Source organism: Cupressus sempervirens, unplaced genomic scaffold (genome assembly GCF_028749045.1).
Source record: "Cupressus sempervirens isolate cs-2001-9-10 unplaced genomic scaffold, ASM2874904v1 CseChr00s100013_2_01, whole genome shotgun sequence".
Lineage (NCBI taxonomy): Eukaryota > Viridiplantae > Streptophyta > Pinopsida > Cupressales > Cupressaceae > Cupressus > Cupressus sempervirens.
The window spans coordinates 144,839-216,927 of NW_028322208.1; positions in this window are offsets into that span (position 1 = coordinate 144,839).

Sequence of the window (72,089 nt, forward strand, 5' to 3'; positions counted from 1 at the left end):
TGTAGTAACTACTCGTTGATATATAACACCAACATTTTTCAAGCCAAATGGCATCATATTCCAACAAAAAGTTCCCCTTGCGCAAGTGAAGCCTATCTTTTCTTGATCTTTTGGTGCAATTTTGATCTAATTATAACTAGAAAACCCATCCATGAGTGAGTATATTTAATACCTTTCTATCATGTCCACTATCATATCAATGTTAGGTAGTGGAAAATCATGCTTCAGACATGCTAAGTTTAGATCTCAAAAATATGTATAGACTCTGATAGATTTGTCATGCTTGGAGACTGCAATGATGTTTGATATCCATTCAGCATAACCAACAACTTAGATGAAACTAGCTTTTAGAAGATTTTGTAGTTCAAATTTGATAAGTAATACAACACGAGGATGCTTTTTTCTAATTTTTTGTTTGACTAGTTTAACTCCTAGTGCAATGGACAAGTGATGCATTATGAGATCAAGATCTAGTCCTGGCATATTTGAATATGTCCATGCAAAGTTAATCTTTTTCTCTTGGAAGAAGGCAATGAATTCCTATTTTTCCTCTAGAGATAGTGATTGTTGATGATGTATCATTTGAGGTTTTTCCTTTGTTCCCAAGTTGATTGTCTGTGTTGGTTCTATCAACACCAATGATCTTTCTTGAAAATGACTAGGAAATGCATCAAATATCTCATCTATAGGCACCTCAGAGAGGTTTTCCCCCTTGGATATGTCTTTTATTTTTACTATTTTAGGTTTTGGTATTGCCACAATGTGATTTTCACCTTTAGACCTTCTATTTCTTTTCTTTTTGATTGTATGACTGAGATATTTGATGTCAAATTTAGTCATGTTGACACTTTGTTCACTGGTGGAAGGCATTACTGATTTGACAATGTTTAAGTAGTAGACAAGAGAACAATCATTCTAGAATGTAGGGACTTCACTAGATGCACTGGAATTCTAGTTTGAGTTCAGGATAGGTGAGTGAAAGAGATGTGGTAGGTGAGTCAAAGTCCTTTGAGCACTAACATCATTAATTGAAGACCCGAGACTAGTTAGATATGAATTTTTTGACTTAACCCTAGATGATTCACCTACTTTGAGGAGGTTTTCAAAGACATGAACTTGATCTATGTATTTTTTTGTAGTTTCTTTTGAGAGAGAGTTGAATTCATACTCATGGGAATCTATGCTACACGGAGACAGACTATAGATTTCCCCAAAAGTGATAGGGACAAACTCTCCTTCATCCTCTTGATTTTTGAAAAGGTACTCAATGTGTAGAGCATGACTAGACACTTCTTGTTCTTGTTGAATATGGGCAGAATTAGTAGTGTCATTAGAAGAATCACTATCACCATCCATGGTACTAACACATGGTACAAAATCATCTAGTTCTGCAAATAATTTAGCAAGATCATTAGGAATTGGATAAGGGTAAGGATCCTCATGATTAGTGTTATCTTCATGGTCATCAAACTTAGCTTGTGACTCATTTTCAAATGAATTCTTAGGTTTTGGTATAAAATTGTTAATCCCTAAATGGAAGGGAATCTTCTTGAAGCCTAGACTGAATGTGTCTCAATTCATTCTAGCTATCACCTTGATGGGGTTAACTAAACCTTTTTTTGTTGCATCCAATAGGACTAATCCCCTTGTAGCCAAAATTTTTGATGAGTCTAAGACTGGGACCATATTTTTCAGGAGTAATTTCATGAGCTTGTTCTGTGAGGTCAATTGGAGTTTCTTCTTTGTAGATCCATACAACAATAGCTCCATTTTTATATTCCTCCTTGAGAGGTACAATAGCTTTGACAAAGGTACCAACATACTTAGTTTAAAGATTCAACACAAATGGTCTCTTTTCTTCAGAGTATCCCCCATAATGATGAGGAGACTTAGGAAGAGATTTCAAAGATAGAATTGGTTCTATGTGATGTTCACCCATTCTAGTTTCTTTAAGCTTTAATGACTATTCAATTATATTTAGCTTGTTATCATGATGGTCTATATATTCCCTATTAGTAGGTACAAAGTTTTCAACATATTTGACCATGTTATAGGTATAGCTAGTATTTGTAGGCATGGTGACTTTAGAGCCATGAAATGGGAATTTTATGCATTGATGAAAAGTAGATGGCATAGCTTGGATCTCATGTATCCATGGTCTTCCTAGTAGAATATTGTAAGCTAAGGAATGTCAAGGACTTAACAAGTGACATATCTTTCTATAGGACCAAAATGGAGAGGCAATACCACAAGACCTAAAGATTTTCACTCAACTTCATCATATGCTTTGATAGTTATCTTATGGCAGGGATCAATGGATTCTTCAAAATAGTCCAATTGCCTAACTAGAGTAGCATAGACAATGTTTAAACCAACGCCATTATCAATGAGCACATGACAAACACATTTTTCATGTATCATGACCTCAATGTGTAGAGGTTGGTTATGTGGATGACTCAATGAGTTGTTGTCAACCTTAGAGAAAGACATATAGTAAGATTAGGTCAAATGATCTACTATAGATTGAAATCTCTCAAGATCCAGATCTTTAGGTATGTTTGTCTCAGTGAAAGCTTCATTGAGAATTTGCCTATGAGCAGGAAAGATTTTCAATAGTTCAAAGATTGTAATTTGAGCATTAGTTTATTGTAACTAATCAAGAATACTATAGCTAGTAGTCGCATAATTTGTTCCAAGTTTTGTTCCTTTGCTAGATGGATTGACAAGAGACTTCTCTTTGTGTTGTTTTATCTTAGGTGCAGAAGGCACATGGCCTTTGAGAACTAACTTAGTGCGAGAAAATGTAACAATAGTGACACAAGATTTTGATAGTTCATTATCAGGTGAGAAGGACCCCTTAACAAAAATGGTGTCTTAGGTTTAGTTTTGTCTTGTTTTCCCTTGATGGTGATAACATCATAGTACTCAACATCCATGAGTTCAACCATGTGGACTATCTCATCATTATCATTAAAGTATGTATAGTTGATTTTTTTTTGAGATTTATATCTTGAGTTTCCTCCTTTTTCATAAGATGGAATGGCTCCTTGAAACCCTTGTGATTTGCATTCTTGTTATTTCTGTCCACAAGAATGTCACCATCATCAATTAGGTCTTGGATTTTGTGATGCAAGTTGATTTAATTGCTAGTTTTGTGACCTTTGTTTTGGTGATATTTGCAAAATGCAATTTTATTCTACCATGGTGGTCATGATTGTGGATCATAAGGATGAGAGTTATCCAACGAAGAGAGCTTGTTCTATGAGGTCAATTGGAGTTTCTTCTTTGTAGATCCATACAACAATAGCTCCATTTTTATATTCCTCCTCAAGAGGTACAATAGCTTTGAGAAAGGTACCAACATACTTAGTTTAAGGATTCAACACAAATGGTCTCTTTTCTTCAAAGGATTTCCCATAATGATAAGGAGACTTAGGAAGAGATGTCAAAGATAGAATTGGTTCTATGTGATATTCACCCATTCTAGTTTCTTTAAGCTTTAATGACTATTCAATTTTCTTTAGCTTGTTATCATGATGGTCTATAGATTCCCTATTAGTAGGTACAAATTTTTCAACATATTTCAACATGTTATAGGTATAGCTAGTAATTGTAGGTATGGTGACTTTAGAGCCATGAAATGGGAATTTTATGCATTGATGACAAGTAGATGGCATAGCTTGGATCTCATGTATCCATGGTCTTCCTAGTAGAATATTGTAAGCTAAGGAATGTCAAGGACTTAACAAGTGACATCTCTTTCTATAGGACCAACATGGAGAGGCAATACCACAAGACCTAAAGATTTTCACTCAACTTCATCATATGCTTTGATAGTTATCTTACGACAGGGATCAATGGATTCTTTAGAATAGTCCAATTGCCTAACTAGAGCAGCATAGACAATGTTTAAACCAGCACCATTATCAATGAGCACATGACAAACACATTTTTTGTGTATCATGACCTCAATGTGTAAAGGTTGATTATGTGGATGACTCGGTGAGTTGTTGTCAACCTTAGAGAAAGACATATAGTAAGATTAGGTCAGATGACCTACTATAGATTGAAATCTCTCAAGATCTAGATCTTGAGGTATGTTTGCCTCAGTGAAAGCTTTGTTGAGAATTTTCCTATGAGCAGGAAAGATTTTTAATAGTTCAAAGATTTTAATTTGAGCATTAGTTTTTTGTAACTAATCAAGAATACTATAGCTAGTAGTCGCATAATTTGTTCCAATTTTTGTTCCTTTGCCAGATGGATTGACAAGAGACTTGTCTTTGTGTTGTTTTATCTTAGGTGCAGAAGGTGCATGGCCTTTGAGAACTAACTTATTGCAAGAAAATGTAACAAAATTGGCACAAGATTTTGATAGTTCATTATCAGATGAGAAGGACCCCTTAAGAAAAATGGTGTCTTAGGTTTAATTTTGTCTTGTTTGCCCTTGATGGTGATAACATCATAGTACTCAACATCCACGAGTTCAACCATGTGGACTATCTCATCATTATCATTAATGTATGTATAGTTGATTTTTTTATGAGATTTCTATCTTGAGTTTTCTCCTTTTTCATAAGATGGGAATGGCTCCTTGAAACCCTTGTGATCTGCATTCTTGTTATGTCTGTCCACAACAATGTCACCATCATCAATTAGGTCTTGGATTTTGTGATGCAAGTTGATGTAATTGTTGGTTTGTGACCTTTGTTTTGGTGATATTTGCAAAATGCAATTTTATTCCACCATGGTGGTCATGATTTTGGATCATAAGGATGAGAGTTATCCAACAGAGAAACGAGCTGGTTTTGTAGCATGGTCTTGTAGATCACATCCAAAGGTTCACTAAGAGTTGTAAATTCTCATTTTGGGTGTGTAACCCAAGATGAGCTATTCAGTTTGTTTCCAACCATATTGTTGTTAGAAGGAGGTTTCTCAACATTCTTGGATGGTTTGAGATTGTCTATTGGATTGAAAGCTACCTTAGTAGGCTTAGGATTAATTTTATCAACAACTCCATCATGCACAACCTCTTAGTTTTTGTTCACATACTTGGATTTGTCCTTATTAGAGTTGGATCCTTGTTTAGTGTCCTTTTGAAAGGTTAACTCACCATTTTTTATCATGAATTCCTCTATCTGAATAGCTTGTGTGACCATATCTTCAAAGGTATGTTTACCTTGAAGTTGAACCTTATACCCAAAATTAGGTAAAACATTATCCATAAAGATATCAAGTTTTTCTATTTTAGGGATTTTACATGAGTATTTGGTGTAAAGTTGTCTCCATTTGTGAAGGAATGTGAGGAAAGGTTCCCCAACTCTCTTTTTAAGGTTACACAAGTCTCAAATGTTAATCGAGTGTTATATATTGTAAGAGTATTGTTGGACAAACAAGTTTGCAATCTCATCAAATGTTTTGATACCTATAGGCAAGCATTAAAACCACTCCATAGCGTAACCACCTAGACTTCTTTGAAATAGGCACATGAGATATGTATGATTATTCATAAATTCCATAGATAAGGCACCAAATCCCCATAAATGATCTTGGGGATCCATAGTTCTAAAGTATTTATCATATTTAGGTAACTCAACTCCTCTTGGAAAAGGAGGCATGTCTATACTCTTTTCAAAAGGAAATGAACAAAGAACATCTAGAGTGTATGTTTTGGTAGGTTTATATTTATCATGCATCATTTGGCAAGTTGTGTTGCATGATCTTCAATTTTTTTTGCAATTTAGATGTTTCAATTTCCTCTTCAGGTGTAATTATAGTTTCAATTTTAAAGTGATGAGGTAGCTTGGCTCCCTCTTGAGCAAGTTTGAGAAAGTATTTCTTTTTCTCTTTGTTAAGCAACATCTCCATGACTTTATGGAAGTTTCAGTCTTTACAACATTTTTTGATATGCTCAAGGAGTATTTCTACCTCTTCTTCATTCTCATTAGTAAAAGGTTCCCAATTTCTTTTAGTCCTATGTTGATCTTGGTCTCTACTACATTCTCCATGTTCTAGTTTTGGTTTAGCCATTGTAGGGATGTGATAAGTTTTAGTATATATTGGTTGAAAAGGTTGTCTAAATAAGAATTCAGTTGTGTTATTTGGAGATGTATGACCTTTTCTAGTTTTGGGATCCTCTTGATACAAGGGATTCTTGGTTTGTTGTAAGTTTACAGAAAACATTCTTTGAACACAAGGATATCTGATAGGTGAAGGAGATCATGAAAACTCCTCACTAGATGAATTGGACACATACTGTGTATAAACTAAAGAGAAACCTCTACCATGATTATGAACTCTAGCTCTCCCTCATCTAAATCTAGAAGGATAAAACACATTTCCACTTCTTGTTTCCATAGTCATAGACAAGGGCAAAAAACAAAAGCCTAGACAAGGACCACAGTAGAACATAGTCTCAAAAAAGAAAGGTAAGAGTGTTGTATACTAGGGTACAAGTTGTCTGAGTAATGGTTAGAACAACCAAAGATTATGACTATCATGACACCAAGTATGACAAGCACGAAGGAGCAAAAGCGAGTTAACTGAGAGATGAGACTAGTTTTCATGTAGGTCACAAGTGTTTAGCTAAGCAAGATGCCACTATTTGACTCTATTTAGAGACAAAAAAGAGGTGAACTATTACAAGTAATATACAAAAATTAGAGCATAGATGTCTTTAATAGAGTAGTTTGATAGTTTTAATGCAAGATCCCAAGTGAATATTCCCTAGGGAACCATGTAAAAAGGAATGAAGAACTGGGCAAAGATTTAGAACAACAAATTTTGACTAGGTTTCTAATGTGAGGACTTGTATAGAGCTGTGTGAGGATGTGCTAGATTGACAAGAAAATAGGGTTTTGACACAATAGGATAGATTGCAAGATCTCATGTGGAGATTTGCATAGGACTGCGTGAGCACTTGGACAGGGCTGCGAGAAGAAGTGCAAGCTCAACAAGTTCTCGTGCAAAATTTCACAAAACTATGTGCAAAAACAGGGACCAGACTGACAATTGAGATAGAGTTTTGAAGAGATTTTCAATGTTTTCAATAGTTCTAGACTTTTTATTGGTTATTTGATAGATAAGTAGGAGATGATTTCCACAGCTAGTCAAATTGTGATGTGAATATCAGGATTTAACTGTGTGATTTTTGAGTCAAACTCGATGACCCATGTTTCATGAGTAGTGATTCAACATGAATCCATCTCTCATGAGAATAAATGGAACATTTAGCACTCATTGGATCTAGGTGATGCTCACAGGGGTGACCTCCCGGGAAGTCCCGGTGCTTCACCCCTGTGAGCATCACCTAGATCCAATGAGTGCTAAATGTTCCATTTATTCTCATGAGAGATGGATTCATGTTGAATCACTACTCATGAAACATGGGTCATCGTATTTGATAGATTTTAGGTAGATAGCAAGATGGTTTTCAAGTTTTTGAACAACATTTTGTTTCAAAAAGATAGTTTGTTTTTAGATAACACATGAAGAAAGCAGTAGTTGCAAAGAATCCAACCATGAGCAAAGCAACTCAAATGGATGGGGAAGTCTTGACCTTTTTGTTTGTTTGACAGGTTTGGACAAATTTAAGATTCAATAACAAACTCACTTTTATCCCTATAACCAAAAATGGTAGAGGAAGCAAAACCTTTGTCCCACAACTTATGTGCATGCGTTCACTTCACATAGCTATGTCACCTCACTAGAGGGTGCCTGTGTTTTTGGTGTATTCCAAGTCTCAATAACATATATGTTGAATGAACACCCTTGTGGTAGGGGTCAAGTGCATATACCACCTTCCAACACCCATGTACATGCCTATGGTGAGTTTTATAGGAGAGATTCTTCCCCCTCCTTGCATAAAGATTATGCCCCCTTCGGAGGTGAATAGGGTAGCAACTATCTAAGAGGTTTTTACTTGGCTTCCATTCATATTAATCCCTAGTGGCTTCACAAGTGAAGTTGAGACCAACAACCCACACCAACATCTGTAAGTGCACACACTTGACTAGTAAGACTAGGGCTAGCACCGACTATTGCAGTTTATAGAGCCTCTTCTTGATATGTAATATTGAAATGAAAAAGAGAAAATTAATATGTCTCTATAGTCTTTCACTCTATAAATATTCTTTTTATAGTGAGTTGGAATCTTCAGCGAAAGGAGTGTGCTCACTTGGGTCATTCCCAGAGGTTGGATCACTCCAGCAGGTCCTCTAAGGTTGATTCAGACTAGTGGTTTGGATCTAAGGGTCCAAGTTTCTAATTTCCCTCAAGGGGAAAGAGCATACTCCTCTACCTCATCACCTTACCTAAACATGCAAGACATGTTAATCACAAAGTTAGCTTATCAATCCCACCTTGTCCTATTCCAAGACTTTGATTCCCTAAAAGGAAATCACCATCTCTTCATTAAAGGCTTCATTTGGGAGAACTGCTAACTTTATTGCCTCCCTTGGGTACTATCTTTCAAAGGCTTCTAGGCTTCTAATTTTCCCTTGGGCATCACTTCTAAGTGGTAAAGAGCATACTCCCCTATTCCCTTATCTTGCACCCTATGAAGTTCACAAGCCCTATTTATACTTGGTGTGGAAACAAATAAAGAAAATACAACATTTTAAGTGGGTTTGAAATGAGTCTTCAACATGTGTATCTTTGAAAAAGTGTCCTACAATCACACAATTAGTACTTGTTTCAAGTGTTTTGATAAGTTGTCTTTGACATGCATCTTGCAAACCATTGTCAAGTTGTTTAAAAACCAAAAATTAGAGATAAAATGCTTTAGAAAACACTGTTAGTCAAATGGAAGCTTAACTATGGGAAAATAAAATTTAACTTTTTTTGTTCTTTTTTATACCCATAAAATAACTTAGAAAATGTCAAAACCTATGAAAACATCAAAAGTCAAAATTCATTTTATACTTTAAAAAAAAAAAAAAAAGTCCTATTGTTGAAAACCAAAAATTTGAATGAAAATGCTTTAGAGAAAAATGTTAGTCAAATATCATAATAAATTGGAATATGAAAAACTATTTTTTTCATTGCTGGTGCAAAATTCTGTGCAAAATCATGCACAAACCTATGCGAAGAAATGATGTGTATCGCATGAGAATCTACATAATTATTCACTCTTTTGCATGAGGAAGTGTAGAGGAAAATGAAAAATCTTCACTTCTTTTTATGAAAATGAGATTTCTTGCATTAATATCTAGGATTTCCACACACACTTCAACACGGTCATTATTTGAAAGATCATCCTGGAATGAATATGAGATTATTCATTAGAGTAATCCAACAATTTGACTTGTTTCCTTCTAACTAGAAGGATTTTGCCTTTGCTCTCAGAATGAGAAGTGAGTAACCAAACCTTTAGAATGAAGGATTTTAAGCTATATGAGATATGCAAGATTAATCTAAGAATAAGAAAGAACAATTAAAATAAATGGATGCATTGTTAAACTATATGATATTGATATGCAAGAATAGAATGCAAGAGAAAATGAGTAGATATTTTGGCATAAATTCAATGCAAACTCAATTCAACCTCCATAATGAGGAATTGAAGGCTTCTTAAATAGAACCTTAGAATCAATCTACAATCAAGATTAATCAGAATGGACAATCTAGATTGAAGGTGAGACTCGGTCATAATGAAAAATTCCTTAAGAAAAGGAAGTTAATTAATTGCTATTGACTATAAAAATGAGTTAACTAATTTAATTTGGAGTGTAATAAGGAGTCAACTAATTTAATTTGGAGTGGAATAAGAAGTTAATTGATTTAATTACTTTTTTGATTTTAGTTCACCTAGAGTTTCCATTTTTGAACTGAAAAGAAGATTTGGAGATAATATTTAATTTAATAAAATAGAATATGACCTCATAAATGGATAAAATTTAATTAGTTGAATAATAAAATTCATTAATTAAAAAGAGGAAATATCTTATTAAATGAAACATATTTAATTCCTTCATACATTAGCTAAAGGGGTGAATTAAATTAAATTAAATTATGAACACTTATAATTAAACTAATTCAATTAAAAGGTTAATTTAGCCAATTTAATGAATATTCAAGAATTAATTAAAGTAAGTGATTGATAAAAATTAATGATTTTTCGCATTCGACACTAAGGTTGAGTAGAGATTATCAGAATTAGAATTGCTTAGTGAAATAGGACTTAGGAAGAATTGAACATACCAGAATTGGTTAAAATGGAAATGTGCCAATTTTGGGGTATTACAACAAAGGATAAAATGCATCATCTTTGACTCAAAAGAAACTTCTGGTTTTAGCCTCTTAGGCCATTGCAGTTGTTCCTTCACAAACAAATTCTTCTTTGTTAACAATTGGTTCACACCCTGGGCAACAAGGGAAATGTGTTCTTGTTTCAAACCCTATGCAACAAGGGAAGGATAGTGCAATGAATGGATAACATATGGGCCTTACCCAATTTTATTTCCACTTTCCTTTCATTTTCATTTCATAATGTTTTAAGAGCTTTCTTTAAGGAATAGATCACCTACTTGGAACAATTGACATTCAATTCATATATACTTTAAGATCTTCATATGCAAGGTTTTATGATCCTCTAAGAATTATAGTTATCCAAGATGAGAGACCCTATAATCTTCATTATTTATTAGTTCATGAAAAGAGACTCTTAAAGATGAGATTTCTACCTCTAAAGATAATAATACTTCAATTCCATAGAACAAGGAAAATGGTGTTTCCCCCATTGGCATCCTCACATTTTCTCAATAAGCCCAAAGTGTAGTATTTTATTGAATATGCCAATCTATACCAAAATTATCAATGGTCCTTTTTGAATTTTGATTATATTTTTATTTATCACCTCTTATTGTCCATTTTGTTGAGGATAATATATTGATGACGAATGACGGATAATATAAAATTTATTGCACAATTCATAATATTTTTAAAAATAAATGTGAGGTATTATATATCAATATAGCATGAGAAAGGTTACATCTCCAAATGGTATGATTCAATATAAATAATGATATTTGTCTTCTCATTGCATTAAGAAGTGGCGCTATGTTGAAACCTATCTAGTAAATGTTTTTTTACTATAATTATGTACTTGTCACCATTAGAAGGAGGTGGATCTATCATTCCAATAAGATCTAACCCCTTATTGATAGAAGCACTAAGGTGTAGTCATTAGGCGAAGTTATTGAGTTGGTACTTGAATCAAGTTTTTATGAAATTGATATATTTTCCACCTTTTTACAAATTCAATTGAATCTTTCTCCATTATAGGCCAACATTATTCTATCCTAAGGATTTTAATAGATAAGGTTAAACTACTTGAATGTGACCCATAGATTTCCTCATGAATTTCAGAGGGTGATTTTAGATTCTTCATTCTATTAAAACCTAAGAAATGTTCCATCAAGACCTTTGTGATACAATGTTAAGATATTAAGGTACAAAGAGAATCTTTTCAAATAAAGTCTTTTCGTTGATTATGAGATTGGTTAATGGGTAAAATATTATCTTTGAGATAAGTGTAAATAGGACCATACTAAGGGGATTCATGGCCAACAAATAGGAAAATTATTTATGAACTAGGTTGGTTGAATGTGGTTCTTACCAAATCTTCTCTAAAGAATTTGTAATGTGCACTTTGATTTGGTAGTTTAAGTAGAGAATCCAAATTCATCATTGCATATGTTGCCTTATTTTTCTCTCTAATAATTTCCTCAAAGGTGATCAAAATAATATATTTCTTTAGGTTATCCAGAATTCTTTTGTAAGGCATCAACTTGTCATCTTTTCTTTATAATAATCATTGATTTGATTAATGACAAGTTGTGAGTTTTCATAGAATTATACTTTGATGATTGTCCATTCTAAGATCATTTTAATGCCTATGATCAATTCCTCATATTTAGAAATATTATTTGTACATGGGAACATGATATTGTAAGATTTAGGAATGGTGCATCCTTAAGGGGTGATTAAAATAACCCATTCCCTCAATCCATGTTGAGTGTAAGAGCCATCAAAATAAAGCTTCCAATTTCTTAGTTCTAAAGTAATTATAGCTACATTAAGAAATTCTGCATTTATTGTTTTTTTCATCTTCTAATGATGATTTTGTTAGTTGATTTACAATTACTTGGCCTTTTATAGCCTTTCTATCCACATATTCAATGTCAAATTCACTTAAGATCATGACCCACTTAGCTAACCTTCCATTTCAAGTTATTTTTCTTAGTAGATATTTGAAAGGATCAATTTTTTTATGAGTTGAACCTTGTGGGCTAGCATATAATGTTGGTATTTTTTAGCAACAAAAACTATTACTAGGCAAGCTCTTTTAATAAAGCTATAATTTAACTCATATTTTACCAACATTATATTGATATAGTAGATGAGATTTTCTTTCACATTTTCATCCTCTTAAGCCAAAAGTGTCCATGACGAGTGACCCATTGCTGAAATATAAAGTAGTAGAGAACTTCCTAGAATTAATGACATAAAAAATGGTGGGTTTCTAAATATTTCTTCAATATTTTAAATTCATCCTGACAACTTTCATCTTATTTGAAATGTATGTCCTTGTGCAAAAGTTGAGTAAAAGAATGACATTTTAAAGCTAATTGTGAGACAAATATTCTAAGTGATTACAAACCTCCTTGTAGAGGTCTTGTTTGACTAATATTTTGATGTGCTCTCATTTCTATTATGTCTTTCACTTTAGTGAGGTCTACCTCTATTTTTTTTGGTGAAACTATATAGCCTAGTCATTTTCTTGATTGCACTCCAAAGAAATGCTTTATTATTATTTAATCTTACTTTAAATTACTCCAACCTTGTAAAACTATTCTCTAGAACATGGTAGATGTTCTATCCTCGTATGAGACTTTTTCAAAATATCATAAAAAAATTCTCCCATGAATTATGCATCATGTCATGAAAAAATAATGATTTATCATTGATATGTAGCTTTGAATTTTTTGTGGAGACCTAGAGGAATCACATTCCAACAAAAGCTACCCCATGCACAAGTAAGACTAGTTTTATCTTGATCTTTAGGAGTAATATTAATTTTATTGCACCTACTAAAACCATCCATTAGTGAGAATATTGAGTGACTTTTCATTAAATTAACCATAAAATCTATACTTGAAATTGGGAAATCATCTTTAGGACATGCTATGTTGATATCTCTAAAGTATTTGAAAACTTTGATAGGCTTTTGCAATTTCAATACTGACACAATATTAGATATATAGTTTGCATATGCAATCACCCTTAGAAATCCCACTTCTAGTAATTTTTCTGACTCATCTTGAACAAGTAAATCTATATGGGGATACATCTTTCTCAACTTTCATGTGACTAGTTTATCCATTGGCTTGATATTCAATTGATGCATAATAAGATTGTGATCCAATCTAGGCAAGCATAAGACTCAAAAAATTGATTTTTCTTACCTTATATAATTTGATAAATTTTTCCTTTTCTTCTTGGCTTTGTGATGTAGCTAAATTGATGATTTCTAGCTCTGATTGTGTCACGATGTTAACCTTTTAGTTGGCTCTATAAAAAAATGTTGATCTTTCCCCAAAATGGTTAGGTAGAGTATCCAAGCCCTCTTTTTGAAGTGCTACAATTGGGTTATCAATAATACTATACACACTTCACATATAGCAATCTTTCTTTTATATCTTGCTAAATACAAATTACTACAATAGTTGACCTTCATGTCTTTATACACTTTAAAAAATATATAATTAAATTTCACTTACTTAGGCTTAACACATAGGATATTGCCCCTAATTAGTTAAGTAATTTTTTTTTTTTAAAAATAAGTCCTTAACCCAAAACACCCATTTCTGTGTCTTTCTTTAGTCTACTTGAATATTGTTGTGACTGGTAATCTATCCATAACTTTATCTGTATTCTCTATACTAACCTACAAACTTGAACATGTCATCCTAAATTACTAAGGTATCCACAAAAAAATTCACATGTGTCCATGTATACCTCTAAGAACTAGACTAATAAAAAATCTATCTGTTCTTCTAGCTAAGCTAAGTGATACTTAAATAGAGATTTGTAATCAATAATTTAGTTACACTCTAATTAAGTCATCTCATTTTTACTCTCTAACCATTGTAGCAATGATCTAAATCTCCTAATAGAGTTGGCTTAATAGCTATTTGCAAATCCTCTAACAAGGTGGCAGTTCTATTGAATTGTCTCAAGACCTCTAACAAGGCCACTCCTAAAAGGGTGATCAAATCCAATAATAGGGTCACACCTAACAGTGTGTTTTGTAATCTTTATTAGGGTTGGCTCCTAATACAACTCACTTCAGAAGAGTAAAAGCAATAACTAGTTGCAATTAGTAGTTTTTCCCAAATTGGGTTTCCATGTTAAATCTTAGCATCAAATGTATTCATGCTATGTGTTTGCAACTAAGTTAAAATTATGGTAATCACCAATAACATCTAAAGTTTATATGTTAAGCATTTACCTAGCATATTCATTTATTATCAAGTTACAAAATTTTATGTGTGTTTACTGAGCTTCAATAGTTTTCAATTTGCATTTTGTACTAACATCTAAGGGATCTTTGATTTATTTTAGTAGTAATTGATTCACCCCTCCCCTCTTAGTTACTCCTCTTATATTTTCTACAATTGGTATCAGAGCTTCTGGTGCTTGTAGAGAAGGTCTCAAGGACCTAAGCTAAAGATCAAGATGTCTTACAAAAGAGAGATCTCTAAACTAAACAGAGACAATTTTGTAGCATGGCAAGGACTTATGAGGTTACACTAGGCTACCATTAGTGACTCAGGATGCAAATATCTTGATGTTGATTACAAGACTCCCACTAGAACATTATCTATTGAAGAGATTGTTGAAAGGAAGAATCATAATATCATGATGATTGATATTGCATCTGCTTTTAGTTATGCTAAATTTGATGAAGGCAAATATTGCAAGAAAGCTCATAAAATATGCATCAAACTAAAAGATATATATGGAGGAGATGAAAATGTAAGAAGAGACAAAGCTAAAAGTCTTAGAGGTCATTTTGATTAGATGAAAATGAGAGAAGATGATAACATTGTAGAATATGTGGAAAGGATCAAAGCAAGTGTAGGTGTAATGAAAGCATCTGGAAGAGACAGTAAAGAGAAAACAATTGTAATCAAGGAACTTATAACTCTTCTTCCTATTTATGTAATTAGAGTATTTGATATTCAAGAGATGAGATGTGATCCAAATAATAAAATATCTTTGGATGTTATAGTTGGAAGATTAATAGCTTTTGAGTTAGATAACTTTGATAACTATGTTCCTAGTTTAAAGGTTATTGAATTTTCTTTTAAAGCTAAAATCTCACTCAAAGAAAAGGTTAAGAATTCAAAAACTAGTCAATCATAAAATGAAGAAGAAAGAACATCTGAAGAAAGTTCAGATAGTGATCTTGAAGTTGTTGAAACCCTACTTGCAAGAAAGTATTCCAAAGGAAGAGGAAAGTACAAAGGAAAAGTTCCTCTGATATACCTTTCCTATGAAGAAATTACTCACATTGCTGCTAGGTGTCCAAATGAGGAAATCAAAGATGAAAAGAAAAGAAATAAGAAAGGCAAGAAGGATTCTAAGAACTACAAAAACTACAAGGACAAACATAAGAAATCTTGTTTTATAGCTAAAGATTTTGATAATAGTAAAGATGAAATGGTATATATTGTTGTAAAAGATGAATTTGATGGTGGAGATAAGATGGAACTTATCTCTCATGTTAGAAAAAATGATATATGGATTATTGACAATGGCTATTCACATCATATGACTAGAGACAAAACAAAATTTGAGCACATGGAATATTATGATGGAGGTAGTGTGAGATTTGGAAATAATGAACCTTGTAACATAAAAGGAAAAGGATACATTTCATTGACCAAAGAACCTGTATGTGATAATGCTTATTGGGTTGAAGAACTAAAGCATAATATACTAAGTTTGGCATAGTTGAATAACATTGGATTCAAGGTAGAATTCATGAATGGATAGGCCAAACTACTTGATGGAAAGGGAAATTTGGTTGGATTTGGACAGCAAACAAAAGATAATCTATTTTATCTTGATCTCAGTGATTGTTCATGTTTTATTGCTCAAGTAGATGAAATCTAGTTATGGCATAAAAGACTATGCCATGTAAACTTTGATAATCTAGTTAAGATGAGCAAACATAGAAGAGTAAGAGGTATTCCTAGTTTGAAGAAACCTAATATGGGACTATGTAAAAATTTCCAAATTAGTAAGATGGGAAAGACTAGTTTCAAAAGCAAAAACTATCAGTCAGAAGAAGCCTTGGAAATTGTTTATGCAGACTTATGTGGACCTATTGGAATAGAGAGCTATAGTGGAGAAAATTTTGTCATTCTTTTTATTGATGACTATTCTAGAATGATGATTGTAATGTATCTAAAAGAAAAAATAGAAGCCTTTCAAAAATTCAAGTGGTATCTAGCAAGAGTGGAAGAAACTATAATGATGTTTAAATGCTTAAGATTAGATAGAGGTGGTCAATTCATCTCTAATGAATTCAATAATTTCTACATTGAAAGAGGAATCAAAAGACAAGTATTACCTCCTGCTACACCACAACATAATAGTATAGTTGAAAGAAGAAACAAATCTATCATGGATTTTTCAAGAACCCTAATGATTGAAAAGAGTGTTGCTCTCAAATACTAGAAGGAAACTATCAACACTATAGTTCATACCTTGAATAGAGTACACTTGAAGAAAGATTCAAACAAAAATCCTTATCAGCTATGGTATGGCTACACACCTAATGTAAGTTACTTGAAAGTATTTGGTAGCAAATGTTATATCTTGAAAGAATCTAGAAAAGGAAAATTTGATGTAAAAGGTGATAAAGGAATATTTCTAGGATACTCCTACAAAAGTAAAGCATAGAAATTTTTGAATTTTTCCACTCATAATATTATAAAAAGTGCACATGTTAGAATTGATGAGTTTGTAGAAAAGAGTGAAGAAGAAAGCAACAAGGAGCTAGAAGATTACAAAAGATTTGTTTACTATGAACTTGATATACTACCAAATCTATTTGAAATAAAGGGAGGTTCATCTTCAGAGTCCCCTAAATCTCCAAAAGTTATTGAGTTGTAGATAGTGCAACCTAAGTTACTATTTGAAGAACTCAAGTCACAATTAGAGGCTACTGCGCTAGTTCAAATTGAGCCTAATGAACTCGAGTCATAGATAGAAAGACCCAAGATTGAAATTAAAATTAAAGATGAAGATGGTGGAATTCATTTAAAGCAAAAAGAGTCTATATTAGCAAGATATGTTAGAAGGCATCATGCACTCGATTAGATCATTAGAGACAAATTAGATGGAACAATGACAAGAAGCAAATTAAAAGGTACATGTTTACTTGCTGAATGTGAACCTAGAAGTGTTAAGGATGCTCTAGAAAATGAAAGTTGGATTGAGGAAATGGATGAAGAGATAGAAAAGATAGAAAATAACAAAACTTGGACTCTTATTCCTAGACCCAAGGATAAAAATGTAATTGGTACAAAGTGGGTATTTAGAATAACTAAATGAAGATGGAAAAGTTTCAAGAAACAAAGAAAGATTGGTGTGCAAAGGCTATTCTCAAGAAGAAGGTATTGATTATGGTGAGACTTTTTCTCCTATGAAAATACTAGAATGTGTTAGAACTTTACTAGCATACACAACACATAGAAGATTTAAAGTGTATCAAATGGATGTTAAATCTACATTCTTGAATGGAGTTCTTGATGAGGAAGTCTACATTGAACAACCAGAAGGTTTTGTAGATCATAGCAAAAGAGACATAGTTTGCAAGTTACACAAAGCATTATATGGTCTCAAGCAAGCTCCCAAAGCTTGGTATGAAAGACTTCATAATTACTTGGTACATATTGGCTTTCAAAGATAAAATAATAATAGTAGTCTGTATATCAAGGAAGGACTAGACAAGAAGATTGTTGTTGGTAGAAATATTTGTTGATGATACTCTATTTATAAGAAATGATGACTTGTGCAAAGCATTTTTAGAAGAAATGAGTAAAGAATTTGAGATGTCAATGTTTTGTGAGATAAAATTCTTTATTGGATTACAGATACAACAAAACAAAAATGGTATCTACATCACTCAATCTAAGTATATCAAGGAGATACTAAAGAAATTTGGAATGGAAGATTCAAGACTAGTTGGAACCCCTATGTCTACTGGATATAAGCTCTCCAAAAATGATGACTCCAAAGAAATAGATCAAACCACATACAAATAAATGATTGGAAAATTGTAGTATGTAGTGCACACAAGACTTGATATTTCTCTAGCAGTTGGAATAGTGGCAAGATTCTCAGCAAATCCTAAAAAAAATCACATGATGGGAATCAAAAGAATCATGAGATATTAGAAAGGTATTGAAGAGTATGGCTTATGGTATAAACTTGCAGGCAATTTGGACTTGAAAGTATTTATTAATGCTAATTGGGCATGAAGTATTGATGACAAAAAAAGCACTAGTGTTGGAGCATTCTTTCTTGGTAAAAGACTAGTATCTTCAAAAAGTAAGAAGTAAAATTGTACATCTCAATCCATAGTAGAGGCAAAATATGTGGCAGTAGTAGTTAATTGTTCTAACATTGTTTGGTTCAAACAATTGTTGGAAGGAATGAAGATAGAAATCAAGGACCCAATAGTCATATATTGTGATAATACTAGTGTAATCAACATATCAAAGAATCCAATGATACATACCAAAATAAAACACATTACTATAAAATATCACTTCTTAAGAGAATTGGTGTAGGATAAAGAAGTTAGATTGGAATATGTTAATTCAAAGGAATAGATTGTAGATATATTGACCAAGCCATTATCTAAGGATGTATTTTTGTATCTAAGAGGTAAGCTAGGGGTCATTCCCCTATTTGAAGCTCACTAAATGAAATTTAGTGATGCATCAACATGAGCTAAGTTGAAGATCAATCAGTTGGTGTAGAATTGGCAAGGGAATATTGCAAATGAATCAATACTTAAGGTACTTTGGTATTAACAAAATTATTGTCTTTGGCATGTGTTGTCAAAGAGAGAGAAGTTTATTGTCATATCTTTGAGACATTTTTTAGAATAAAGTGAGGAACTAAAAGAGGGAGAATTTTATTGTCATTCCAAAGAAGGAGAAGTTTACTGTCATTCCAAACAAGGAGAAGTTTTTTGTAAGAGGGAGAGATTTTTGAATGAACTTGGTAGCAGTTGTTGTAGATAGAGAAAGAATCTAGTGAGAGGAAGAGCTCTTACTGATAGAGGGAGTTCTCAAGGATGAATCCAAATTTTCATTATGTTATGACATGTTGTGCTATCATCAATGTCAAAGAGGGAGATTTTTGGATACAACTGATTAATTATGTATTGTCTTTGATGTTACACAAATGTCATATCATTATCACTCAGTATTTTTTGAGCTCACTCGGGTAGTGAAGATAGTTTTTTGTGTCTACTAAGCATTCCTATGATTGCCTAGTTTAGAAGGTAGTGTCTACTGAGTTCACTTAGGCATCAAAGGAAAATATGCACAAGATGAGTGTTAACCAAGCTGACTCAATTAATGAAAGAAAATTGGATGGAATCAATACTAACTAGTTTATCCTTTTCTAACAAACATGTGCCAAAAAACTATTGGATACAATTGATTAATTGCGTATTGTCTTTGATGTTACACAAATGTCTTATCATTATTAGTCAATATATGCCAAGCTCACTCTTGTAGTGAAAACATTTTTCTGTGTCTATCAAGCATTCTTATGATTTCCTAGTTTAGAAGGCAATGTCTACCGAGTTCACTTAGGTGTCAAAGGAAAATATGCATAGGATGAGTGTTAACCAAGCTCACTTAGTTAATGAAGGAAAATTGGATGGAACTAGTGCTAACCAAGCTCACTCAGTTGCCAAAGGATTTTTATAAATTTTCAGTGTTAACCAAGCTTCTATTGGTTAACAAAGGAAACCATTCCTAAGTTAGTTTCTACTAAGCTGGGTTGGCTAACGAAGGATTTTCTTATTTTGGCATATTAAGCTTAATTTATTTATCTATTGATTCCAATCAATTGAGGTGATGAATTTTAATTATTCTAAGTTGTATTTGAGTTGACTTGACAAAGTAAAAGATATAAGTATAAGGTCAAGTTGTGATTTCAAAGTGTGTGAATGTGAAAGCTTGAAGATGTTATTGAAGATTTAAAGATGAGAAAAGGAAGCAAATTTAAAGGATAAGAATGATATTTTTGTGAAGCAGAAAAGCTATATTCAATTAGGAAGGATCAAGTACAAGCCAGAATAGAGATCTATAATCAACAATTTAGTTACATTCTAATTAGATAATCTCATTGTTACTCTCTAACCATTGTAGTAGTGATCTAAATCTCCTAACAAATTTGGCTTAGCAACTATTTGCAAATCCTCTAACAAGGTGGTAGTTCTATTGAATTTTCTCAAGACCTCTAACAAGGCCGCTCCTAAAAGGGTGATTAAATCCTATAATAGGGTCACACCTAACAATGTGTTTTGTAACCTTTAAGTGGGTTGGATCCTAATAGGACTCACTTCAGAAGAGTGAAAATAGTAACTAGTTGCAATTAGTAATTTTTCCCAAATTAGGTTTCCTTGTTAAATCTTGGTGTCAAATGTGTTCATGCTATGTGTTTGCAACTAAGTTAAAATAATGATAATCATAGATAAAATCTAAAATTTATATGTTAAGCATTTACCTAGCACATTTAGTTATTAACGAGTTACAAAATTTTATGTGTGTTTATTGAGCTTTAGTAGTTTTTAGTTTTTAGTTTGCATTTTGTACTGACATCTAAGGGATCTGGGATTTATTTTAGTTGTAACTGATTCACTCCTCCCCTCTCAATTACTCATCTTATATTTCCAGCAAAAAAATCTAGCCATAAGTAACCTTATTTGAATCATATATAAACCTTATAGTACCATATTAAAAAAAATTCACCATACCTGGTCAATATCCCATGCTTGGTGATCAAAATTATTTGAGTGGACTTGGTTTCATTAAATTATACCTAGGCAATTTTCTTCAATACTTATCTCCAAAATTGATCATTAAGTCAATTAATCTTACCAAATAATTATGTTTCCATCAATGAAAAATCCATGCCTTCAATACTGATCACTTTTCAATAGTCTTCTCCTTCGGCATTGATGGTGATACTTAGTGAAGAATGGCTAATAGTCAACACAAAAATAACACTTGTACTTCAAAAATACTCCCCATTATATTGATACTATTTAGCTCCTAATTTTTCACTATATTACTTCCCCTTTGACATCAATATAAAAGAAAAGATTCAAAATTCTATGTAAAAGTCAAAAAAATTATCAAGTCAGGATGTCTTACCAAAGCTTAGTGGTGATGACAAAGATTCCTTTAATGAACATTTGAATGCCTTTAGTGTTGCTTGTGGTGGAATTTCAATATGAAGTTCTGTCTATAAGACTCTTTGTACAAAAATTCATTGATACTGCAATGGATTAGTTTTACCGCATACCAAATGTCTTTATCACCAATTGGAATTATATAAAAATAACAATTTAAGACAAGTTCAAGAGCCCAAAAGATGAACACACTTTCTTGGTACAACTAAATTAGTTAATGAAGGAGATACAAAAAACTATAAGAGATTTTGATGCAAAGTTAAATAAAATGGGTCAAAAGGTACTAACCATTGAGTGATTTACCCTACAAAATAAAATAAAAAGGGCTCTTCCTTAACTCAAGCCCCCTTGATATTAGTTTTTGTTTGATAAGGGAAAAGGTGTTTGATGTGAAAACTTCTCAAACCACAAATATTGAATTTGAAGATGAGTTTATTATTGATAGGAAGTGGTAGAAGGGAGTTTAGACACCTAACACTTAGACTTTGACATCTTCTAACCCCATATTGTAAAGATTGGTAAATAATATTATACCCATAAAAAGATAATTAACTAAGAGAAGAAATCTATTTCAACAATCATACCTAGACATCCAATGAATATATTCAAATCAAAATGTGTGTCCTTCTAGGAGAAATATGTAATTACCACCAACACAATATAGGTTATTGTTGTGATGTGGAGTCTAATTAGACTATAAAGTTTATTCAACACAGTTTTCTCTCTATATTATTTCTATGGGGGTGTAGTGGAAATGCCCTTGCAAGAAGGTCTCATGGTTGATTGGGAGTGATGGAAGATGAGGGTAAGTTGAGGGTTGACAAGTTTAATGGGTAGAACTTTTAGTTATGGAAGATGCAAATGGGGGATTATCTCTATCAGAAGGATTTATGGAAGCCATTAGAAGGAAAAACTAAAAACTAGGGAACTATGACAAATGAGGAATGGGAGATTTTAGATAGAAAGACACTTGGAAGAATTTGATTATGCTTGGCACCATTAGTGACATTTAACATTATAAAAGCAAAGATGATGGAAGAGTTGATGGAAACCCTAGTGAAATTGTATGAAAAGCCCTTCGCTTCAAATAAGGTATTTCTCATGAAGCATTTATTTAATATGAAAATGGTAGAAGGTGGATCTATTGTAGATCATTTAAATGAGTTTGATACTATTACTAATTAGTTATCTTTTGTGGATATTAATTTTGATGAAGAAATTAGGGCTCTCTTGATTTTGTGTTCTTTGAGTGAAAGGTCAAATGACCTGGTAATGGTTGTGAGTAATTCTATTTTTGGATCTAATACCCTAAAATATGATGTTGTGATTGGTGTTATTTTGAGTGAGGAAATTCATAGGAAAACCTTAGGTGGATCTACATCAGGAAGTGCTTTGAATGCATAAAATAGGGGCAGAACAATTGAGAGAGGAATAATTCTAGAAATTGTGGGAAATAGAGAGGAAAGCCAAAGGGGAAGAGGTCTCAATCTAGAGGACCAAGAGATTGCTGACACTGTGGGAAACTAGGACATAAGAAGAAATATTGTTGGAATCAAAATAACAATATAGGAGATAAACTATAAGGGAAGAAGGAGGAAAATATGGTAAGCAACAAATCCGAAGAGGATGCTTTGTTTCTATCTTTAGAAAGTATTGATGATTCATGGGTTTTAGATTCTTGTGCTTCATTTCATGCTACACCTCATAGAGGTTATTTTATTGATTATGTCCAAGGGGATTTTGGACATGTTTATTTGGGGGATAATGAACCATATCAAATTGTTGGAAATAGAAAAGTTAAGATTAAGTTGCAGAATGAGAATGATCAGCTACTACATGTGGTAAGACATGTTCCAAGGCTGAGTAGGAATTTAATTTTAGTAGGGCAACTTGGTGATGAGGGTTGTATAGTTACTTTTAATGATAAAAATTGGAATGTTTCAAACGATTCCCTTGTAGTAGCAAAAGGTGTTAAAGTATGCATCTTATATCTTTGTATAGGTCATATTTTTCCTTCTATTTTGATTGTTTAAGAGAAAAATAAATGTTTAGGAATAGTTGCTGCCATTGAGTAGGGAGAATAATTAGCTACTATAGATTTTGATACAACACTGTGGCACAACAAACTTGGGCACATGTGTGAAAAAGGTAAAAAAATTATTTGTTCAAAGAAAGTTTTACCATGTCTAAAATGTGTTAATATGGACTCTTGTGAAAGTTGTGTGTATGGAAAACAAAAGAGAGTGAGTTTTGTGAAGACTAGGTAGAAAAGAAAAGTGAGAGATTAGAGCTTGTTGTAACGCCCCGCCAAGGGATCCAAAAGAATTAACCTAAAGTTTCACTAAGTTTGCTAAACATTTTTTTTTATAAAAAGTAAGAATGTATAACATACACATCAAACACATAGTAGCGGAAGCAATAACATGTAATCATCAACAAACATACATCGCAAGTTACATTTCTTAAGGATCCCAAGACGTTGAGTCATGTTTAAATTTAATTAATTCTAAGTCTAACAACTATCACATACATATGAAAGAATAAATAGAAAGTCCTATTGTCCATAATATACATTTGTTCCGAATGCCTCTTGGCAAATTAATTCGGATTGCTCAATCATCCACTGTACAAGTCACAGGGTATGAAAGGCTTAAAAGAATATACATATGTAAAAATAAAAATGCATCAACCTCCACGAATCCATGATAAAAAGTATAGTAAAAATATATGAAACTATTCACTATACATGATACATCCATACATCCATAATGATAAAATATCTATCATAAAATCTAACTATCCATCATAATAATCCAAGAACATAGTGAAGGTAAATGCCAATCACGAACACTCTAGCCACGGTGACCATGTAACGAATCTCAATGGTAAGAGTAAAAAGAACTACCACCCGACTGCGTGGAACCTAAATGGTCCACTCCCACCGCGCTGAGGAGATAGTCTCAAGTCCCAAACAAGGTATCAAAACACAAAACACAAGTACTCTCTAAGTCCAGGAAATCCTATAAGTATGCTAACTCAAGGGTTCCTAAAAGATTGACACCTAAATCCCAGAGGTACCACAAGACACATACGAAACCTAATATGCAAGCGGGAAAGTGTCATCGCAAAAGTCACGTAGAAGTTACCCGAGCAATCCCTCAGGAATCTCGGGTCCCTATTGATCCTGCGGCCACTAGTATCCTCTCGTACTGACGAGGCCTACTATGGAATGCAAGGTCATAACAAAGCATTCTCTCTACCCCATCCTAGCCCGTACTAGCACTCAAGGCATGGGAGAGAACATACAATTATCTCGTTAGGTTCATTTTCTCTCATTTAGTGTAAATGTTTTCACTTATTAAAAATGACTTACAATGGGTTTCTCAAGGCAACCTCTTAGGGCTCCGACCCCCATTGCAAGCCACTTATTGACTCTACACATAGATAACCTACCCTAGGCTCATGAAATCATAAATCAAAGAATCATAATAAAACCACCTCAGTCCTATACAAGCAACTAAAAAGATGTCATAAAAGGATAAGCCACAAAATTACATCAGTTCTTCATGAGCAACAGATAAGCATCAAATAATAATCATATGATCATGACAATTCTCTATCAGCAACTGAAGGCATCAATGATAAGTCACAAAAATCAATGGTTCTCCAATGAGCAACCAGACAATATCCCTATAGTAAATTACAAAACTGATCGAAGACTCCAAAATGGTTAAGTCAACACATGACATCATCAAGAACATAATAAACATTTCAGTCTTCTCAAAGCAACCAGAAGATAATACAAGTATAACTGATCGAGACTCAAAAATGGTTAAGTTAGGTATCTCAAATACGTACACCTTAGCTCCACACAAGGAAACTAGAAAGCAATAACAAAAAGTAAATACATCCATCATAGAGCACACTATCACATTAACTTGGTTGGTTTGAAAAGATCGAGAACAAATCATCATAACCTCACATTCACAAACCCGAGCCTCTAGTGACAACCTAAACTGGTCAATACTAGAACAACCCCAAAACATAGAGAACACATAGAAAACATCATAGTCTCGCAGTTTGGATTTGATTTGAAAATACAAATTTGAGAAGAACAATAAAGTTTAAGTTTGCCAGTGTTACTATGAGTTCCTCAGTTATCTCGTTTAACTAACCCTATCTTGTTCTTATAATAAAAAAAATTGCGTCATGACTTAAAAATATTAATAATCATTTATTAAATAATAATAATAATAATAATAATTGATTATTGAATAAAGATAATTTCAATCAAATTTTCAAATAATATCCATTAATGTTTTAAATAAAATAATTACGATTTTATTAAGATTAATAATTAAGTCCTCAATGATAATAACTTCTATTCTTAATTAATTATTATTTAATTCATAATTAATTAAATTAATCAATATTTTATATAAATATATATTACATTTATTATTAATATAACAAACTATAAAATATTAATAAAATTTAATAATGAAATTAATAATAAATAATATCATAAATTTAATTTAATTAAAAATTATTAAAATTAATTATAATTTATAATATTAAAAAAAATTACCACAAAACCCAAACCTGAGTTTCGAATGGCATAATTAAATGTTTTATTAAAAACATGTTTAAGCGATTATAAATCGTTGCCTGCCGTATGCGCAGGGCAGGACTGCTATCGCAGTCGCCTGCTGCATATAATTAAGGGGGCAAGGGATGGTTAAGCCGCCCCTCCCCAAATTTTTTTTTAAATTTTTTTTTTTTATTATTATTTTTTAAACTATTTTCATTTATATAAGACTTTGTATATCAATAAATTTGTTAAATAAAATTTACATATATGCATATATATATATTTTTCTCAAAAACAATATAATCATATTAATAAAATTTATTGATCTTAAATCTATTAAATATATATATATATATATAATAGTTCTTTTTAATATATATATATATATATATATATATATATATATATATATATATATATATATATATATATATATATATATATATATATATATATATATATATATATATATATATATATATATATATATATATATATATATATATATATATATATATATATATATATATATTGAAAACTTGTTTTCTTCCTTATATTGATATAGAAAATATGAACCAACCAACCGAACTTCTAATTTAGAATTTCAGTCTTAGATTCAACCCTTCCCATTTAAATCTTATGTATACAGAAGTTTATTGACAAGCATCTGATAAATTCCAATATCGTAATGTTTTAACATTCATCATAGAGAATTCCAGATTTACAAACCCCAGACATGAAGAAGACAGGAAAGGATAATTGCGTAATAAATCGATAATCGAAAACACAAGACCCTACCTGATCTTGATGCTATTATGCAATCTCCAGGAACTGTAAAAGAATTCGCTCCTCTCAATAACCTTCCTCTGGAAAACTTTCTTGGTATCAACTTTCTGAAATTCGCTTCCAAAAATTGTCTCCCAAAAATTCCTGTCCAAATTCGTGTCCCAAAAAAATGAACCCCCAAAGTTGTGATAAGCAAATTCTCCTCAAATTGGGGCACTAATTGTGCGTTCACCCGAGAAGACTCATTGCACAACTCAGTTAACTCCCAAATTAACCTTTATTATCTTTTATTTTATTTTGCATTCATCTTTCATGCACATTAAGTTGAATTATAAAATAACTTTATTTAATAATCCACTTGACTTCTATTTTAAATTAATTAATTACTTTAATCTTATGTGCACTTTATGAAATTAAAATAACATTATTAATTTCTAATATTTAATCTTTTAAATTATTACTCAAATTTAAACTCCTGTTTAGATCATGTGATCTAAAATCCTTTAATAATTTAATGTCTTTCAACTTTTTAAATTAATTTTAGAAGCTTAATTGATAATATATATTTAATTAATTTAATTAACAATAATAATTAGCATTTATTTAAAAATGAACTCCAATTATATTATTATTAAATTAAATAAATATTATCCTCTTCTAAATTTATCTTTGAACTTTAATCTCCAAATTTAGTTCTTTCATTTAATTAATTTCTCAATTAATTATATATTAAAGATATCATAATAATTCTCTATAAAATTAAATCATTAATTAATCTTTTTAATTAGACTTAATTAATAGAAAACACATTAAGGACTCATATAACAACATACGAAAACCCTACATAGAAAAGCATATACTAAATCAAAACAAAAAGGGTTATAATCACGAAATTACATCATTTGATGCATTCAGAGGGTACTTAACTCAGATACTTTTCCTAATTATCAATTAGGACAATTGGCTAAAGGGTTTAGGAATTGGACTTAAGAGTTTATCTCCCCTCTCTTACCATTGAGACAATGCGATAGGGTACGCTCATCCTGACAATTCAGGGAAGTTGATACCCAGTACCTGCAACCTACATAAAATTCATGCATGTACAAACATAATATTCTAAGCTAAACAGACAATGGCAGGAAGTGGTGCATCGTGTAGATCTCGACTAGCAGGTGACTACGACTCCCTTCCTTAACCACATCAGAAACACCATACATAAATAAAATAAACACGCACACCATACACATGCAGTATGGGGTAAGTATCCATAAGAAACACATGAAAAAATAGACCATCTAACTAATCATCATCGATAACTGAAACCATTAAATAATCATCATACATGCATGAAATATAGAGTACCAAGTAATCTCATCATATAATAAACTGAGTGTAAAACAACATCTGATAATCTCTAAAATAATAATACTAATCATCAAACATAAATTGGCCTAAAAGAGTTTGGCAATGATATTAGGAATGTAACTTAGGGGCAGGCACTACACTTGTGCATACAAATGTATGGGGACTAGCTTAGGTATCTTCCCTTGGTGGCTCTCATTTTTATGTTATGTTTATTGATGATGCAACTAGAAAAGTATGGGTTTATTTCGTTAAATATAAATTTGATGTATTTTAAAATTCTAAGAAATGGAAATGCTTTGTTGAAAATGAGACTAGAAAGAAATTAAAATGTCTCAGATTTGATAATGGTGGTGAGTATTGTAGTCATGAATTTTTATTGCTCCATTAATGGTATTCGTAGACAGAAAACTATTCCAAGGACTCTATAGGAAAATGGAGTGGCTAAACGCATGAACAAGACAATAATGGAGCATGCAAGGAGCATGGGGTTGCATGCAGGGTTGCCCTTAAACATGTGCTAGAGGTTATCAATACTACTATATATTTGATTAATGGAGGTCCCTCTACTCCTTTGGTCATGAAACATTTGCTCATATAAATTCTAAAAATAGAACCAATCTAGAAGCTAAGTCAAAAAAATGTGTATTTTTTGGATGTGACATTAATGAATTTGGTTATAGTCTTTGTGACTTTAAAAATTGAAAAATTGTAAGAAGCAGAGATGTCATATTCAATGAGAAAGTGTTGTACAAAGATCTATTGCAACAACATGAGAAGAAAGAAGATGATTATGTAGTGTTGGATGATACTCCAAAATATGATGTTCTAGCAATTCCTCATGAAATGCAACAACCACAAAAAAAAAACCAGACACCCCAGTGAATGTTAGACAGTCACCAAGGCTAAGTAGAACTCCAAAAAGATTTTCTTCTTCTTTGTACTCTATTTTACTTACTGATGCTAGTGAACGTGAATGTTATGACGTAGGTGTGTAGGTGGATATAAAGATTCAGTTGGAGTATGGAATGAAAGAAGAAATTGACTCTTTGCTGAAAAGCAAGCTCCTTCTTTGATTAGGTTCATTCTCACCACTAAGTAGGACTCTTCTATTAACTAGGACTTCTCCTCTTTCAGCATCTTTAAAATGTGATGATTTGGCATCTTCATTAACATGTGCAACTCTAGCCTGGCCTTCTTTTCTTTGATCTATCCTTTCTTGGCACTGGGAACATTCAAATTATCTATGCCCTTCTTCTCTGTAGTAAAAACATTTCCCACTAAAGCCTCCTCTTCCAAATCCTCTTCCTCTACCTCTTCTTCTTTGATCTTTATTATCTTATTCATGGAAATAATTAGAATTGTTTTCCCTCTGGTTCTAACCGCTACTTCTAGCCTTATCCTTATTCTTATGATCATCATTACAACCTTGATAAGATCATCCTCTAGATCTTCCACTATGACCTCTTCCACTATTCTTGTTATCAAACTTTTTTCTCAGTTTCTCCTCAACTCTTAGGAAAATTGCTATGCCTCCTCAATACTAATCATTCAAACTAGACTTAGCTTGTCCCAAATATTCAGCCTTAACCCATTAAGATAATGGGCTAGTTTCTCTTTATCAGCTTATGCATGGCCAATTCTAATGTAGACTCGATAGAACTCTTTGGGATACTCTTGAATAGATTTTCCTACTTGCTTCAACCTTTGCATTTTCTTTAATAGATCAAGCTCATAATCCACAAGAATGAATTATTGCTTTAGTTTAGCTATCTTTTGATCCCATCTATTGATTTTGTCCTTTCCCTTTCTATTCTTCTCCAATTGAACCTCTTGCCACTAGATCTTAGCATGGCCCTTCAATTTTTTCTTCGCAAACTTGACCCTATCAGGATCCTCAATATCTTCATACTCAAAGTACTCCTCTAGTTCATTGATCCAATTGATCAACTCCTCTGAGTTAATATTTCTTAAAAATGTGGGAACCTCAAAGTTAGTTCTTTTTCCAATCTTGGAGATGGCCTTAAAAAGCCTCTTCCTCTAGGTTTAGAACTACTTCTGCTTCAACATTTTCTTCTTCTTCATCCTTATCCTTGCTTTCATCTATTTATTCCTCTATGCATTTGTTCTTCCAATGCTTGCATTTATCTTTGGAGGGCTCTAAAACCCTTAGGTGTAACACCTATAGCTCTTCTACCATGCTCTCTTCATGGAGGCATGTTCGCACTTTTGCTAAAACCCTAGTGCAAACTATCCCATAGTTAATGATTTGTCTACATGCTTAGCCCAAACCACAATCCTAGTGCAAACTACCTCATAGTTGATGATCTATCCACACACTCAAGAACTCTAGCTCTAGTACCATTTGATAAAGGATGCTCCCCTTAATACCATAAATATATAACATAAATAAAGAAACAACAAAAAATGTGAAAAAAAAATATGGACTTCTTATTATTGCCACAAATGCAAAGTTAGAGAATTCACAAGTATAATATGCTAACCCACATGGGGGCCTTCATTATAGTAATTTGCAAGACCAAGCTATGAACTACCACCCAAAGTTGTTCTAGACAATGTTTGGGCCTTTCTTAAATAGGAAATTTTGCACCACCTAAGAAGGTTCTAGATTCTCAAACTTAATACCTAGAGCCAATAGGCTCAAAAATATATATAAAGTCAACCAAATACATTTTTGACAATTATTTTATAAATTTTGGGTAACCCAACTTTGGAAGGCCATAACTCTTGAATCGTTTCTCTGATTCACTACTATACCACTTTTTGGAAACACCAACTCTTGATCTATAGGCTCAGAACCACGCAAGTGTCCTTTCATCAAGTTTTTAGACCTCATCCAGGAACTCTAAGGCCTTCAATGGTGAGCTTGAAGATTTTTCTCCAAATATTTTCACTGAAAATTTCTACTAACTTTTCTAATACATAAGCTAGAGCAATAAAATTTTTACGGTAGACTTATAATTCTAAAATGAACCTTCATGTAGAAAATGAGAACATTTTGAGCTCATATGAAAAACTTACTAAAAATAGCAAGTTCCTAGAAATACTAACCACCCTGTCCACTAGTCTTTATTAAAATAGTAGAGACTGAAAATATTTTTTTTGGGTGATGTAATATTTCTCTTACACCTAGGATACTCCTGCATCAAAACTAAGATGTAAGAATTGATGAGTTTGCAAATAAAAATGATGAGGAAATGAAGAAGGAACCTAAAGACTACAATATATTTGTCTATGTTCAAGAATGAGAACCTGACACTTTACCCTAGCAACAAACCAAGTCACAAAAAAGGATAACCAAACAATAGTAGAGAGCCACCAAGAAACAAATTATAGTACCTGAGCCACAAAAAGTGCACACTGATAAAACTGTTGAGTCCCCACTGAATGATGAAAATGTTGGAGAACCTAGATATGAGCCTATTTTAGAAACGTATGTCAAAAGGAACCACTCACAAAATCATATGATTGGAGATAAGAATGTTTGAGTCATGAAAAAAGAAAGTTAGAAGATAATACATGTTTTATTATGAGTTTGAGCCTAGAACAGTTAAAGATGCACTTGAAGATGAACATTGGATTAAAGAAATGAATGAAGAGATAGAAAAAATTGAGAAGAATAACACATAGAAATAGGTAAGTGCACCAAGATAGTGTACAAAAGGGGGAGGGGGGTATACATGAACACCTTATTTCTAAAATTAGGTAAATTTGATCTTGGAAGACCAATTTGAGGATCATGCACTCAAAATGAGAAAATGTGTAAAAGACAAAAATTGTAGTCCTCTAAATATAGTTTCTAAACTACTAAGGCTTTTACAAAATGGATAACATTAAGAGGGTCAAACCTTGTGCGCATGAAATCTTTTTCCTATTTTGTTTCTTCTAAAAAACAATATAAGCTAACTATTTCTGTGCGCTCAACAAAACATATAGTTATGTTTAGTATTTTGGAAAACCCTATAATAGGATGATAGGTAAGAGTGAGATCTAGAAGTTGTTTATTTTTTCATAATTTTTTGCCAAATATTTTTTTCTATGATTTTTGAAGTGACCTCATCTTGAAATTCTGGTACCTATTCATGCATTGGGCATAACTTAAATCAAAATAATCTAAAATCAACACTTTTTTAAAAAGTGTAGAAAATAATATGTAATTTATTTTCCATTTGGTTAGGTAGATCAAAAGTTATTAAAAAATGGTAGACATATGTTTGTGAGGACTATGAAGACATTGATATAGAAAAATTAACTTCACAATGCTAATGTTGCCCAATTTTTTTTTTAAAAAAGGGTTAGAAAGGTCAGAATACACATAAGATTATGGTGGTAATTTTAGAGATACCTAGTTCACCATTTACAAACTTGATGAAGTCAAAGATGAGAATTGATCTTAGAAGATGAAAAAATATCTAAAACAACAAAAGTGGAGGGAAAACATAAATCCAATTCTTTGGGTAGGTTAACAGGCCCCACTACAACATTTGGAACCAAATTGGGAGAATAGGCCATCGCAATTGTGCATTTCCCTAGTGAAAAAACTATGAATTGGCTCCTATTGGAAGGTTGTCAGACTTTTACTATTGCAAATTGTGATGGTGCAGGGATTCTTCATAATGGTGACAGCTGACATTGTCGTAACTTTGAAGAAGGAAGGGACAAGAGTTCATATTTATGATATCTCAATTGTGACAATATGTCATCACAATTATAATAGTGTAAGCTTCCAGTCAACTGTCACAATTGTGACATTGATGTGACAATTGTGTTGTAGACATGATATTCATTTGTCAGGGCTAGCTGTCATAATTATGATAGCTAACCAAATTATTTAAAAAATGTTGCTAAGTCTTAGAGTTCTCTTTCCAGAAGGGGCTAGCTAGCATGGACAAATGTAACATTGAGAGGACACCTTCAATGAAAAGAAATATGGTTACAAAACTAGGTTAGCATGGTTTCAGTGAGTTAGTTGTAGTTAATAAGAAGTCTTCCAATCAATTTGGACTACACTCTAGTTTGGGAGTAGATTATTCATGTGAAGTTGAAAATGATAGACTTGCAAAAGGTTTGGGAGACATTCTAGGGATGCAAGGCATGATGGAGACTTACCACATGTTTTCCTCAACAAGAAATGTTGTTGATTCAAGTAGTCAAGACAATCATTTTCTAGGCACAAGATTAGGGTCCCTACATGAAATAGAAATATCACAATGATTCAAAATGGGGAAGACTTACACAATAGCAAGAAAGCCTATAGAGTGTTGAGAAATGGATAACCTTGTGAATAGGGATAATGAAGCTACATATTTTCACAATGCTCTTCGCTCATTCACTCCAATAAATCAATTGTTGAAGTAGAAATATCATAGGGACTCAAAATGAGGAAGACTTACACAATAGAAGGAAATCCTCTAGAGTGCCAAGAAATGAAAAAATGAAGCTATAGCTTTTCATAATGCTCTCCTCTCATTCACTCCAATAAATAAAATGTTGAAATAGAAATATCACAAGGGTTCAAAATGGGGAAGACTTACACAATAGTAGGAAAGCCTATAGAGTGTCAAGAAATGGATAACATGATTTATTTCATTTTTCATGCTAATGCAAAGCAATAAACATATTTTACTATTTCCCTACAAAGAATAAATCTAGTAGCAACTTGCAAAATTTTTAAGTGAGCACTAGAAGGTGATCTAGAAATATATGATCACCAAATATAAAGAACTAGAAGCATTTTCATGACAAGTGTAGTTTATTGAATGAGTAGATGCATCATATATGGCATATGGTAGTCATGGTTTAATTTTTTTTAAAAAGATATAGAAAAAAAATTTATGGGTAAAAAATGGAGAAGCCACATAAGATGCTATTAGATAATGTTAAATAATATGATCTTCATATCACTAGTCATTAAGGACTAATCATCTTAAATTGAAAATATATTCAAAACTAAAACAAGAAAACAAGCTAGGAAATTTTCATTAATTCTTCAATGTTGTCTCTTTCTAGGGAGAATAACCACACAAAACTAGAAACAACTTGACATTTAGGGAAGCCATTAGTTGAAGAAACTAGAAATTTGAAGGGTCAAAGCATATCATACCTAAAATGACATTAATATCACCCTAGGACCTAAACCCTCTATTTAAATAATTAGTTCAAAATTAAAACAAACTTGCTCAATATTCAATGTAAGGCATTTGTTTCTAGTTAAATCTTGAAAAAAAGGGAAGTAAACCAATAAAATCTCATTCATTTGGATCAAACCAGTGTTTAAAATGAGTCCTCTTGCACCTCTTTACCTTTTCTAAACCTCTTACACCATTATCAATGGAAAAAATACGCCTATTTCAACCTAAAATATGAAGAAAACAATGTTCTTAAATGATATGTGTGACAAAATATAATAAAAAATGTTCTAGACATGCAAAAGGAACATCATTTTCCCATCTTCTAGTGCATATCATTTTTTCATCACATCCAAAATAATATTCTGCCACTCTGAATCGAGAATTCACTATTAACCTCATAATGGTTTTTGACACTTGAGTGCCAATAACACTTACCTACACTGTATTGAAGCTGAGTACACCATACATGCCGAGTCACAACAAATATCGAGTGATCTTCATGTGCTGAGTAGTTTTTAGATGCCGAGTGAAGATCAAATGCCAAGTGAAGATCAGATACTGACTGAAGATCAGATACCGAGTGAAGTGTAAGTGTCGAGTAACACAAGTGCCGAGTGTTAAAAAGTGATGAAAAACACAAGGTGCCGAGTGTTAACAAGTGCCAAGTAACTTAAGGTGCCGAGTGATACAGTTTTGTTTAGGTGCTGAGGTATCTAGGAAACAACAAGAGTCAAGTATCAGCAATACTTCAGGAGCTAAGTAACTTATTATATCAGCATAAGAGTTTTTAATTGCACAAACTATAATGCAAACAATTTTTACAGCCGACATAAGGTAAATCTCGAAGGATTTAATGATGAGATCAATTCTTTTATTTTTCCTATGCAATCTACATGCAGCCAATAACAAAAATGGTGAAGGCATGCAACCAATAGAAGAAGTGCAAATAATAAGAAAAAAATGAAGATTGAATATGGATCGTAGATCCATACCTAACCCTAAATCCCTAAATGTCTTTATAAGGAAGACAAAATTTCATTGTAAACATATATGAGTGGACATACAAGGGTGCACAAGGAAATCTATTTTCAGAAGCGAAGGTTATCAGATCACAAAGGATCAAGATTAGAGAAAGCAGAAAAGGTGCCTGCTTTCAAAAATCAAGGATTGTAATCTATCAGGTCCATTATACCTAATACTTTCTAGCAATTGTATTAGAATGAAAATCCTATGGTGATAGGTTAGCTTAACATCTACTTCACAGATCCTTTAATTAGGTGATTAAAATCCTTTAACAGGGTGACACTTCATGTTAAGTGTTTGTAAAGCCTCTAACCAGGTCACTATTGACACAGTGTAAAGCCTTTAACAGGGCAAACCATCAAAACTGGTTGAACAATATTGCTGCAGTAATTTTTGTGGGTATCATCCCCACCCCAGTTTTGGCTTCTTATTCCTGGAGGGTCTCCGGGTTACCGAATTGTAGTGTTATGAGTTGTTGATGCATGTGTTTAGTTTCATGTTTACTTGATGTATTTACATGCATGCAATTTACTTTCAGTTAAATTTTTTTTATTGGCTAAAGTATGATACTTATGATTCACCCCCCCTCTCATAAGTACTCTTTCCATATTTGAATATTCCAACATGCACATGCAACTACGTTCTATATGCATGGACAATAGGTGGAGCTAAAAAAATGCACCATGTTTACATTTATTTAATAGATCTATTAAGATTTTAAAATTTTAGACCATCATGAACATTAGAACTCTAGCTTCTATGGCCAAGAGAATGTCCTCAACAAGTCAACACATAGAAACTCTTGATTTTCTTACATGCTAAGGACATTACCCTTGCCTATAAAAATCAAAGTTACAATGTTTCTAATCATCTATAACTTAAAAAACCTAATTAAAAATCTTTAACAAAATTGTAGACTTGTTTCATTTTTCAACTCCATCGGATCTCGTATGCATATGAATTAAGATTGCATACTGAACTATGGCCTCCTTATGCATTGCCTAAAACCAAGAGATTCACAATTAGTTGTTATGCAATCATATGTTAATGTTGAACTTCAATTGGTTTTGAGAATAGTTTAATATTATATACTAATTAGGGCCAACCACATGAAGGTGGATGCTCATTCTCCTAGCCTGATCCACCCCCCCAACATCTAAAATCTTTAAGAATGGATCAATCTTTAAAGTACCTAGAAGTTGGGCTCTCATGGGAAGTCCATCTTCATTTCTCATGAGCAATTCATCACAATTATTTAGTGTTCCCGTACATCTAACATGGGTAGATCTAGGAATGTCCTCATAGCTTCTTGCATAAAATGAATCCAATATTACAAAATTCCCCCTAAGAAATAATGGTTCAAGTGAAATAAACATATGAAAAATGAGAGAGAAACAGGAATCTACTTTCAAATAGGTTTTGCCTTCGCATCTTTGGCCATGCTACATGTTTCCAACATTACCTCTTCAGTTTTGTTCCTTGTATCATAGGGACATAAAGATAAGATATGGGTGCAATGAAGGAAATATCATAATTTTTCTTTCATTTATGACTCTTCATTTTGATTTTGTTGAAGGGAAGCCCATCAATGCTAATAGAAAATAACAATGCGCTTTCTAAGAGTTTACAATTGTTCAAAAAAATTAATGTTTTACAGGAAAATCCACCTAAAAAACTATTAGCTCAAAAGAAATAACATGGTGTTGAAACAATATAAAAAGTGCTTGACATGAGAAGTCTGCAAGTGAGGGTGTTGACCAATCTTGAAAACTTGAATGTTGAGATGAAAGCTATCGAGGATCAAACACCTATGCTTGATTTACAACACAATGTGAAGTTGATTTTAGATATGGTAGAGGTAGATATTCATAAGTTTGATCAAAATTTAAGGCACGAGAGAGAGAGAGAGAGAGAGAGAGAGAGAGAGAGAGAGAGAGAGAGAGAGTTTGTGGCAATATACCAGATGGAGGAGTGGCTTTAGAAAGAGACAGGACAAAAGAAACAATAGCTAGATGACATAGGGGATATTATGGGAACACTAGATAGAATCCAAGAAAGTGTTGTAGTAGGTACTATTGTTGGAATTACAAATGGGAAACATACACTTCTAGGGGGGGTGAATCAAAAGTACAAACTTCAACACTTAAAATTCTTATACCATTCATTAGATGCATGTAACAAACTGAAATAAAATGTAAAGAAAATGCATCAAAACATATGAGCATACACACACTTGACACCTATTATGATTACCTAGAAACCCTCCAAATGATAAGGTAAAATTGGGGTGGGGATGACACCCACAATTCTTCACTATTGTAGCAATAAAGTGTCACCTATTAAGGTTACAATAAGTTGACCATAAAACATGATCTACCTTGTGAAAGGCCTACCTTGTTAAAGGCTTACAAGAGGCTATTAATTCTCACCCTGTTAAAGGATTTTAACAACATGTTAGAAGTGTGCTTGGTTAAAGGACTTTAGAACATTCATTTGGAATTTCACCCTATTAAAAGATTTTATAGTGACTATTAAGTCAACCTTAGTCTAAAGGATTTCACTTTGTTGATACAGTTGTTAGAAAGTAATAGTAGAATGTTTGATTTGATGACTTACAACTTTAACTTGCTGGTTTCAAATCACCATTCTATCCTTCTTAATCCTTTCTAATATGATTTTCCAATGTTGAGTTTTTGATCCTTTTTTTTGTAAACTAATTCTACAATTCTTTCACTCTACTAAGTCACGTTGAATACTTTATGATCAATTCACCCCTTCTCTTCTCTTCCTTTATGTTGAAATAGAAATATCACAAGGGTTCAAAATGGGGAAGACGTACACAATAGTAGGAAAGCCTATAGAGTGTTAAGAAATGGATAACCTTGTGAATAGGGATAAGGAAGCTTCATATTTTCACAATGCTTTTGGCTCATTCATTCCAGTAAATCAAATGTTGAAGTGTAGAAATTACACACAATTAGATGCATGATGGGCTTATCTTTCCTCCTACTCTAGTGATCACTCATAAAACTCCATTAAATGTTAGGGGAAGGAATATCCATTAGAGATTTATTATTCAGATTCATTGACCCTTGCAAGTGGAATATTATTTGATAGAACTATCACAAATTCTATGGACACAAACTCCAACTTGTTTGTAAAGAAAGTTCAAGAGAATAGTGGATGTTTTCCTATTAAGGAGGAAAGCCTGATTGATAAGGAGAATATGGATTATCATACTACAATGAATAAAATTTGAAAAGGATTTAGCTTGTTCACTAGGAAAATCATTCTCAGTACCAAGAATATTTTGACAGACTCAACAAAATATAATTCACCTATAGCTACTCCTCCAACTAGAAGTTTCTTTAAAAGGATTGTTTCTAGCTCCAAAGAAAAGAAGAAGAAGAAGACTAGATTTGTTAAAAAAGAAAGCTTTGGAAAGCCCCAAATTCATATCTAAAAATCTTGGAGGACATACTTCTATAAAGGAAAACTTAAGAAAGTTGCAAAACATATATGGTTCATCAATTAGAAAGAAGGATTCAAAAACGCCCACTGTAAGAATTGGTAGCAGCTTTGCAAGCTAGACTTCACCAAGGATAAGTCAAAAACCAAGCAACATATTATGTAATGTGAAATCATTTATTCCATTAGTTCAATAGAACTAGGCAGTGATATTAGTTATGACAAGTAAATTCTTGTTAGATTATGAGAAAATATGTTATGTATTTTATCATACGCATTCATTATTTTTAATGTGTAGAACAAAACACATTTTCCATTATTTTTTGACTTCTCTCAATGTAACAAGGATTCATTTGAAATAGTTACATGCCCTTATTTGAAATCATTTTCTCATTTAGATTTGAACTTCATGTGATACTATTGTCTTGCAACAACAACTTATCACCATTTTCAATTTTGTTTACATTGTCACTTCATTTTGTAACTATGAAAACTACCACATTAGTGTGACTACTTCTGAAAAATGTTTTGCAAAGATTGAGATGAAAAAAGTAATGAATATATTATAATAGAATATAGGATTATATCCACAATCAACTTAGTTTCCTTCAATTAGACCAAAAAAATGAGCACATATAAAGTGAGAGAATGTCTTACTTGAAGCAACTATTACTTCACACTTGCCTAAAAGCACATCAACTTGTAGAAAACAACATGAAGATAGATGGCTTGAGGATAAAATATTAAAGAATTAAAAACCAATGGATCTACATAAAGCCATTATTTTCTAAATGCACATCTACTTTGAAAAAAATACTACCAAAACTCAAGTGATAATGCACATAGGACAAGGCTAGATCATGACTACATTTAGATAAGATTGGGATAGAAGGTCAATTTTTCCTTACCTGAAATAATTTAGAAATATAAAAGGTTAGCCAGTAAAATAGGCTTTTCTAGAGATGCAATGCATTATTTTTTATTAAATATGTTTACTCACATAGAACCAACAATCTACTTCATATTCTATTTGAACTTCCTCTCTAGCTGTTAAGTTGAGCTGCAAGTGCAACATCTACCAAAAAAGAGATAAAACAACACTTGATCACATGAATTCATTTCAAAATAGAATCCAATAACACTGTCAAATATTTAAAGAAAAGCAAAGATACTCATGTGGGATTCTAACTGGTAATCTTGGGATGATGACATTGTTGAAAGGTTACTTACTCTACTTTGTCCATGTAAAAACTTATCCTCCTAGTCAAGTGTAGCAACCATACATTAATGTTCCTTTCAATATCCAAAGCTCAGTCTTAACTATTATGTTTATAGTATTTAAAATTACAGACATGTCATATCCAAAAATTGTCCTCAAAGAACTACTAATTTAGAATTCATTTCTAGTTTCTCAAATAGAGAGGCATGGTGCAAACCAAGAAAGTAATCTCAAGTTCCATAAAAGTAGCCAAACAAAGCCATATGGTCAACTTATCAATAAAATTTTCATAAATAAGCCTAATAAATATGGGACCGATCATCACTAAGAGTTTTCTTATGCATTTTAATTAAAAATGAGTATATGGACATGATTTATTTCATTTTGCATGCTAATGCAAAGCAATAAACATATTTTACTATTTCCCTACAAAGAATAAATCTAGTAGCAACTTGCAAAATTTTGAAGTGAGCACTAGAAGGTGATCTAGAAATATATGATCACCAAATATAAAGAACTAGAAGAATTTGCATGACAGGTGTAGTTGATTGAATGAGTAGATGCATCATATATGGCATATGGTAGTCATGGTTTAATTTTTTTTAAAAGATATAGAAAATAAATTTATGGGCAAAAAATGGAGAAGCCACATAAGATGCTATTAGATAATGTTAAATAATATGATCTTCATATCACTAGTCATTAAGGACTAATCATCTTAAATTGAAAATATATTCAAAACTAAAACAAGAAAACAAGCTAGGAAATTTTCATTAATTCTTCAATGTTGTCTCTTTCTAGGGAGAATAACCACGCAAAACTAGAAACAACTTGACATTTAGGGAAGCCATTAGTTGAAGAAACTAGAAATTTGAAGGGTCAAAGCATATCATACCTAAAATGACATTAATATCATCCTAGGACCTAAACCCTCTATTTAAATAATTAGTTCAAAATTAAAACAAAGTTGCTCAATATTCAATGTAAGGCATTTGTTTCTAGTTAAATCTTGAAAAAAAGGGAAGTAAACCAATAAAATCTCATTCATTTGGATCAAACCAGTGTTTAAAATGAGTCCTCTTGCACCTCTTTTCCTTTTCTAAACCTCTTACACCATTATCAATGGAAAAAATATGCCTATTTCAACCTAAAACATGAAGAAAACAATGTTCTTAAATGATATGTGTGACAAAATATAATAAAAAATGTTCTAGACTTGCGAAAGGAACATCATTTTCCCATCTTCTAGTGCATGTCATTTTTTCATTACATCCAAAATAATATTCTGCCACTCTGAATCGAGAATTCACTATTAACCTCATAATGGTTTTTGACACTTGAGTGCCAATAACACTTACCTACTCTGTATTGAAGCTGAGTACACCATAAATGCCGAGTCACAACAAATGCCAAGTGATCTTCATGTGCCGAGTAGTTTTCAGATGCCGAGTGAAGATCAGATACCGAGTGAAGATCAGATACTGAGTGAAGATCAGATACCGAGTGAAGTGTAAGTGTCGAGTAACACAAGTGCTGAGTGTTAACAAGTGCTGAGAAACACAAGGTGTCGAGTGTTAACAAGTGCCAAGTAACTTAAGGTGCCAAGTGATACAATTTTTTTTAGGTGTTGAGCTATCTAGGAAAAAACAAGAGTCAAGTATCAACAATACTTCAGGAGCTAAGTAACTTAGTATATCAGCATAAGAGTTTGTAATTGCACAAACTATGATGCAAACAATTTTTACAGCCGACATAAGGTAAATCTCGAAGGATTTAATGATGAGATCGATTCTTTTATTTTTCCTATGCAATCTACATGCAGCCAATAAGAAAAATGATGAAGGCATGCAACCAATAGAAGAAGTAAAAATAATAAGCAGAAAATGAAGATTGAATATGGATCGTAGATCCATACCTAACCCTAAATCCCTAAATGTCTTTATAAGGAAGACAAAATTTCATTGTAAACATATATGAGTGAACATACAAGGGTGCACAAGGAAATATATTTTCAGAAGCAAAGGTTATGAGATCACAAAGGATCAAGATCAGAGAAAGCAGAAAAGGTACCTGCTTTCAAAAATAAAGGACTGTAATCTATCAGGTCCATTATACCTAATACTTTCTAGCAATTGTATTAGAATGAAAATCCTATGGTGATAGGTTAGCTTAACAGCTACATCACAGATCCTTTAATTAGGTGATTAAAATCCTTTAACAGGGTGACACTTCATGTTAAGTGTTTGTAAAGCCTCTAACCAGGTCACTATTGACACAGTGTAAAGCCTTTAACAGGGCAAACCATCAGAAGTGGTTGAACAATATTGCTGCAGTAATTTTTGTGGGTATCATCCCCACCCCAGTTTTGCCTTCTTATTCCTAGAGGGTTTCTGGGTTACCGAATTGCAGTGTTATGAGTTGTTGATGCATGTGTTTAGTTTCATGTTTACTTGATGTATTTACATGCATGCAATTTACTTTCAGCTAAATTTTTTTTATTGGCTAAAGTATGATACTTATGATTCACCCCCCCTCTCATAAGTACTCTTTCCATATTTGAATATTCCAACGTGCACATGAAACTACGTTCTATATGCATGGACAATAGGTGGAGCTAAAAAAATGTACCATGTTTACATTTATTTAATAGATCTATTAACATTTTAAAATTTTAGACCATCATGAACATTATAACTCTAGCTTCTATGGCCAAGAGAATGTCCTCAACAAGTCAACAGATAGAAACTCTTGATTTTCTTGCATGCTAAGGACATTACCCTTGCTTATAACAATAAAAGTTACAGTGTTTCTAATCATCTATAACTTTAAAAACCTAATTAAAAATCTTTAACAAAATTTTAGACTTGTTTCATTTTTCAACTCCATCAGATCTCGTATGCATATGAATTAAGATTGCATACTGAACTATGGCCTCCTTATGCATTGCCTAAAACCAAGAGATTCACAGTTAGTTTTTATGCGATCATAGGTTAATGTTGAACTTAAATTGGTTTTGAGAATAGTTTAATATTATATACTAATCAGGGCCAACCACATGAAGGTGGATGCTCATTCTCCTAGCCTGCTCCACCCCCCCAACATCTAAAATCTTTAAGAATGGATCAATCTTTAAAGTACCTAGAAGTTGGGCTCTCATGGGAAGTCCATCTTCATTTCTCATGAGCAATTCATCACAATTATTTAGTGTTCCCGTACATCTAACACGGGTAGATCTAGGAATGTCCTCATCGCTTCTTGCATAAAATGAATCCAATATTGCAAAATTCCCCCTAAGAAATAATGGTTCAAGTGAAATAAACATATGAAAAATGAGAGAGAAATAGGAATCTACTTACCAATAGGTGTTGTCTTCACATCTTTGGCCATGGTACATGTTTCCAACATTACCTCTTCAGTTTTGTTCCTTGTATCATAGAGAAATAAAGATAAGATATGGGTGCAATGAAGGAAATATCATAATTTTTGTTTCATTTATGACTCTTCATTTTGATTTTGTTGAAGGGACGCTCATCAATGCTAATAGAAAATAACAATGTGCTTTCTAAGAGTTTACAATTGTTCAAAAAAATTAATGTTTTACAAGAAAATCCACCTAAAAAACTATTAGCTCAAAAGAAATAACATGGTGTTGAAACAATATAAAAAATGCTTGACATGAGAGGTCTGCAAGTGAGGGTGTTGACCAATCTTGAAAGCTTGAATGTTGAGATGAAAGCTATCGAGGATCAAACACCTATGCTTGATTTACAACACAATGTGAAGTTGATTTTAGATATGGTAGAGGTAGATATTCATAAGTTTGATCAAATTTTAAGGCACGAGAGAGAGAGAGAGAGAGAGAGAGAGAGAGAGAGAGAGAGAGAGAGAGAGAGAGAGAGAGAGTTTGTGGCAATATACCAGATGGAGGAGTGGCTTTAGAAAGAGACAGGACAAAAGAAACAATAGCTTGATGACATAGGGGATATTATGGGAACACTAGATAGAATCCAAGAAAGTGTTGTAGTAGGTACTATTGTTGGAATTACAAATGGGAAACATACACTTCTAGGGGGGGTGTGAATCAAAAGTTCAAACTTCAACACTTAAAATTCTTATACCATTCATTAGATGCATGTAACAAACTGAAATGAAATGTAAAGAAAATGCATCAAAACATATGGGCATACACACACTTGACACCTAATATGATTACCTAGAAACCCTCCAAATGATAAGGTAAAATTGGGGTGGGGATGACACCCACAATTTTTCACTACTGTAGCAATAAAGTGACACCTGTTAAGGTTACAATAATTTGACCATAAAACATGATCTACCTTGTGAAAGGCCTACCTTGTTAAAGGCTTACAAGAGGCTATTAATTCTCACCCTGTTAAAGGATTTTAACAACATGTTAGAAGTGTGCTTGGTTAAAGGACTTTAGATAAGTCATTTGGAATGTCACCCTATTAAAAGATTTTATAGTGACTATTAAGTCAACCTTAGTCTTAAGGATTTCACTTTGTTGATAGAGTTGTTAGAAAGTAATAGTAGAATGTTTGATTTGATGACTTACAACTTTAACTTGTTGGTTTCAAATCACCATTCTATCCTTCTTAATCCTTTCTAATATTATTTTCCAATGTTGAGTTTTTGATCCTTTGTTTTGTAAACTAATTCTACAATTCTTTCACTCTACTAAGTCACCTTGAATACTTTATGATCAATTCACCCCTTCTCTTCCTTCTACTCTTCTCTTGCATGCATACCTTCATACATACTAAATTATGGGGCTTCATCTTCTTAAAAATACTTTTTGGTGGCTTAGGGTTAGGTATGAATCTACAACTGAGATTCATTCATTTTGCTGCTTAATCCCTTCTAAGTTTTTGATTGGTTCCATGTTGATTGCATAGGGAATCCAAATAGTTTCATCCTTATTTTTAGAGCTTCAAGATTTATCCATAAGTCAGTATAAAAATGGTTTACATAGTTTTTTATGCCATCATAAATAAGTAGATCTAATATGTGTTACTTGACACTAGATAATATTGATTCTCGGTGAATACTATAGTTCTCTTTTTGGCTTGGCACCTGAATTGCTCAGCATCAACTACTTAATCGATACTTGAATCACTCAACACATAAGTGACTTGATACTAATTTCAACTTGACATCTATACATATTATACTCGGCATGCATTACTAGCTTGGCATGAACTTAGTAAATATCTGAAGTGTGTTGACACTCAATTGTCAAAACCAATTTAAGATCAACAATCTTCCCCTTTGACATAAGTGTAAAAAACACTTAACTACATATAATAGATCTAATCTCCTCAGGTATAATACATTCATAGCTTGACATATACACAAAACTTCAAAATTTTCAAAATTCTATAATAGACTTATATACCTCAAAATTTTGTAACTTTCCCTGAGTTAATGTGCATGTTCTTTATCCAAAATCTATTCTCCATAGATCTTTTTGCTGATACTCTTTGGCTTCAAAAATACTGACTGATACTCTTTATATGATATAAAATCTATTTCTACTTTTTTTTTTTTCTTCCCCTTTTATTATGTGCTCTCCCACTTTGGATTATCTCCCTATTTTGTTTATCTCTCCCTTGCATATTTATCTCCCCCTTTTTGACACTTATGTCAAAGGGTCTATACATTGATTGTGTATTTTTTTTAAAAGTTCTTGTGAACTTCTATTATAATCTTCAAAGTGGTGTCCTAGTTGTCTAATGTAACATCTAATGATTTTATATGGTTATCTCTACTGCAAGGTGCTCTAGTCCATCTAATGTTGAAAGATTTGGATCCTTCATCATCAATGTCTCTGCATATCCTAGTTCCTTGTGGAGTATCTCCATATGAGGGGTAAGAGAGGCTTGAATTTTAGTCAACTTGGCTCTTATATTAGCCTCTTCTACTATTAATAGAACTAGTTGAATTTGTGTTTGAAGAAATGAATGGAAATGCTTCTCATTTTGAGCTAGATTTTTAGGTAATTGCATACCTGATAGTTTCAAATTGTTCTCTAGACTCAGAATCTTATGGCCTATTTCTTGTGTGAAGAGTGTGGAATCACACAATTTTGTGTACAATGAGAATATGTTATGAAGTAACTTCTTCACTTCCTCAATTTTTGTGGCCAATTTAACTTGTGAGAGTGCTATATCGCCTAATATTTTCTCATTGACTTTGCCTTGGAATTTCCTTTCAGAACATTCCATTAATTTTACATTGGCTTCGTGGTCTTCATTATTCACCTGTTCCACAATTTCTAATAATGTTCTAATATTTTCTTAGATTCATTAGGTGTTTTTAAGCTAAAATCATCTAAAAAGATGTCTTTAATATCTTGTAATGTTTTCCTTTGTTTGTACTCTTTTTTGAGTATTTCCTATTGTTTCTTCTTTTCCAAGACTTCTTGCATTATGCCAATTTGCTCTAGTGTCATGGTTGCATAGCCATATTTTGGTATCACAATTTCTTCATCTAAAATCACTTCTCCATAGTGAAATACCTTGGTAACCTTGGATGAGTTGGAGCCTAGTGCTAAAATTTGAAGTGGTATTGCATCAGTACTTGGTCTCTAAAGGAATTTTATTGGAGTGCTAGATGTTGGTAAATTTACCAATGTTTGTATGGCTTCTTGCTCCTCCTTTGGTATGTCCTTTCCTTCAATTCTACCTTGATCAATTATTAATGTCTGAACTACTCCTTGTGTTTGTGTTTTAGGTATATATACCTCTTTTTGTCCTATTTGTGCTTTTGGAACCTTCTATTCTTGAGCAGTCTAAGTTTGTTGTTCAACCATGTCAACTTTTGTAGTAGTGTCAACCTTTGTAGATGTATCATCTGATGTTTGCATTAGAGGTTGAGCACTAGTAGCTAAACGATGGTAGAAGGTGGTTCTTGTGGATTCACCTTGTCCTTTTTTATATCAGCTACTACCTTCTAAAGCTCTTCAACATTGACCAATACATGATTCTCACACAACTTGACTTGTAGTGTGGATTGGTGAAGGATTTTCTTTAGATCCTCTATAGTTAATGGGTTGATGTTCTAAGGTGAGTTATTAGAAAAATCCTTTGTAGTTATGGTTTCTACAGGTGTGCTTGTATCATGTGGAGGGCTCATGGCTGGCACTTGTGTGTCATCCACATTCTATTCTTCTTACTACTCTTCAGTTGTGGCCATTTCATCTTTCTTCTTTTGTGTCTTCTCCACATTGGTATCTTCTTTTTCTTTTTTTGGCTCCTCTTCCTTTTCTTCCTCTCCTTCTCCATTATTTCTTCCCTCAAAGGGATCCTCTTCTCCCACTTTGATAGTTGTCAATCCATATATTGATTTCCACATTTGAGTGGATTTCTTTACAACATCTTCAATGTTGTTCTGAAGTATGTTGAATGCCCTTTATTTGGGTGCAATTCTAATACCATACTTCTTATTTTCCTTGATAATTTTCCCCTTTGTTAGGTCATGCATCACTTGGGCTAGGGTTGATTCCCTTATGTAAGAATTTTCTTTAGGGAAAGATTCACCCAAGATCATAGAACTTGAACACAAACACAATTGTAGACCAAAAAGGAGTATGATCAATATATTAGAGTATGTCCTCATACATTGCTTTGTATTGTATTCAAATGATGTACACACTAGGAGTGCCTCATATAAAGGCCTCTTAGGAAGCACCTAGAATGTCTCTAGAAAGAACTAGGAGATAAGATAAGCATGACAACTAAGAACACATCTTATCCATCATTCTAGATGAGAGCATAAGAATGACAAGGTGTTTCTCAAGTGGAGATGTTGTAGACACCATGTGCTTAATTAGTGTGCTAACTCCTGTGTTGTAGACACCATGTGCATAAAAGAGCTACGAATTCCTATGTTGTCAACATGCCAAATCACAAGAGTGTGCATACTCCTATGCGACTAAATAAATATTAAAATAATGCATTAACCTAAGTAAACTTAAGTAAGTTTAACTAGTGAATAATTATTTACATCAACACTACCCCTTAAGTGCAACTTAGGGGAATGTACTTAAGCTCACAAAAACTAGGATGAAATGTATAATGGGTCCCAACTACTAGGCCATGTTAGGTACCCATGTACATAATGAAAATGCAATGCAATCTCTCATAAAGAAAAGAAAGAGGGAAAACCTCATGGGAAAAATCCTCCCCCAAAAAGAGAGATGAAAACTGGTGCAAGAGCACGTCTATGACAAGAAGTTTGATGGTGATAGGAAGGCAATCTGTAGTATCAGTAAAATGTAGAAGTTTTGCAATAGGAAGTTGCAGAAAATATTAAAATATAGAAGTTGTGTAATGGTGAAAATATTTATTTAGTAGAGAAATATGCCTGATGGATGTGCCAAATGTAATGAAAGATCCTTTGTAACTGAAAGAGAATCCCAAGAGTCATTTGTAACTACCCAAAATAATTATAAAAGGGCAATGAGTAGTTCAAACAATATATAGTTCAGAGGGAGAACAAAATGTGAGAATATTTGAGCCCTCTAGCTATCGACAGTCATGGTGATAGTTGTAGTTGTTTTAAGTATTTTCAATACATTTTAGAGTTCTATTTTATTTTATTCTCTATTTTTTTTGTTATACTCTCTATGGTTCATGTTCCTAGTTTACATTTGAAGTTGGCTAATGTTGTCCATGTATTTAAATTTCTGTAAGGAAGAATTTGGTCGGTTTATGTTAAATCTATGCACAAAAGTCAGTATTGCTACAGGAAGTTGAATAAGTTCATGTCACATATCTACACATTTTTAGAAAAAAAAACCATGTTACTGTAGACTTGCAAAAATTATGTATGTTTACTTTGAGTCAAAGAAAAAATCAAATTTGGACATAATATTCAGATTTGAGGTTTACAGGTTATATAGCATTGTGTTGATTAATAATCAGTTTGCAATCAATTTGTTGTTCCATTTTTTGTATTTGCAGATGACCAAGGCATCCATGTATTTTAATATAAATGAGGAAGTGGTTGGGTTGCACTAAGTTGATGCAGAAAACCGAAATGTGGTGACTGGAGGTCAAGAAAATTCATGTCGCATGAAAATTTTCAGTGGTTTTTGATAAAATCAGTTGGTTAACAGTCTGTAGGAGTTTTTAATCATTCCTAAAGTTTATGTTGCATGTTCTCATTTAAATATGTATAAGAGGAATAAGTTAGTTAATGGTTGAGATTGGTTTTAGTTTGAACCTGGAAGATGTATGTGCCCCTTGAAGCAACTTAGTTGAGTGATTGATTTCCTCCTGACTTTTCCAAGGTGAGGCTCTGCATCAAAAATAGGATGCATGGATGGATGGAGTAATCAAGACCACCCCATTATGAAATACATCAAGTATATACAAGAGAGAAATGGGAGAATGATAAAACCCCCTTAGAGGAAAAAGTCCCCCCCATAAAGGAGAAGAAGAAGGAGACAAGGTAGTCCACCCCCACCCCCTAAATGTAAGGTGCCAACTAGTGAGAAATGCTCCAATATAGAAGCTAATCTATGACCACCGAATGATGTTCCTCCCCTTTGGAAGAAACAAATGCAAGGGTACAAAGGAGATGCATCCCCTAGATGGATAAAGAATCTCGATGATGTAAGGTATCTCTAAAACTAGTTCAAGTGTCCCTTTGTCAATACTAATGGTGGCTCCCTCCAATAGCGTTGAGAAGGAGTGATGTAGAACCTATTTCAAGGAACCAAAAATATTCTCAAATGAAAAAGAGACCTCTAAAAATTGTTGTACATAAGTATCCATAATCATGCCAACATGTAAAGATTGATCATGTAGAGAATGGACATGACGGTTAGAGTGAGCCCTCACAAAAACTGTAGAAGGATCGTCCTCAACAAATAGAAGCAGTATATCATCAAAGAAGTCCTTGAAATTTATTGTGTATGACTCTACAAACAAACATGAAATGTTAGTCAAGAAGTCATCACCTGAGGCTAGAATTAGAAGATAAATTGTACCCTACTATTGTGAAGTAAATGAATCTATCATTAGAACAATGCATGAAGTATTTGCCTCAAAGAGAAGATGAATATCATCAATAGTATCTCCCACACATTCAATGTGAGACTCCATAAATAGGCCTACAAGTGCAAGAAGGAAGTCATCACATGAAGGTAGAGTAGGAAGACATAAAGGGTCTTGTTGCACTAAATCCAAAGCATCTATGGCTGGAATAGGATCATTAGGACCAACATGAGTTGTAGGTGTGATCTCATCTAAAGAGGATGAAACTACAACTGGAGGTATGAGATCTTTTGGGAATGGAGGAATATGTGGGTCTCCATATGTCTCCCAAAGATGAATCCAATGAACATATGGATTAGTTTCCTTAAGTTCAATAAGTGAATCCAAAACCTCTATATCCATATATAGAAAGAGAACAATACTAATGAAGGACAAAGTCTCAATATCATATGTAAGTCCTTTCGCATATGGTGGTGCATTATGCTAACTAAGATATTTGATAGCCAATTGACTCCATTCTTGATAGTTGTTATACGATCATAAAAAATGCCAACACAGTTACTAGGAATCTTTTATGCCACAAGAGAATCTATGACTAGAATATTCAACCACAGTGAGGTGGAGGTAATGGATTTTGTATTAGAAAGAGTGTCTACTAGAGTTATCAACAAATCAATGGTTAGGATATGCCTTTTTTGTTGTCAAAATGCTTGGAATAATCCCACATTCAGGGGTGCATTGGACTCTAAAGGCTTTAAAAGGAAAGTTGCATGCAATACAAACAAAGAAGTGCCTAGATTATGGGGACTGCCGGTAGGTGAGCTCAGCCAGTCTGGTCACTAGTATTGCACACCAATGAAGAGTTGTGGGTTGTTGCCCCAATTTGAAAGTCTGCTACTGAATAGAGAATATTCCTTATGCTAAATGGAATATGCCATGTTGTAGAGCCGGGGTGTGACTACTTGGTTTTCCAAAAAAAATTCTCTGCAAGGCCAACTAGCTAGAAAAATATTTTGAAAAAGCTACTTGAAAATCACAAAGAAAAAAAAAATACTAGATCTAAATTAAATTAAATTGCAGATCTTAAGATCATACCTAAACTTGCAAATTGGGGCCTCCAGGTGCCAATTTGCAAATTTTATTTTGCCTCACAATCGACTTTGGCCTAGGGTAGGTAACTTTATAGGCTATTTTCACCAAATCATGCAATGACGAGGTCAAATCTTGCTCTAGATGCTCCCAATAATAGTGATGTTCTCGATTCAGGACACAGTGATGAGGCAACAATGGTCTCGAATGACTATGTGAAGAGAAATTATCCAAGAGATTTGATACCAGGTAAGAATTTGCCTTAGGGCAAGATTCACCCAAGATCATAAAATTCAAACACAAGCACAATTATAGACCAAAAAGGAGTATGATCAATATATCAAAGTATGTCCTCATACATTGCTCTGTATTGTATTCAAATGAGTGTACACACTAGGAGTGCCTATATATAAAGGCTTCTCAAGAAGCAACTAGAATGTCTCTAGAAAGAACTAGGACATAAGATGAGGATGACAACTAAGCACACATCTTATCCATCATTCTAGATGAGAGGATAAGAATGACAAGGTGTTTCTCAAGTGGATATGTTGTGGTTAGCATGTGCTTAATTAGTGTGCTAACACATGTGTTGTAGACACCATGTGCATAAAAGAGGTGCAAACTCCTATATTGTCAACATGACAACTCACAAGAGTGCACATACTCCTAGGTGACTAAATAAATATTAAAATAATGCATTAACCTAAGTAAACTTAAGTAAGTGTAAATAGTGAATAATTATTTACACCAACACCTTATTTACTTTTCAAGGTTTAAGCAATAATGCCACTTATTTTATACAAGAGTGTATAGATCCTTGGGCATTGTGTTGTCTAATTCAAGTGGATTATTCTTGAACTTAGACATCATGGCATGCACTAACTCTTCTACCTTCTTTTGCTCTTTTCTAGCAAGTTTACCAAAATCAATGTTCTTTAATCCTGTCATATCTACATTATCTTTAATGTTATCACAGATATTCTAAAGATCAGAATTAGATTCATGACTTACCACCCTAAACTAAATTGTATCTTCTAATTCTATCTTTTCATTGTTAGTTTCATGTTGTGCAACATACTTTCTCCTTTTTTTCTTCTTCATTGGGCCCTTCTGTTCAATTGCTTTTGTTTTCTCCTTTGCCTGCTCTTTAGCCTTTTGAGTAATGGCCCTTATACTAGCTCTTTTTTCTGGGACAATTAGCTTTGTTTTTCTTGGCTTGGTAGCCTTCTTTACCTTTGGTTTGGCAACAAGTTGTGCCTTAGCCTTTCTCTTTTTAGGTTCTGGCTTTACTGGTGCTTCATCAGCTTCTTCTTCCTCTACAGGTTCTTCTTCTTAGTCTTCACCCATGCCTTGGGTTAAAGCTAAAGGTTCTTGACCTTGCATCTCTTCTTCCTCTTCATCTTCTTCATCATCTTCTTCTTCATCATCATCAAAACCTTCTCCAAACTTGGCCTTTAGTTTCCTTACCATTTTGTCCTTCTTTTTCAAAGTAGAGTCTATCTTCATTTCCATCTCAACCTTTCACTTCACAACATCATAATTGCCAAATATGGTAGCACTTTTATCAATTTCTTTAGCAAGGAGTGTAGTGATGGTGGCTGAGGTTTTGTCAACATTTATTTCATAGCCTAGGGGCTTTAGCCATCTAAACTTAGGTACTGTAGCCTGGATGTAAGTGTAATCAACAATATCAACAAGGAAACAAATGTCATTGTAGTATTTCTCAACTAGGGAAACATGAATCCTTAACCTCTGCTTCATAGATTTCTTAAAATCTTCAAAATAGCTTATCATAATTGACTCAAAATTGTCTCCCACTTTCTCTATATATTCATTAATTTGAACAACAACTAACCTATTTGTCTTCCATCCTATTTTGCCAAAAGATGGAAAATCATTTTACACATAGAAAAAAATACATACAAGTATTGATCCAAAATTCCATTGAGCACTCTTTGACCTTCTAATAGCTCCAAGATTTTCATTTATCTATTGAAGTTGAAGTTTTTCAAGATCATAGGTGTGATCTTTCTTCACAATTTTATATCCAACATCCACTACTATGCAGGGCACACTATTTAACTTGCTTGATTGATAGAATTTGTGGGATATCACTCTAACATCAAAATCAAGCAAAGGGTCTATAATGGTGTCAATAGTCATACCATGCTTATTCCACTTTGCACCTATATTTTTCTCTGTGGCCTCTTTGGAGTCACTTCTTAATGTCTTGGGCTAATGTAGGGTTGGATGACCAGTAACCCTATGGACAATTCTCTTTGAAATTTTAATTGGTCCACCCTCTAACCATAAACAACCATGGGAAAATCTAGGGCACGGGTCAAACCCTTTCTTTGTACAATCTTGAATTCCTCCTTCATGACTTCATTTTCACATAGTTTTTCATATGCTTGTCTTATTTCCATGTCTCCTATGGCTCCTACTTTGTTGTTATAGCACATTCTTACATCTTGAACCATTATAACCTTAGGTAGGATCATAGATAACAATCCTACTGGGTCATTTTTATAGGCTACTCTTGGTATAGCCTTAAAATATGGTTGTCTAACCTCATTTCTAACTAATTGAACTTCAAAAGTTTCTTTCTCCTTCACAATTTTTGAACTACATGCCATTTTGACAAACTAGGGTTTAATGAGTATAAAACTGCATAACTCGATAGATGAAGAATAACTTTAAAATCAATGAATTGGTGCTTGATATTTGCTATGATCTATGCAAATGCTTTAAATTAGTTTTTAGATCACTTCTTCTCTCTGCATGCTCTTGCTTTAAGTTTTTAATGATGAAAAATAGGTGAAAATCTACCATATACCCTTGAAAACTCTACAATTAATGCTTAGTTGTGTACAACTATAAAACTTGGCTTCAATGTGATTTCTATTTCACTCAGTATCCATTGATTTTACCTCCACTCTACAACTACTATTGAGTTGGCTCCAACTAACTTTGACTATCATCTCGGTAGACACTAGTATTTACTCAGCATCTAAAGTGGACCTTTCATACTCGGCAGAAATGTGAGAAATTGAAGATTTGGCCTTGGACTTTCCTCATTATCTTGCATCTTTTTTCATGCTGATCTATCTTTTTTAGTACTAATATTTCTTGGAACTGATGTATGATAAAACATTTTAAATATTAGTCCCACATACATGCTTTTCTTAGTTTGATGAAGTGTGACCACTTGACCCATTGGGTGAAATGATCCCTTCTCCATTTTATGTACTCCTATCATCTTTCTTCTTCCATGTCTTGTTCATTTCATTCTTGATGTGCTCAACATCTATCTTGCTTTTTACCTTTCTCAAATTTAGAACTTGGTCCCTTGGACCTAGTTGGACAATGCTTGCTAATGTGACTAGTCTTGTGACAACTAAAACATGTGGTTTGACTCAGCCATCTCCCTTAGTTACCATTGAAGTGTGTTCGAATGCAATTCTCAAGGATATGTCCATATTCATGACAATAGCAACAACTATATATTGTATTGTAATCCTACTTGTAGGAGCTTTCATAGCTTCTTACCTTTGTTAGCTTGCTTGATGAACATGTGGACTTGGATCTGCATTCAAAGTCTTTGTGTCCAAACATCTAACAATTGTAGTAGTGTCCTTCAAATTCTGGTGCATGCATGGTTCTAGTTCTGCATTCATGTGCCTGATGACCTTGTTGGTTTCCCTTGTGATAATGAGTCATGTTCTTTGGCTTAGCATTCTAACTTGCATTCTTATTCCTACAAACATTAGGTGTATGTCCTTTCTTACCACAATGCTGACAAGTAGGTTTAGAGTTCTTACCTTTATTTTTCCTTTCCTTAGTAGATTTGGATGATTCTCCTTCTTCAGTGCTTATGTAGACCAATCCTAATTTATCTCTACTAAATCTAGGGGATTTTAGTAGTTGCTCAAAGTACTTGATGGCTTCATTTGGCTTGTTGAAACTTTTAGCAAACTCCTTTTCTCTTTTCAAGTCATTTTGTAGCTGTTCATTCTATAACTTCAGTGTGGTTATTTCAATGTCTTTGACATTCAACTCATGATGAGCATTCGTCATTTGGCTTAAGGTGTCCAATTGCATGTTTGAGATCCTAGATAACTCTGCTAACTTTTCCTCTAATCTATTTGCCAAAATTATTTTGTCTTCTTCAATCATGGTCTTGTCTTCTATAGCTTTCTTGTTTTGTTTAGTCACCTCACACAATAGTATAGCTTGTGATTCTTGTTTCGACTTGAGATTTCTGATCACTTCAACTTGTGCTTTTTTCTTTTCAATCAAATCTATAATTGCTACATCAAATTCACTATAGTTACCATCAGTAAATAAATTTTTGGTCTCAATCTCTTTGTATTCTGTGTCATTGTCTACTATAGCAATCTCTTTCCTTCTCTTGAGGGAGCTCGTCAAAGCATCTCTTGCTTCATTCAGTTGATGTAGTATGAGATGTATCTCAATCTCCTAGTTTTCAATGGTCTTTCCCAACTTGTAGACTTCCATTTCAAGATCTTTTCTCCAAGTTGTAAAGATTATCCTCCTAAGAACTTAGCTCTAATACCAATTGTTAGAATTACAAATGGGAAACATACACTTCTTGGGGAGGGTGTGAATCAACAGTTCAAACTTTAGCACTTAAAATTCTTATACAATTTATTAGATGCATGTAATTAACTAAAATTAAATATAAATAAAATGCATCAAATCATATAAGCATACACACACTTGACACCTGATATGATTACCCAGAAAATCTCCAAATATGAAGGTAAAATTGGGGTGGGAATGACACCCACAATTCTTCACTACTGTAGCAATAAAGTGTCACCTATTAAGGTTACAATAAGTTGACCATGAAACATGATCTGCCCTATGAAAGGTTTGCCTTGTTAAAATCTTACAAGAGACTATTAAATCTCATCCTATTAAAGGATTTTAACACCCTGTTAGAAGTGTTCCTGGTTAAAGGACTTTAGAACATTCACTTGGAATGTCACTCTATTAAAGGATTTTACAATGACTGTTAAGTCAACCTTAGTCTAAAGGATTTCACTTTGCTGATATAGTTAGAAAGTAACAATAGAATGTTTGATATGATGACTTATAACTTTAACTTGCTGGTTTCAAGTCACCATTATGTCCTTCTTAATCCTTTCTGATTTGATTTGCCAATGCTGAATCTTCGATCCTCTATTCTATAAACTAATTATGCAATTCTTTCACTCTATTAAGTCACCTTGAATTCTTTTTGATCAATTCACCCCTTCTCTTCCTTCTAATCTTTTCTTGTGTGCATGCCTTCATATATATTGAATTATGGGGCTTCATCTTCCTTAAAAATACTTTTTGGTGGCTTAGGTTTAGGTATGAATCTATAACTAAGATTCATTCATTTTTCCACTTAATCCCTTCTAATTTTCTGATTGGTTTCATGTTGATTGCATAGGGAATACAAATAGATTTTTTCTTATTTTCAAAGCTTCAAGATTTATCCATAAGTTCACATAAAAATGGTTTACATAGTTGTTTGTGCCATAAAAAACAAATAGATCTAATATGTGTTACTCAACACTTGATAATACTGATGCTCAACACATACTATAGTTCTATTTTTGGCTCGGCACTTGAATTGTTCAACATCAACTACTTAATCAACAGTTGAATCACTCAGCACATAAGTGACTCGGCACTCATTTCAACTTAGCATCTATACATATTATACTTGACATGTATTACTATCTCATCATGAACTTAGTAAATATCTTAAGTGTGTTGACACTCAATTGTCAAAACCAATCTGAGATCAACAACTATGACATTGGAATCACTTGCAAGTGTCTTTGAGAATTTACAATCCAAATATTAGGAGGACTACAAGTTGCATAATTTTTCATGTATTATATATGCATTTACTTTGACATTGCTTATAAGAGTGTTTCAAGGTTGGGAACCACTTAAACATCCTTTGCATGGTTTAAAGGTAATTTCATTATGGAAGAGGCTTCTACAAGGGAATGAGCTTCATGATTATGAAATTTAAACATTAGAAAAACTTGATTCTTCAACTCCTTACACTCAACTCTTCACCAAATTTATTCTTCTAGTAGTGAGAATAGTTGCTACAAATTCCTAGGAGGCAAGGGAGCCTAAACCTATGCTACATTTTTCTAGAGACAAGGGAGAAGTTACTACCAACTTCAATACTTCATAGCATTCTAGATCATATAGTGATGCCCAAATTAATAGCAGTAGTAGATACTTAAGATCCTCACAAGGAGACTCTGCCAATACATTCATGGTTATATTATTGGATTCCATTGTTTAGCCACTTTATGGAGCCTTTATATTCAACCATTTTTTATAGGTTGGGGAATGCACTTCATGCCTAGCATGCAAGTGATGCATTTACATATGTGATTTTATCACGTTGGAAAGCTATATTTGATCTTGCTAGTTGGGAACAACTGATTGTTCATTTTATTGTACCTAATATTATGATAGTTCTATAGGAATTTGTAATCAACCCAAATAATTAGAAAATAGATCAATTTAATTGGGTTATGGCTTTTTTCTTTCTAAAAATATCTGCTATGATATGTTTTTAAATAATTTCTTGCAAACTCTACCCATTTTTCCTAGTCTACATTATTTTTGTGCAGGATCTTGAGGTAAGTCACTTAGCACTAGTTGAGTGAGTTTTATTGTTTTATTATTTTTATTCTATAATATGTATGCAACTAAATCAATTTTTCTATTGTGCTAAGATGTAATAAGCACCTTAAAAAATATCTCTTTGTATATATACATACATACATACATAGACACACACATATGTTTATATCTCCATCTACTACATCAACAAAACTCTCATTTCATATTGATGACTTATGTAGACTATCTTTCTCCCATTAATAAGTTTTGATAGTAGCAAAGAACTAATTATCTTAGTTGTTGATGAGAACCAATAGATATTATTGTCTATCTTAGGGACATAAAGAGAAGATATGGGTACAATGAAGGAAATGTAATAATTTGTGTTTCATTTATGCCTCTTCATTTTGATTTTGTTCGAGGAAATATTGACAATGCTAATAGAAAACAACAATGCACTTTCTAAGCTTTTACAATTGTTCAAAAAAATTAATGTTTTATAGGAAAATGCACTTGAAGAACTATTAGCTCATAAGCAAGAACATGGTGTTGAAACCATACAAAAAGTGCTTGACATGAGAGGTTTGCAAGTGAGTGTGTTGACCAGTCTTAAAAAATTTAATGGTGAAATGAAAGCTATCAAGGATCAAACACCTATGCCAAAAGTGAAACACAGTGTGAAGTTGATTTTAGATATGGTAGAGGCATATATTCATAAGTTTGATCAAAATTCAAGGAACATGAGAGAGTTTGTGGCAATATACTAGAAGGAGAAGAGGCGGCTTTAGAAAGAGATTGCATAGTAGAAACAACAACTAGACAACATAGAGGATATTATGGGAGCACTGGATAGAATCTAGGAAATTGCTGCAATAGGTACAATTACTTTGGAATCACTTGCAAGTGTCTTTGAGAATTTACAATCCAAATGTCAAGAGGACTACAATTTGTGCAATTTCCTATGTATTGCTTCTTTGCCATTACTTATAAGAGTGTTTCAAGGTTGGGAACCACTTCAACATCCTTTTCATGGTTTAGAGGTAATGTCATTGTGGTAGAGGCTTCTACAAGGGAATGAGACTCGTGATTATGGCATTTCCACACAAGAAAAACTTGCTTCTTTAACTCCTTACACTCAACTCTTCACTTAAGTTATTCTTCCAGTAGTGAGAATAGATGCTACAAATTCCTGCAAGCCAAGGACCCTAAACACATGCTACTTTTTTTGGAGATATGGAAGAAGTTACTATCGGCTTCATTACTTCATAACATTCTAGATCATATAGTAATGCCCAAATTAACAACAATAGTAGATACTTGGGATCCTCGCAGGGAGACTTTGCCAATACATGCATGATTACATCCATGGCTCCCATTGTTGGGCAAATGTATGGAGCCTTTATATCCAACCATTTTTTATAAGTTTTTGAATGAGCTTCATGCCTAGCATGCAAGTGATGCATCTACATATGCAATTTTATCATCTTCGAAAAATGTATTTGATCTTGCTAGCTAGGACCAACTAATTGTTCATTTTATTCTACCTAATCTAGTGAAATTTCTACAAGACTTTGTAATCAACCAAGATAATCAACAACTAGACCAATTTAACTGGGTTATATCTTGTTTCTTTCTAAAAACATCTTATATGATATGTTTATGTAAACTTTTGTGTGAACTCTACCCATTTTTCTTGGTCTGCATTATTTTTGTGTAGGATCTTGAGGTAAGTCATGTAGCATGGGTTGAATGAGTTTTATTATTTTATTATTTGGATTCTAGAATATGTATGTAGCTGGATCAATTTTTTTTTTGTGCTAAGATGTAATAAGTACCTTAAAAAATATCTTTATGTATACATACATACATACATACATACATACATATAGATATATAGACACACACATATGTGTGTTTATGTATGTATATATACATAAAGAGAAGCTCCTCTAATCACCCACTAGGGGAAATATAAAGAGATACATGTTTAGAAGGAAATAAAAGAACATTTTCATAGGTACATCTTCTCCCCTTGAAGAAAATCGTAGAGAAAGGACACGAAGATCACAAGGGCATGACAACAAAATGTACAGATTACAAGGGCACAACAACAAAATGCAAAGATCACAATGACACAACAACAAAATGTAGAGATCACAATGGCATGACAATCAAATGCAGAGATCACAAGGGCATGATAATGAAATGCAGAGATCATAAGGGCACAACAAAAAAATGCAGCAATCACAAGGGAATGCCAATTAAATCCTAGATCTCCACTAGTCTCCACCAATGGCATGAGAATGAAATGTAGAGAACCCAAGGACATAAAAAAATGTAGTAGTCACAAGGGAATGAAAATGAAATCCTAGATCTCCATTGATCTCCACCAACATCCAGAGCTCTCCACCCTCTTTTGTGTGCAACTCTCCACAATTAATCAAAACAAATGGGGAATGATTAATGTTGTATTTTTTTATTTTGTTTATAATCATGCTAACATTGCAATTATGATGCTAATTGTTGGAATTTTCAAATAGGAATAATACTTCTGAGAGGGGGGGGGGGGGGGGTGAATCAGAAGTACTATGCTTTAACCATTAAAACTTTTTCTTAACTGAAAGTAAATTCAGAAGTACTATGCTTTAACCATTAAAACTTTTTCTTAACTGAAAGTAAATTGCATGCATATAAATGTATCAAACAATTATGAAAAACACATAAGCATCACCACATAACACTTGAGATTTTGGTAACCCAGAAACCCTCCAAAAATAAGAAGGTAAAACTGGGGTGGGGATGAAACCCACAAAAATTATTGTAGCAATAAGGTTTAACCACTTCTGATGGTTTGCTCTATTAAAAGCTTTACACTGTATCAATAATGACCTAGTTAAAGGATTTCAAACACTTTACAAGAAGTGCTACCCTGCTAAAGGATTTCGTCACCTATTTATAGGATTTACAAAATAGCTGTTAAGATAACCTATTACCATAGGATTTTCTTTCCAATACAATTGGTGGAGAGTATTAAGTATAATAAACCTAATAGCTTACAATCCTTCGAATGCTAAATATAGGCACTTGATCTGCTTTTTCTAATCTTGATCCTTTGTGATCTAATTCTCTTTGCTATGAGAATTAGTTTTCCTTGCACACCCTCATCCATCCACCATAGGGTTCAATGTGATTGCATCTTCCTTATAAAGACATTTGAAGACTTAGGGTTAGGTATGCATCTACGATTCATATTGAATCTCTATTTCTCACTTATTCCTTGGACATTTACAATTGGTTGCATGCCTTCTCCATTTTTCTTATTGGCTACATGTTGATTGCATGGGAAAAACAAAAGATTTGATCTTATCTTTTAATCCTTTGAGATTTATCATATGTCAGCCATAAAAATGATTTACATCTGAGTTTGTAATATTACAAACTCATATGTGCATTCTGTGTTGCTCAATACTTACTAATTTTTGATGCTCGACACTTATATTAAACTAGCTTACTCGACACTTTTATTTCTATATTGCTCGACATCATCTATGACTCGGCACTCAAATGTCAGTCGACACTTGTACCATGCTCAGCACTTGATCTTCACTTGGCACCTAAAGGCTGCTCGGCACCTGAAGATCACTCAGCATCTGAAGGCTTCCCTGACTTGGCTCATGTCGTGGGTTGGCATACATGGTGTACTCAGCTCCAATGTAGAAAGTGATTAAGTGTGTTGGCACTCAATTGTCAAAAACCATTTTGAGGTTAACAATTTCCCCCTTTGACATGAGTGACAAAAACACTTAACTGCCCTTATGAGTACATGTACTAACCTGCTTGGTATATATAGAGGTTTTTAAAACCTTAATCAAAATTTGTAATGTACAATATATATATATATATACACCTCAAAAGTATTGTAACTCCCCCTGAGTTGATTGTGCCATTATTAGTGCTATCTTGGTAACCAAAATTTTTGATGCTGTATGCTTTGCCTTTTTATCTTGTCTCCCCCTTTTTTATTATCTTATCTCCCCCTTTTTGACACTTATGGCAGAGGGTTTTTAAGGGTTAAGACCATATTTCGCCAAAAATGTGTTGTTTACCTCCATAATCATCCTAAGAGCTACATCTCAATTATGCAAAGCAATTTCCAATGATTTATGCTAGAGGGCAGTCTCTATAGCAAGATGAATAAGTCCTTCTAAACTAGAAAGATTAGGGTCTTTCTTGAGAATAGTGTCAGCATAGACTTGTTCTTTATGGAGGATTTCCAAATGAGGGGTTATAGAAGATCGAAGTTGTAATAGTTTGGCCTTGATGGTGGCATCTTCTGTTGTTAATACAACTATCTCTTTCTGACTCATCTAGTGACTAAATACTGAAAGCTTCCATAAATATATCTTTAATTTCATGCATTGTTTTCTTTTGTTGATACTCCTTTCTGAGTATCTCTTGCCTCTTTCTTCTATTTAGTGCTTCCTGCACCTTATTGATTTGATCAATGTTTATTTTTTTTGAGTCATAACTCAGTATGACTATCTCCTCATCTAGTTCAGGGTCTCCATAGCGAAGTACCCTTGCAATATCTGTAGAGCTTTATCCCGGGGCTGATATTTGTAAAGGCTTTTGTGAAGGAGTCCCCAAGGTAGGCAAATTTATCAATGTTTGTATTGCCTCCTGCTCTTTAGGGGATTCTTCTATTTTCTCCTCCTATTGTCTGCCTTGATCAGTTATTGTAATTGTAGGAAGTGCACCTTGAGTTTATGATGTAGGATCAGATGTAATAGTTTGTCCTATTTGTTCTGTTTCTTTGTTTGCTGCTGTACTTGGCTTCTAAATTGTGGTGTCAACTATGCCTATTGAAACAACTATTGGCATTTGAATTTGACCACTAGTAGCTGTAGAGATTATGGAAGGTGGTTCTTGTGGATTCACCTTATCTCTAATTGTGTTTTCTACTAGTTTTTGTAGTTCATCCATACTAACCAATACTGGATCTACACATAATCTTGCTTGTTGCATAGATTGGTCAAGGATTCTTTTGAGATCCTCTACAGTTAATGGATTGATGTTCTAAGTAGAAGTGTCAAGAACATCCTGTACAGTTATTTTTTCTGTAGGTGTGATGGGTACATGAGGAGGGCTAGTAGGCATCATTTGTGTGTCTTGCACAGTCTGATCTTGTTGTTGTTTTTTCTCAGCTATTCCCATTTCGATTTGTTTTTGTGTTGCCTCCTCTGTTTCCTTCTTTTCTTCTTCCTTCTTCTCATATTCTTGTTTCTTTTCTTCTTCCTTCTTTTCTTCTCTACCTTTCTCTACTTCAGTCTTCTCTTCTTTCATTTTTCTTCTTTCTTTTGGTGGAGCAGAAGCTTCTTCCTTGTATTCTTCTTCAAGAAAATCTTCAATCTTTTTGTACAAGTTCTTCCATGATTTGGTTGTTCTTTGTACAATATCTTCCATTTTGTTTTGGAGAATGAAGAATGCCCTGTATTTAGGTGTAAACCTGGCATTGTGCCTTTTGACTACTTTTTCTATTTGCACCTTAGTCAAATCAAGCATTATGCTTGCTAGGGTTGTTTCTATCATATCCTTTTCTATTCTTAAATAGAAATGCCATCTATCTTCTACAATTTTTGATAGTTCATCTGGAAATTGTCCATCTAGTTCAAGAGGGGTGTACTTGAACTATGTCGTCATTCCATAAATTGATTCCTCTATTCTATTCTGTTCTTCTTTAGTGAACTTATTGAAATCGACTTTATTTATATTGCTAAAATCTCCATTTCCAATCTTTTTACATAATATATCAACTGAAGAATGACTTACCTTTTTAGATTGATCTTCTTCATCAGTATCAGGTTGAGCTACATATCTTCTTCTTTTCCTAGGCTCATCCTGTGTCTTCTTGATTGGTTTCTTTTTTGTTGCTTTCTCTTTAGCCTTTTGAGTAGAGGCCCTTATTGCAGCTCTGGTTGTTGTATTTTGGGGTGATGGCATGACAACTTTCTTTGGTTTGGGTTGAGCTGGAGGCTGATCTTTTGCCTTTCCTTTCTTTGGCTCAGCCTGGGTTGGTGCTTCCTTGGTTTCTTCTTCCTTAGCACCTTCCTCCTTGTCTTCACCTAGGCCTTGAGTTAGTTCTATTGATCCTTGCTCTTGTTCATCCTCTTCATCATCATTGTCATCATCATCATCTTCAGCTTCAGCCTCTACCCCTTCACCAAATTGCTTCTTAATTTTCTTCATCAATTTATCTTTCTTTTTCAATGTGGAGGCAATTTTTAATTCCATATTTATTTTTGATTTTACCACATCATAAGTGCCAAAATGTGGGGCACTCTTATCTGTTTCTTCTGCCAACAATGCAGTTATTGCTATAGATGCTTCATCAATGTTGATTTCATAACCAAATGGCCTTAGCTATCTCACCCTTGGAATTGCAGCTTGAATGTAGGTGAAGTCAATATCAACTAAGAAACATAGATCATTAATATGCTCTTCCACTAAGGAAAATGGCATTCTCACCCTTTGCTTCATGGATTTCTTGAAATCCTCAAAATAGCTTGTCATCAGAGCATCAAAATTTTCTCCCATTTGTTCTATATACTCATTTATTTGGGATATTATAGTCCCATCACTCCTCCATGTAACTTTTCCAAAAGAAGGAAATTCATTCTGAACATAAAAGAATATACAAACCAAAATTGCTCCAAATTTACATTGAGCACCCTTTGTCCTTCTTATGGCTGTTAGGTTTTCATTTATCTGATGTAGTTGTAGTTTAGCAAGATCATAAGTATGATCCTTTTTCACCAGTTTGTAACCTACATCTATTGCTATACATGGCACACTGTTGAGTCTACTTGATATGTAGAATTTGTGGGCAATAACTCTAACAACAAACTCAATTAGAGGATCCAGAATGGTATGAATAGTCATTCCTCTCTTGTTCCACTGAGCACCTGTATTCTTTTCAATGACATCCTTCCAAATTCACTTCTCAAGGTCTTGTGCCAATCTAGGGTAGGATATCCAGTTACCCTATGAATTAGTCTTTTTATTAATTTGATAGGGACATCTTCTAACCACAGACTACCATCATGAATTCTGCTCAATACAAGTATGATCCATTCTGTCTTGAATATGGTGGGAAAACTTAAAACTTGTGTCAAACCCTTCCTTTCAACAATTTTGTATTCATCTTTTAATACTACATTGACACACAGCTTTGCAAAGGCTTCTCTAATTTCCATGTCTCCTAGGGCTCCTATCTTGCAATTGTAACATCTTCTTACATCCTGAACCATGACAACATTTGGGGGTATGTAAGAAAGGGCTCCGAATGGGTCATTTTTGTATGCCACTTTAGGAACAGGTAAAAAATTAGGCTGCCTAACCTCATTAGACACTAGCTAGACTTCAAATGATTCTTTTTCTAGGGTTTTCTTGGAACTCGAAGCCATTTATGTAAACTAGGATTTCTTTTACACAGAAATACGAAACTACATAGCTCGACAGAAATGAAAATACCTCAAGATCGATGAAAACACATTGTAGGAGGTTGTAATCTACTTGGAATACTGGATTCTCTATTGTGAAGATGCTCTATGCTCTTTATCTCCTTTGCTTCTTGATCGCAATTAATCAAAATGATTGAAATCATGATAATATAGCCTATTTCCATCACATTAAATGTTCAACTGCAAACTTAGCTTATGAAGAATTTTTAATATTACTCGACTTTCATAGGAGTTTCTTAACTCGGCATTAGTCATCAACTCGATCACTATTAGGAACTTGGCTTCCACTAGGATTTTACTCGACATCCAAAGAAAACTCGACATCATCATTTATGATTTTGTCTTGGCATCTTGTTTCATGCAAATTTGTACTTTGCATTGCTTCTTTATGGTTTACGACTAATGTATGATACTTCCTTGTATGTATCAACCGTATAGACTCATCTTGAGATTAATTGGATGAGAAATGATCACTTGACCTTGTGGGTGAAGTGACCCTTTCATTGGATGTACTTGATTCATTCTTTTTTTGCCATGTCTTCTTTGTGTTTGTTCTGATGTATTCCTCATCAATATTTTCTTTGTCATTGTTTGATTCAATTTTTGGTGCTTTTGACCTTGTAGGACAGTTTCTGCCAATGTGACTAGTTTTCAGGCAACTAAAACATGTGGTTTGGCTTAGCCACCTACTATAATTCCCTTTGAAATGTGTTTTTATGTAATTTTTGGGTATATGTCCATATTCCTGACAATAATGACACCTATACCTAGTGTTGTAATCCCAATGGTACTGAATTTCATTTCCTTTTGTTTTTGTTTGTTGATTTGATGTCCACATAGGCTTTGATCTGTATTCAAATGCTCTGTGTCCAAACTTCTTACAATTATGACAATGTCCATCAAATCTTTGTCTCCTTGTAACTCTAGATCTACAATCTTGTGTCACATGTCCTTGCATGTTGCACTTGTAATAGCAACTTTTATTTTTGGGTGTGTTTGTTTGATTGATTATTCTACTCCTACAAACATTAGCAGTATGCCCCCTTTTATTACAGTAATGAAAATTAGGTTTATAATTCTTACTTTTGTCACTTCTTTGTTCAACACTCTTTGATGATTCTCCAATTTCAGTGTTGTTGTATCCAAGTCTTGATGTATCATGGGCTGATCTTGGAAATTTCATCAATTGTTCAAAGTACTTGATGGCTTCACTTGATTTGTTCAAATTCTCTGCTACCTCTTTTTCTCTGTTCAATTCATTCTACAGTTGTTCATTCTGCATCTTCAAAGTAGAGATCTCAATATCTTTCATATTGAGTTCATGATGAAGATTCATCATTTGGGCAAGTGTATCCATCTACATGTTTGAGATCCTTGATAATTCAGTACATTTTTCTTCAAGTCTGTTTACAAGATTTCTTTTTTCATCTTCCATCATTACTTTATCTTCAACTGCTCTTTTCTTTTGTTCAGTGATTTCACATAACATTATAGCCTAAGATTCATGTTTCGTCTTGAGAGATCTTATCTTGTCTACTTGAACTTTTTTTTTCTCCATTAGTTCTACTATTGCTGCATCAAACTCTTTAGTGTCTCCATTGGTACACAGTTTTGTGGTATCATTCTCCTTGTAGTTTATATTATTTTCAGCTATGGCTATATCCTTCCTTCTCTTCAAGGATTTTCTCAATTCCTCCCTTGCTTCCTCTACTTTGTGTAGAGCTAGTTGCACATCAATCACTTGATTTTAAATAATCTTCCCAAGTTTGAAGACTTCCATCTTTAGATCTTTTTCTCCAAGTTGTTAAAATTCTTATTGTGAGAACCTTGCAACTCTGATACCAATTGTTGGAATGTTCAAATAGGAATAATGCTTCTGAGAGGTGGGGGGGTGAATCAAAAGTACTATGCTTTGACCATTAAAACTTTTTTTAATTGAAAGTAAATTGCATGCATATAAATGTATCAAAAAATTATGAAAAACACATAGGCATCACCACATAACACTTGAGATTTTGGTAACCTAGAAACCCTCCAAGAATAAGAAGGTAAAATTGGGGTGGGGATGATACCCACAAAAATTACTGCAGCAATAAGGTTTAACCACTTATAATGGTCTACACTATTAAAAGCTTTACACTATATCAATAGTGACCTAGTTAAAGGATTTCAAACACTTTACAAGAATTGTTACCCTGCTAAAGGATTTTGTCATCTATTTATAGGATTTAAAAAATAGCTACTAAGCTATCCTATTACCATAGTATTTTCTTTCTAATACAATTTTTGGAGATTATTAGGTATAATAAAACTAATAGCTTACAATCCTTTGATTTCTGAATATAGGCACTTGATCTACTTTTTTTGATCTTGATCCTTTGTGATGTGATACTCTTCATCCATCCACCATAGGGTTCAATGTGATTTCATCTTCCTTATAAAGACATTTGAAGACTTAGGGTTAGGTATGGATCTATGATCCATATTGAATCTCTATTTCTCGCTTATTCCTTGCACATTTACAATTGGTTGTATGCCTTCTCCATTTTTCTTATTGGTTGCATGCTAATTGCATGGGAAAAACACAAGATTCTATATTATCTTTTAATCCTTCAAGATTTATCATATGTCGGCCATAAAAATGATTTACATTTGAATTTGTAGTGTTACAAACTCATATGTGCATTTTGTGTTGCTCGACACTTACTAATTTCTGATGCTCGACACTTATATTAAACTGGCTTACTCAGCACTTGTTATATTTCTATATTGCTCGCCATCATCTATGACTCAGCACTCAAATGTCTCTCAGCACTTGTATCATGCTCGGCACCTGATCTTCACTTGGCACCTAAAGATCACTTGGCATCTGAAGGCTTCCCTGACTCGGCTCATGTTGTGGCTCGGCATACATGGTGTACTCGGCTCCAATGTAGAAAGTGATTAAGAGTGTTGGCACTCAATTGTCAAAAACTATTTTGAGGTTAATAGCTAACATTGGTATAATGATGGTGTCAAGCACACTTGAAAAAAGAAACATAAAAATCTTAAACATATCACATCACCATCGCAAATTACCATTGCAATTTGACCCCAAATGTTGTAGTTAGCACTTCCAATTAGCTTACTATCAACATCATATATCTTGGCTTTTCTATTATGGAATTCAACTCTACAACCTAATTTTTTTACTTGTGAAACACTCAACAAATTATTGTTAAGTCTTTCAACCTAGCAAACATTGTCACATTTTATCTTGTCAATCAGTTGAATAGTACCTTTACCTTTTACAACACATGGGTATCATTGCCAAATTTAACACATCCACCCTTTTTATGGACCAATATCCTCAAATTTATCTTTATCACTAGTCATATGGTTGGAGCCTCCAGTCATATGGTTGGAGCCTCCACTATCAATTATCCATTTGTCACTTTTGTTTACATATGAGATTAATGCACTTTTCTCATCTTCATTAGAATCTTCTTTCATAACAACATAGACAACTTCATCATTATTACTTTGAGATTCATTGTTTGTTTCTTCTTCAATAATATAACAAGATTTCTTACATTTTTTATCTTTGTTTCCCCTGTAGTCTCTATCATCTCTTCTTCTTTTGTACTTTCTTTCCTTCCTTTAGTCCTTATCCTCTCTATCAACAATATAGACAACTTCATCATCATTACAACATAGACAACATTGTTAACTTCATCATCATTACTTTTAGATGCATTGTCTATTTCTTTTTCAACAATATAACAAGATTTATTACCATTGTTATCTTTGTTTCTCTTTTAGTCTCTATCATCTCTTCTTCCTTTGTAATTTCTTTCCTTCCTTTCATCCTTATCCTCTGAATCAGAAAACCTAGCAGAAATATAACCAACTTTATTGCATGAGAAACAAATAATAGGTAGTTTACATTTATACTTACCTCATCCTCTTCCAAATCATTTTACAATAAGGGCTTCAAGTTCATCAAGCCCATCATCAGAATTGTCACTCTCACTCCTCACATGTTTTCCTTTCCTTTTGCTAAGAACCAATTGTGCCTAAAGACAAATTCAATAGTAGAAGTTGTGTAGTTATCAAAGTTAGACATCTCAAAAGCAACAAGTCTACCAAGTACACCTTCCAAGGTCAAAGTGTTACCTGGTGTGCATCTCAGTTCTTGAATTGCAGACACTCTAATGGCATATATAGGGAGTAGAGTCCTCAATACCTTGCTTATTACAATTTTATCTTTGATTTCACCATTTGCACCACAAATAGCATTAACAACTTCTTTGACTTTTGAGCATTAGTGCACTATATTCCCTCCTTCCATCATTCTCATATCATCAAATTACCTCTCAGGCTCTTTGATTTGGCTCTCAAGACATTTTCATCACCTCTATATATGGTTTTCAAATTTGTCCCACATCTTCTTGGTACTATCACATTCTTTTAAATCATCAAACGTGACATAGCTTAGGGCTAAGGCAATCTCCAACATTGCTTTATTCTGCTCTTTCTTTTTCTTTAGTTATTCAGCTATTAGAGGAGTAGTTGATACCTTCACATACTCATTATCTAAAAAGTTGATAGCAACATCACTGATACTAAATATATGTAACCTCATCAAGGTTTTCCATGCAAGAAAATTCTCCTTGTTTAGCTTTAGTACCTCTCTTTTGGGAGCCATGATCTTTAGCTTTAAGTACATTCCAAATTTTCTCTATAAGCACTTAGCTTTGATACCAATTTTTAGAAATATTTAGAATAATTGAGAGGGGTAGGGGGGTTAATTAGTACCCAAAGGTCCATAAGTACCATTTGAACTTAAACATAAAACATTCACTATTTTTCTTATCCTATTGTCGCTCGGTCTCCACTGTATTGATAAAATTACTGTCCCAAACATAACATACTTTGTTGAATGTAAACTTTAACAAATGTAAAATGTATAAAGCATTTAAAACAAGTTTGATATTATAATTCTTATGTGGAAGCCCAATTTGGGAAAACCACCAGCAATATGTCACCATTTTTTCACTCTTTTGAAGTGAGCTCAGTTAGGAGCCAACCCTATTAAAGGTTACAATACACACAGTTAAATGTGACTTGGTTAGAGGATTTAATCACCCTATTAGGACTAGCCATGTCAAAGGACTTTGATCATTGCACTTGGAATGTCACCTTGTTAAAGGATTTACAAAGACTATTAGTCCTTCAAATGAGTGTTAGGGGTAAAAGCACAAACCTGTGTCACCTTTTTATAAAGAAAAGTGATATTAGAATGTGACAGTTCAACATTAATGACAAAAAAAATGGTATTTGCGTTTAAAATATGAAGATGATGTAAACTGATGAAATGTGTAAAATTGTATGAATTTTATGCCTATAATTTTTATTATTTTTTTGACTAAGAATTTATTCATTTTATTTTATTTTGAAGTCCCTTTTTTAACTGTAAAAAATATAGGATGTAGTTCCCGTCAAACAAGTATGTGCAAATCATCTTTTTTTGTTATGATTTGAAAATATTTTATAGATGACATGTATAGCTAGTGCATAAAAAAAATAATAATTATTTTTTATTTATATTTTCTTTTTTATAAGTACTCAAGTTCGACCAGAATCCAACAGTTTTTTCCTCCTGTCAAAACTTCCCTATCAAATCTATACCTTCTTGAAAAAAATTACATATTCATGAAGAGGATTCTCTCCTCTAGTGATAAATATATTTTTTAAATTTTTTTGATATGATTTACTATTTTTTTTCATTTTTTGAGAGAGCATCTTCTGAAATGTTGAAATATCGACTTATAATATTTTTAGATTATAGCATATTATAACTAATCAAAACACTCAAAAATTTATATAATGATGATATTGAATTTGAAATCTATAAAAGGGTATTTTTAGTTTTTTTTTAAAAAATTGAGTTTTGATAGAGAAATGAGATTTGACCAAAATAGGTTTTTGTATCACAAACGGTGACATAGATCTATACTTTTACCCTTAGGTCAAAAGGATTTGAATACAAACTATTTACAATGATTAGAAAGAAAATAGTAGGGTTTGATCTATATGATTACAACTCACTTTTGCAGGTTCAAATAACTTTTTAGTTCATGCAATGATTCAATAATTCTCCCCATTATCATCTCTATTATTGAATTATTTGGTCAACCTTCAAGCAATCAATCTTCTTCTTTCAACCAAACTTAAGCCAACTACTCAGATTCACTTATCAATATCAACAACATCTATGCAAGAAATCTCCTTTTTCTTTTCTTTCACTCTCACACACTTGTGTTCATCCTTGTGTGTCTCTAATTCACCTTTCTTTGTACACCTCTCTTTAAGTTTGGCTCTATACCTCTTTAAATAGGAAATTCTTGCTTCTTCATTTATCATGATCATCGTAGATCTTACGGTTCATGATCTAGTTTATCAAGTTCATTGTATCCATTCATCTTCCTTCTTTTCTAGAATATTCTCATTCATCAAATTAAATCATATGTATCATACCTAATCCTCACTTTGAATTTAATGATCCAACTCATCAGTCTTATCTTCAACATGATTTATATCTCCCAAGAAATCAATTGAGTCAGCTACGAATCACAATTTTCTCAAATTCATTCACAACAATGTTACTTAGAAATCACTAAGTTCTTACACTTGGTCAC